The sequence below is a fragment of the Felis catus genome, chromosome D1 (assembly GCF_018350175.1).
Source record: "Felis catus isolate Fca126 chromosome D1, F.catus_Fca126_mat1.0, whole genome shotgun sequence".
NCBI classification, from domain to species: domain Eukaryota; kingdom Metazoa; phylum Chordata; class Mammalia; order Carnivora; family Felidae; genus Felis; species Felis catus.
In genome coordinates, this window is record NC_058377.1 from 79,089,998 (window position 1) to 79,162,086 (window position 72,089).

Genomic DNA, 72,089 nt, shown 5'->3' on the forward strand with positions numbered 1-72,089 from the left:
AAGCTCAGCTACCACATGACTTAAAGCTGTTAGTCCCAAGAAATACACTTAGATCATTTGGTTGAACGTGTTCTTTTGATTTTCCTATTTTTCATCTCAAATTTTCCATCACTCTTGCCTTTTCAAGTACTCTTTTAGAATCTAAGAGAGACCCCTAACATTTTACAGTGTCCACTTTTTGTACCACTTAAGGGAAGCAACTTCTATAAAGTTACTTTGTTGCCTATGGCTACCAGTGAGATTTCCTGCAAGATAGGAAGAATTGTGTTACCTGCCTCCCGGCACCAGACTTATATAATTTATATATATTTATCAAATTGGCACGATGCATTTAGGATAGTTCGACTTAAAATCTAAACTGTATATTATGTGGGAATATGCATGTATTTATAGGAGTGTCCCTAGGGAACTCTTTACAAAGGGTATATATCTACATCGTTTTTTAATAGTATATATAGATGTTAAGTATTTAGTAGATTTTAATATACATGCATTTTATTTTTTTAATTTTTTTAACATTTATTTATTTTTGAGACAGAGAGACAGAGCATGAGTTCAGGAGGGGGGGAGAGAGAGAGAGAGAGAGAGAGAGAGAGAGAGAGAGAGAGAGAATCTGAAGAAGGCTATAGGCTCTGAGCTGTCAGCACAGAGCCCGACGTGGGGCTTGAACTCATGAGCTGTGAGACCATGACCTGAGCTGAAGTCGGACACCCAACCGACTGAGCCACCCAGGTGCCCCAATATACATGCATTTGAAATGTATATTATATATACTTTTATACACATACATATATTATTATCAGATATATAAATTAGAGAGAATAGGGAATTGGGTCAGGAATGTACTTTCTGAAGAACGAAAAAAGATCTTTAAGGAAAGTGTAGCCACCTAAAGAGAGTGGATTTGATTTCCAGAGAAATTAACCATGAAGTAAAATGAATAGACTGTTGGACTGTTGATTAGATATGATATGTTCTAGTATTAGGAAATAAAAATAAAGTCCAGAGTCAGCAATGTCCAGGAAATACTTGGAAGAGACAGGTCACCAGCATCAGGATGTCTTAAATGAAAGAAATTTGGATGATTTCAAATATTTTAAATATGTTATATTAAAGAACTGGTCAAGTAATTCACTACTTCAAATTTTCCTCTAATGTAAATTCTGACACAGAAAGGGGATCTAGGGGCATAATGTAAATCACTGATAAGATCATATTTGAACCAATTCTTGTGACCCCATTGACAATATTTATTAATGGAGAAACTGTGAATCCAGACAGGGGAGATGATATTCAAGTCTACAATATATGAACAAGTGATTAAGAAAGAACAAACAAAAGAGAATTGGTATTTATCGCCCAGGTAACACTAAGTTCCTCAAAATAGATAATCATTAAAAATTTCTTATATTATAATAAGCCTCATCAAAGAAGAAGATCTATATTATAGGCTTTAGTTTTTATCTGGCTGCTTCTTACATGGAAAATTTTCAGTCTGGGGGCGCCTGGGTGGCTCAGTCAGTTGGGCGGCCGACTTCGGCTCAGGTCATGATCTCGCGGTCCGTGAGTTCCAGCCCCGCGTCGGGCTCTGTGCTGACAGCTCGGAGCCTGGAGCCTGTTTCAGATTCTGTGTCTCCCTCTCTCTGACCCTCCCCCATTCATGCTCTGTCTCTCTCTGTCTCAAAAATAAATAAATGTTAAAAAAAATGTTAAAAAATAATAAATAAATAAAATATTTTAAAAAATCCTAAAAGTGCCTTCAAATGTCCTAAAAAAGAAGTGCATGCTTGACCTTCAGAGTGGATTACTTGAATGTAGTGAACATTCATTAGGTGTGGGTTTTTTTTTATGGAATCTTGATTTAAAAATCAAACCAAATCTCACCATAATTTGAATATGTGTGATCTCCACAGATCTAGAATTTGTAGTTACAAATGTTAAAAATTTTCAATTCTTTCATCGATTGAAACATTTTAATTTTATTTCATTTTATTTTTTTATATGAGTATAGTTGACACACAAAGTTACATTAATTTGAGGTGTACAAAGTGATTTACAACTTTATACATACTATGTTCATTACATGTGTAGCTAACCATCTGTCCCCATACAACATTATCACAATATCACTTACTATATTTATGTGCTTTTATCCCTGTGACTTTGAATGGAACATTTTTTAAAAGGAAGGAAATAAACACATTAATGCCAAAATTAATAAAAGAGAGCATTTGTGTGTGTGAATGAGTAATCTAATAGAAAATTTTTATATAAAAGTACAGAATGCAATACACTATTCTGAGAACTTTATATTTATTAAATTATTTGCATATTATCCTTTGAAATATTTATTATTATTATTATTATTATTGTTATTATTCCCATTTAGCAAAGGAGGAAACAGTGACACAGAGAGGTTATGCAACTTGCCCAAAGTCAAATGCCTGTTAATAGTCTCTTAATTTTTCAATAGTCTCTGTACCTGGGTAGTGGAAACACAAACATTTCTCTCAGTAGACATTTGGCCTGTATCTACTACACCATGAAGAAATATATCCTAATCTGTGAGTGTGTGTGTGTGTGTGTGTGTGTGTGTGTGTGTGTGTGTGTTTGAATATCTATCTATCTATCTATCTATCTATCTATCTATCATCTATCCATCCACAGGTTGAGGGTGAATTTTGCTGACTTTGCAATTTGTTTTGAGGCTCTATTAAAATCAATGTAAGAGAGGAATAGTCAAGTTCCTTCAAGAAGTATTCTATTCTGAAAATTTGGAAGCCAGCATACACTGTAAATAGAACATGCATCACTATCTGAAAAGTGGCTCGCAGGGAACAGTGGGGAAATAGTTCACTCCCAAGCAATTCAGCACCATTTTTGTGTGTTCGAAAGAAAGAATAGAAAGGAATATACTGCAGACAGTTGTACCATTATTGGTGATTTGCTCATCTCTCCCAGGTCTAAGAAAGTAAGTGAAATTCAATGAGCTGTAGATAATCTGGGTATCATTGCAATGAGTTTCAGCCCATATTGTATTAGCTTTGTGTTTTGGATAGGTTTAGAGAAAGAAAGATTTGTGGCTGAGTTAGGTCAGAGGAGATATCTGTTAGGTGGTGAACTGCTTTTTATGTGCTGCTTTAGTTTATCTTAAGGTTGTTGTATTTAAAATGGTAGATATTAAAACTTTAGGTGTCGGGGCACCTGGGTGGCTCAGTCTGTTAAGCTTCAGACTTTTGCTTTCGGCTCAGGTCATGATCTCATGGTTTGTGAGGTCGAGCCCCTCATCGGGTTCTGTGCTGACATTACAGAGCCTGGTTGGGATTCTCTCTCTCCCTCTCTCTGCCCCTCATCAGCTCATGTGCTCTGTCACTCTCTCTCAAAATAAAAAAAAAAAAATAAACTTAATAAATAAATAATAAATAAAATTTCAGGTGCCTACCATTAACTAACTGAATCTTTAAGAGTTTTGATAAAGCCAGAAATTCAAAAACTCATGTCCAGCACTCACATATTTGTAAAATGAATTGCAGGTGCAATTCTAAACGGTACCTAAGTACTTGTGAGAGTCCTCTTTTATCATTTTATTATTTTACAGAACATGCATATTGAACTCTTGGATTTCTTTAAATAATAATAATTATTATTTTAAAGCAGAAAAGCTTGGGATAAATCTGCAGGGACAAAAGAAGGTAATAGAAGGTGAGAAAATATATTTTAGCTGCTTCTCTTAAACGTTTATTGAGGATAATGTCAATTAATTGGATTTTAAATAAGTTTTTAAAAAATTTTTACAAATAAAAGATAAATTGAAATAATTTAGGAGTGTTGAGTGACAAGTGATCAGGCACAAAAGAAAGCCTCTGAAATGTTTGTTATGATAGTTTCCTGACCTGTTGAGCTTTCTAGAGAGCAGCTTCGTTGAATCATGTAGGTTCTTGTACCCTCATGTAATGGATAGCCACAAAAGTCTTGGTATCTTTTTAAAAGCTAATGATTCTGAATTCTTTTCATATGTCTCTGTATATCAAACGGTATTTTCTAGTTGCTAAGGTTCATTGGGTTTTCTCTGATTTTCTCTCCTTAACAACCTCATTTGAGTGAAAACCAGCTATCAACAAGTACTGAATAACCTTTAGTTTGGAGCCACTCAAAAAGGAGGGGGCAAAGGTGAAGGTGTGTGTGTGTGTTGGTTTTTTTAGTAGATTCATGTCCAGTGAAGATCCCATAGCAGGGCTTGAACTCACACACCTAAGATCAAGACCTGAGCTGAGATAAACAGTGTGTCGCTGAGACACCCCCGTGTGTGTGTGTGTGTGTGTGTGTGTGTGTGTGTGTGTGTTTTAAACAAGTCAAAAGACCCTTCTGATTTTGTTTTCTCATCAACAAAATGGGGCTTGTGCTGTGCCTGCTTCCCACAATTGTTTCATATTTTGATTAAACATTAAGTATTTGGGAAGTTTGCCTTAAGGTACTAAGGTTACATGCTGAATAAGACAAAATCCTCTGCCCTCATGAGCATATACTCGAGTTCAGTCAGTTCTAATAGACTGACAGGACACTGGGTAATAACTCAGACTATGGGCCCTAAGAAATTTTAAAGCCAAACCAAAAATTGGCTCAATGGCTCATTGGAATAGTGTTGTTATTTATCTTCCCGAACATTTTAGAGAGATTGCAAACTAAGACTCTCTCTAGCAACACAGAATGCAGGTATTCAAAAAGAAATAGAAAAAAAAGTCTTGTCCCACACAGAGAGCCTGGTGGCTGATAGCTACTAAGGGAAGTTTACTGAACGGGGGAGGGAGGCATGTCTGTGGGCTCTATTAGAAATACACACAGAGAGCCTGGTGGCTGACAGCTACTAAGGGAAGTTTACTGAACGGGGGAGGGAGGCATGTCTGTGGGCTCTATTAGAAATACCTGCCTTGGGGGGTGTCTGGGTGCCTCAGTCGGTTAAGCCACGGCCACTTGATTTCAGCTCAGGTTGTGATCTTACAGTTTGTGGCATCAAGCCCCACATCAGGCTTCACACTCACAGTGCCGAGCCTGCTTGGGATTCTCTTCCTCTCTTTCCCTTTCTCTCTCTGCCTTTGCTCTGCTCTCTCTCTCTCTCTCCTCTCTCTCTCTCTCTCTCTCTCTCTCTCTCTCTCTCTCTCTCATCTCTCTCTCTGCCTCTCAAAATAAATAAACAAATAAACAACCTTAAAAAGAGAAATCTCTGTGTGGACATTAGGGAGAAGAATGGACCTGCTAGCCTGTTATTTCCCATCACTGCTCTAAAATATCTGTTAATGCTTGAGATTGATGAGGCCAGTTTATTTCTGTGTTGTTCCCTTTGTCTTTTGCATACATCTGTATAACCTTCCTGCATTGTTCCCTTAGCTCTTCACCCCCTGAGAGTTTCGCAACCCACCTTCCATATGCATAGGGACAAATAATATAAGAAAGACCAATTTGGAAACAAGTAACAAGGAAACAGCATCATTTAAATTCTCCTTAAGAAAAATATCATTTCCTTTAAAAGATTAATGAATAACAAAAAGATGTCCCAGAAACACATTCTTCTCTTACCATTCAAATTCAACCTTGTATTAGAATAATTAGGTAGTGAAAAAAGAGAAGAAAGAAAATCAGAGGCATGCATATTAGAAAGGAAGAAGTAAAACTGTGGTTTTTTTGTAAATGTCATGATTGTCTACATAAAATATCCCAAGAAATCTATAAAAAGTTCTTAGAACTAGTAATGGTTTTATAAGATTATGAGATAAAAGATTTTATACTAAAGTAAATTTTCTTTCTATATACTAACTCATCACTGGTATTTGAATTATGTTTCAACTGATAATTAAAACAAAAAAATAAAACAGTACTATTAATAATAGTACCAAAAAATCGCAAATGATTGGATAGAAATCTAATTAAATATCTAAAGGATTTTTATGGTAAAAACTAAAAAATACTTACAGATGAATTAAGATGTTAAAAATGGAGAGATAGACCATGTTTATTTATGCATTGCAAGTATCAATATTAAGACATCAAATCTTCCCAAATTGATCCATAAATTCACCATAAAATTCTTTCAGAATTTTTTGTAAGTCAACAAGTTAATTTAAAATTTTTTTTCAACGTTTTTATTTATTTTTGGGACAGAGAGAGACAGAGCATGAACAGGGGAGGGGCAGAGAGAGAGGGAGACACAGAATCAGAAACAGGCTCCAGGCTCTGAGCCATCAACCCAGAGCCTGTCGCAGGGCTCGAACTCACAGACCGTGAGATCGTGACCTGGCTGAAGTCGGACGCTTAACCGACTGCGCCACCCAGGCGCCCCAACAAGTTAATTTTAAAACTCATTACAAGATAAAGGAACTAGAATAGTCAAAATAACTTTGAAAAGAAAAATAACGTTAGAGGATTTGTACTATTTGTTTCCCAGTCTTGCTATAGAGCTACAGTAATCAAGACAGTGTGGACATCATGCAAACATAGCCACAGAGAACAATGAAACAGAAGAGAAAGTCCAGAAATAGACCCACACACATAAATTGCCATAATGGTCATGTAATTTTGAGAAAATAAAATTGCTAAGCAAAGTGTTACAAATGTAGCTTCAGTCAATTGATTGATCATAATCAACTTTCATCTCTCTGTACATTTCTGGCCAGTTCCTGGATATTAATTATCATATGTACTTCTTTGGAATAAACTTCTACCAATCATCTTTACTAAAACGATTAGCATTGCTGAGCCTTTCACGTAAGTGACACATGGTGACATCCATTTCCAGCTTTGTGTCAGCTGTGTAACACTGCCTGGCCTAGAAAGAACTACACTTGTGACCTTTCCGATTATTGAGCTGGATAGAGTACCATGAAAGCAAAATTACACAGCCAGAAATCTAATCATGAAAGCACTCTTGCCAGAGTAGATAGGTGTTTCATCAAGCAATTTCCAAGCCTCTCTAATGTGGTAAAAAAGAGTTACTAATGTAGAACAAGCAAGACAAATAACAAAGAAGGAACAGTGTTAAAGCCTCATTAATACCGTGAAAGACTCTTAGCTGCTCAGACAGCTTTGCGATGATTAGCTCACACTTCTCTACTTAAACTTCTTCACATTTCCTATCAATGCAACAGTCAAAAGTTTCCTTCCTTACATTAAGTGGATCATTTGCATGAGTGTCCTGGGTCTGGAGAGACACAGAGCCTTGGGATTGCTAGGGGCAAGAGAGCTCCGTAATGGCAGAAATGTCAAACATCTGACATCTACCACCTGAGGATTTGACTGTGATTGTTCAGATTTCCAGGGCTAATGTGTCATGCTCTTCAGCTCAATCACGTAAATGCATTTTAAGGGTATGCAATGTTCTTGGAGTATAGTTTTATATTGGCAGATTTTAATTCTTGCCTCAGGTCTGCCATTGAGCATCCATATAAACTTTAGTGGGCGATTTCATCTTTTGAGTCTCAGTTCCCTTTTCTTTAATACAATGCCTTTGACATTTATTTACAATCAAAAATATATGAAGACAATAGACTTTAAAAGTAACCTGTAGGGGCGCCAGAGTGGCTCAGTCAGTTAAGCTTCTGACTCTTGGTTTTGGCTCAGGTCATGATCTCATGGTCATGAGATGGATCCCCGCCTCAGGCTCTGTGCTGACTGCAGGGAGCCTGTTTGGGCTTCTGTCTCTCCTTTCTCTCTGCCCCTCCCTCTGCTCTCTCTCATTCTCTCTCTCAAAATAAATAAATAAACTTAAAAAAAAAGTAACCTATAGACATTTAATCATATGAAGTGTATTATTATTCCTAAAAGAGTTCCGTGAGAGTTCTTAGGGAAACCAAGTTGAGAAACAGAGGAAAGGACACAGGGATCGATATTTTTGTTGCTAGAGAACAGAATACAGTTCAGGGGCAAATGTCCCCAGAAAACACAATATGAATCAGGGCAAATGGACTTTTGGTAGCTTCTCTATTAAATGAGAATTATATGCACATACATACACAGAACCAGAGGAAGGGTTGCTGGCATCTGCTGCAGGGAAGCCCCTGTGGGCTTAGTCCATGGATTGCTGGAGAATGAGCTCATGTTGAAAAAACAGAGAGGTACACCTCCCTTGTACGTATAGTGACTGTTTTCTCCTCAGATTTAACAGTCAGATAAATATGAATGGGAGATAAATACGTAAAGTGTTAGAGGCTTTCTTCTTCATACTTCCTAAAGAACGCAAGTTTCAATTTTTCGTTTCAACCAAGGTGCAGATACAAGAAGAAAGGATCAAATGCCCTAAGCCCTGACCAAGGCTGTAGAACTTTGACTGTGATTTTTTTTCTTTTTTTTCAACGTTTTTATTTTTATTTTTGGGACAGAGAGAGACAGAGCATGAACGGGGGAGGGGCAGAGAGAGAGGGAGACGCAGAATCGGAAACAGGCTCCAGGCTCTGAGCCATCAGCCCAGAGCCCGACGCGGGGCTCGAACTCACGGACCGCGAGATCGTGACCTGGCTGAAGTCAGACGCTTAACCGACTGCGCCACCCATGCGCCCCTATGATTTTAATGACATAAAAGTGATCAACTGTGTCAGTAAACAGAATTTTACAGAATACAATTAATTTTCTTTGAGGAGAAAAAAACTGACAAAAATTATAAACACAAACTCTAACAAAAGACAATTTAAATTTTTGTCTGTGATACTCTCTCTCTAGGAATCAGATTTCCTCATGAATTCAAAGAGTAACAAACTAGATTAGTCTGAAAAAAAAGTTTTTAGTCTCAGAATCAAAAGTCAGAGAATAGAGAATGAATACTATAAAAGGAAAAGAAAGTAAACAAAGGTGGAAGGAGTGTGCAGAGAGAAAGGAAGAAAGGAAGAAAGAATGAAGGCAATTGATCTAGAGAACCAATAAGCACTTTTTCCATTTTGTTTTATTATTTTTTAATTTTAATTCCACTGTCATTAATATATAATGTTATATTAGTTTCAGGCGTACAACATATTGATTCAACAATTCCATATATTACCTAGTTTTCATCAAAATAAGTGTAAAATGCAAACATCTAGGAGGTTAAAGGAGTCAAAAATAAAGAGGAGAATGAGATATATTCAAAACTAACCACGATTCAAGATGGAACTAAGAATATGGAATCTAATTCAATTTTCACTAGGGTTAGTGGAAGCCAAAGTGATTATATGGAAGAAAATAAGTGAGACTTTAAAAAACAGATTACTTTCCTCCTGAGATAAAATCAGAAGCAAGAAGATATTGAAAGTTTGGCTCTTAAAGCTGTAACTAAGGAGTTAATAAGAATAATTGAGAAGTCTGGAACAGAAATATTCTATTGTCACATACAACCATGAGAAATTTGAAGGGGATGATTAGATGACACATACCAACCTTTATCAGATGAGATTCAAGGTCATAGTTGTTTCTGCTGGTGTGACAATTGCATGACGACCATCCCTAGCACATTGTATCAGATTGAATCTCTTCAGAAAAGATAATCCATATGGAAGAACGTCTTGGGGAGGAATGGGAATATGGATGGAGGCACTTCCTGAGTGGAATTATCTGCTTAGGGATGTGGAGGTGAGCCAAATGTGTTGGAACACATGAACCCTCATTTACTTCATTTTTCTTGCTTTAGAGGATATCCATAAATCCAAATATAGAGAAATACATAATCAGAACAAATAGCTTGGCCTTAAGGCAAACGAACAAAATGTAAAATAAACAATGGTACACTACTCTGATCTAATCAACAGTGATAACACGGCACAAAAACAGCAAAGAAAGGCAACATAAAGAATAGTCTAAAATGTTGCAGACTTAGGAAAGATGACTAGATGTGGGGGTGCAAAACAGAGAGAAGTGAAAAATGAGGACCATAGCTGCAGGAAAATTCACGGTATAAAGCAATATACTTTTGATGACCTTGTGCAGCTAAAATGTAAGAACCTATTTCAGCTAATTCCTTTATAAAAGAACATACAGGATGTGGAAGAGAAATTTATAGGCTTCAAAGTTCGCCCAATGACAATGGTAGTACATAGGGCTAAAAGTCTTATGGTATAATAATATATAATATATTAATTACATATAATATGATAATGTAAAAACAAAGGTGAAAGGCTAAGAATGCGGTGAATGCAAAGATAAGAAATGAATTTGAAAAAATTTCCTTTCCAAATATATGTATTAATATATCAACACAATCAGGTGGAGTTGAAGTTATTAGAGAGAGCCCTCATTTAATTCATGATTAAACTGATTACCAGAGACACAAAGTTAAAATAGCCAAAGCAGTGCTCTAATCTTGTAGCAATTTATAGGTTCAGATAAATCACTTCTAATATGGCATTCTTGAAATGCCATATCCAGTAGAAAACATTGCTTTTTAAATGTATGCTTGAGGTGGTCTTTCATGAAAGGCAAACATTACAAAACAAATTTAATCCAGGGGTTTGAATTATAACTGGTTCCAGATTTTAACTTCGAGGACTCGGCTGATCCCAGAGCCTGAATCTTCACTACAGACACTTCAGCATATGGTGATGGGCACCAACTGAGGGTGGGTCACCCAACCCAGAGCATTTATGGTGCAAGGAGGACAGCCTGTGCAATTGGATAAAAAGATACCAAAGCAGAGGGAACAGGATGGTGGTCAGATCAGAGGCAACTGTATAAAGCAGAGACACCTAATAGGTGACACCTTTGGGGGTATAATGGCATCTCGAGAAGGAGATGCTACAGAAGACTCTTAAACTCAGGCTACCTCACATATAGATTTGGGTCTAGAATTTATGCACATGGATGCTCTCTTACAAAAACAAAAACAAAAACAAAAACAAAAACAAAAACAAAAACAAAAACAAAACCAGAAAAATTAATTAACTTTTCTTTGATAGTTGAAGTTGCAGAAGCTTAATAGATACAAATGTAATTTCTCTTTAAGACACTGGACTCAAATAATTCCAGGGAAATGAGATTACAGAAAAGTATCATTAAACCCCTAAAAAAAAAAAAAAAAAAAAAAAAAAAAACAAGCCAAGGGAGATGGTTAGCAAAACTTTTTAAAAATACATACAATCAGACCCGCAAAATGGATGACCTCTCCCCTCTCATATATAAAAGTTAAATAAATTTAATAGAGCTAAGAAGTAAATAGGCAGAGGTATTATAAAATAATCTGAGGCCATTGAAATTAAGGTGACATAATGGAAAAAGAACAAACAGTATAAATTAATAAAGCATATTATTAATTGGGACTCTAAACATTAGTACTGAAATTTAATAAAAAGATTAAATTAGCTGAACATAAGGAGGAGACATATAGACTATCAAGTGAAATACCTAACATATCACAAGAAATAACTCAGAATAAATTTTACAGACACAAAAATAAGAAAATATTTGAAATGAGGAATGAACAATATGGAGTATAGAGTGAGAAAATTCAAAATGAATCTAATGAGAGAATTAAAAGTACAAATGAAAGAAAACATACAAAGGGATATACAAAGAGAGAAAATGGCTGAAGATTTCCTAGAGTTAGTGAAATCTACCAGTTATTACATTTAGGAAGCCAATAAATTCCAAGCAGAATTAAAAAAAGAGAAAAGATATTGACATTTAGAGACTTCACAACATAATTAAAGAACAGCAAAGTTAAAGAGAGAGATGTAGGGGCGCCTGGGTGGCGCAGTCGGTTAAGCAGCCGACTTCAGCCAGGTCACGATCTCGCGGTCTGGGAGTTCGAGCCCCGCGTCGGGCTCTGGGCTGATGGCTCAGAGCCTGGAGCCTGTTTCCGATTCTGTGTCTCCCTCTCTCTCTGCCCCTCCCCTGTTCATGCTCTGTCTCTCTCTGTCCCAAAAATAAGTAAAAACGTTGAAAAAAAAAATTAAAAAAAAAAAAAAAAAGAGAGAGATGTATAAGCAGAAAATTACTAGGAGCAGTCAAAGGTACTGGGGAGAGCTATTCAAGGTCAGCAATAGAACACAATAATAGACACCAGTAGTAGAATACCAATATACAGTAGAATCATATATTCAAAGTCTTGAGGAAAAACAACTGTCATTCAGGAATTTCATGTCTACATTTTCTCTAAAGTACAAGAATTACATAAACATTTTCAACCAAAGAAAATCAGAGAGCCCACTGTCAACAAGCTATTCTTTACTAAAAATACTTCTAAGGATAGTATTTAGAAGGAAGAAAATGACCCAGGAAGAAAGGTTTTAGGTGAAATCTTGACATTAATATTTATTTGGGAAGCAGATTGGATCTGTGACATATTGTATTTTTTTTATGTTTATTTTATTTTTGAGAAAGAGAAAGAGCAGGGGAGGGGCAGAGAGAAAGGGAGACAGAGGATCTGAAGCAGGCTCCATGCCAACAGCAGAGAGCCTGATGTGGGGCTTGAATTCATGAATCGCGAGATCATAACCTGAGCCCAAGGTGGACAGGTAACTGACTGAGCCACCCAGGTGCTTCCATGTTTTTTTTAAAGGCCCAGAATAATTATGATCTCCTATGTTCTTTTAAAATTTTGAGATGATACATTTTCCTCCTCCTTTTTAACTTGGGCAAGCCTTGTGATTGCTTCAATAAATAGAATGCGGTAAAAGTTATTTTTAATGTCTTTTGATAACTAGGTTGTAAAGGTTGATGTGGTTTCTATTTAGCTCTGCAGAGACCATATGGAAAGATCGCAAAAAGGAAGACATGCGCAAGCAGTCCCAATTATTCCTGTCCTCAAGTGTTTTGAGTTTCCTAGTAAGGCGATTAATGTGTAACAGAGATTTCAGAAGATGCCAGCCCCAGCCACTATCTGACTACAACTTCCCCAAAGAATCTGAGTAAGAACCACCCACCTAACCCAGCCAATCCCCTAAATCATGACAGATAATCACTAAATAGGTGGTTATTTGGAGTCACTAAGATTTGTGCTGGTACACCACACCACAATAATAACTGGAAGCTGTTTCAGCACCTGAAAGAGGAGTGATGCTAAAACATATGGAATTGGCTTTCAAGCCAGGTATTGGGAGAAAAAAATAAAACTGCCTTAGAGAAACTTAGCAAAAGCCTGATGGGTCTCGAGGAGGCTGTCAATAAGAACCTAAAAGTGAGGACAGTGATCTCAGGACCTGTGGGAAATGGGCACTTGTCCTGTGGTGACAGAAAGTTTAACGATACTATCAACTGCAGTGACATGCAAAATAGAAAAGTACCCATTAAACCAGAGGATCTAGAGAAAGAGGTTTCTAAGCACAGTGCTGAAGGTGCTGATTGTCTTCTGATTGACTATTAAAATATGAGAAGAGGGATAACCAGTGAGATAACTGGTAGATAGAAAGGCACCAGGATCTGCATGGACCTAAAATAAAACTGATTCTTATTCCTTTTTTTTTCTTCCAAGTTTTTATTTAAATTCAAATTAGTTTACATGTAGTGTAGTATTGGTTTCAGGAGTAGAATTTAGTGATTCATCACTTACATGTAACACCCAATGCTCAACACAAGTGCCCTCCTTAATGCCCATCACCCATTTACGCATCCCCCACCCCCCACCCCTCCAGCAGCAACCCTCAGTTTGTTCACTATAGTCAAGAGTCTCTTATGAAAACCGATTCTTACTCTGATTATCATATTCTCAATGTTAAAATTGAGAAATCGCTTCTGGGAAGACATAAAATCCAGGGTGCTGTCAAGGAGAATGGCTTAAATACAGAATTCCAGTTATGGAATGAGTAAGTTACAGTAATAAAAGGCACAGCGTAAGGAACACAGTCAATGATATTGTAATAGCATTACATGGTGAGTGATGACAGCTACACTTGTGGTGAGCATAGCATAATGTATAGAGTTGTGAAATCACTAAATTGCATACCTGAAACTAATGTAACATTGTGTGTCAAACTATACTTAAATTTAAAAAAAGGGTATGTGACAAGATATGATTTACATGCTTTTGTTGACACCTCAGAAAGATTTAAGGAGGTGGCATAAACAGAATTCCATTCAAGGATCTTAACAGCATGTCTTACAAATATTTTCTGTTAAGCAATAGAATGTCTTTCTTTCTTTCTTTCTTTCTTTCTTTCTTTCTTTCTTTCTTTCTTTCTTTCTTTCTTCTTTCTTTCTTTCTTTCTTTCTGAAGAGAGAGCATGAGTGGGGGAAGGAGCAGAGAAAAGAGAGAGAGAGAGAGAGAGAGAGAGACTCTGGGCTCAATCTCATGACTACGGACTATGAGATCAGGACCTGAGCCAAAATTAAGAGTTGGAAGCTTAATCAACTGAGCCATACAGTACCCCTAAGCAATAGAATTTCTAGAAGTCTTAAGATTGTTGTCACTTAACAACCTTGTAGGAAATCCAAGACAGAAAAGGCATATTTTGAAGAGATTTTGTCTATTAAAATGACAATAGCTTTTGTCTATTAAAGTGAACCATAATAAGAATTATAGGAACTACCAATGCTTTAAAAAGAATTATGTTGGCAGAACACCATCAACTAGATCTAAAATGGATAGAGACTGTACAAAATCAGCAAAGGTCTTTGGATCCTAGAATTATCATTGACAAAACTGACTCAGTTTTAAATATTGTTATTTACCATGGCAAACAAAGGATGACTTAGAAGAACTAAGAACCCAGAGGTTGAAGTTAAAAGTCACTGCAAATAGTTCCCAAATAGTCAGACTTACTCCTAATGAAAGAAATTCCAAAATGATGCATTTTGGAACTACTATGGATCAATGACTTCTGGTACCTTGTAGTTTTCACTATTTTGAGTGGAATGGTCTATAATTCCTATCATGACTGTCCCACTATTGTATGTTGGTTGTGTATGTGGGGATGGGGCAGTGCAGATTAATTATTTCTTTAGTTTACACAGGTCTTTATGTCAATTAGCTGACTTAAAGTTATTGCAACAGAAGAGTCTTATCTACTTATAAACTTTACATATATTATGAGATCCTGGACCTCAAGCCTAAATCTGATGTAGTTAAGAGATGAGATATCATAGGGAAAGGCTGATTTCATTGTGCTTGTGAGAGGGATGCAAATTGTTTTGACCAGAAGATGAATTGCAGTGTATTACATTTTCCAAAATTAGCTATGGCAATATATTCAGTCTCATGTGGTCTTCCTATCTACTCACCATCAATATGAAGAACCTACTTCTTCTCTTGAAGTTGAATGGAGCTTTGTGACTGCCTGAACGAATACAATGTGGCAGAGTTGACATTGCTTGATTTCCAACACTACCTTATAAAAGATAGTATGGTTTGGCCTGACGTTCTCTCTTCAGGGACAGATGTCTTTGGAGCCTAAGACATCATGAGGGAAATCTGGATCCCTTGATGTTGACATGATAGGGAGGACACGTGGAGTCATCACATGGAGATCAAAATAGAGTTCCTTCAGCAACAAGCTCTTTAAGTGTTCCCTTCTAAGGCATTAGATATGTAATCCAATGAACCTTCAAATGATTCCAGACCTAGCCTGTCTGAAATAGTATGTGTATCCGAGATTGCAATGACAAAACAACACAAAGAGAAAACAAACAAAAACCCTATCTGACTAAGTGATAATAACATATTAATGTTTTTTAAGCCACTTAGTCTTTTAATGACTATTAACCAACAATATATAACTAGAACAGAGTTAAAGTACAAGCCACTCTCTGGTTTAAAAATGAAATGAAAATATGAATTATCCACATACTTTTGTTAAGTCAAATAGATGGGGTAAAGTTCATATGTTAACATTTAAAAACATCAAAATAAAATGTATATGTAGGGTACATATATTATTATTATTGATGGCAAAATCACAAATAAAAACAAGAAAATCATGAACACCAAATCAAAGAGAGTGGTTACCTTTTAGGAAGGTGGATACAGTCAGAGGAAGGCTTACAGAGGACATTAAAAGCATGATGGTGTTGGGGCGCCTGGGTGGCTTAGTCAGTTAAGTGTCTGATTTCAGCTCAGGTCATGATCTTGCCTTTTATGAGTTCGAGCCCCGCATTGGGCTCTGTGCTGACAGCTTGGAGCCTGGAGCCTGCTTTGGATTCTGTATCTTCCTCTCTCTCTGATGCCCCCCCACCCCTACTCACACTCTGTATCTCTCTCTCTCTGTCTCTCTGTCTCTGTCTCTCTCTCAAATAAGTAAACATTAAAAAACAAAAAGTATGATGGTGTTCAATTCATGAAGCTTGTTGAAGGGCACAGGCTTTTTAAACACTTTAAAAAATGTTTTATGTACTTTTTTGGGGGATGCACATGATTCTACAATTAAGATGTAAAGATATTAGAAATCTCCAGCAAAATAAAAATCTCAGTAAAAAAAAATAAAATAATTGTGATGTACCACCTGGCTCTTTTCATCAGAGTAGGTTGGCCGTTGGTACAAGAGAGATCAATTCTCGTATATCATGGCAGGTAGTCAACAAATATTTAAATGTCCAAAGTTAATCATTTCAGAAATAACATTGTTATCATAGATCTACCAGAGGAAATAGTTAAGAACTGCAAAAAGGTGGCTGGTTTAGGAAATACAAATGGAATGGGGTAGTAAGATGTTGGGCAGGAATTTTCATAAACTTTTTTGCATATTTGAATCTTTAATATCCATTAAACTATGCTTAAAATACTATAAAAGTAAATGTTAACTTTACCAGTTAGTGTAAGTTCTAGCACAGCAAATTCTAAAATTTTAGAAAAATAAGATTGTTGCAAATGCTATTCTACGAAAGGAGACACTACGTTGTTTACCTAAACTCTGTAAACATACGGTATAAAAATTAGTCTCTAGTTGAAAGTTTTCTTTCAATTTTAATTTTAGAAGTTGATATTCCAAAAGGTTGAAATTGTAAATCTATCAAAGACTAATTGTCTCATATCTTAGCTGGGCTGACCCAATAACTTTTATATTTGTTCTGATGATTTTTTTGAATACTTTTTACTGTCTGATACATTTGCCTATACATATATATACACACACACAGACACACACACACACACACACACACACACACACACACACACTAATTGCCCATCAAAAACAATAATGTGATTCTAAGTTACAGTGTGTTTTGAGGTTTGGAAACATCATTTTCATGGGATAACTATCGTGGGGGTTAATGATTTGCTTCTTTTTCCAATTTTTCTTTTGATAAACACATGTCTCATCTTGATACTCTGGGCTCATTTAAAAAGTGAGAGCCACCTCAATGCACAATAAAAATTCCTAGACTACAGCATATCATTTATGAGAGAGTTGCTTAAAATCTCTTTTGAAAATATTAAGATATTTCCCCCCTGTGTTGATTGAAAGTATTATGTGAAATCTCTCCCTTATTCTATTCATATTGTATATAATATTAACGGGTTTTCAGATCTCAAACATCCTTGAGATAAACCTCACTTGGTCCTAGTAAGACAGATGTAATATTGCTGTCTTTGAGATAAAGACAAAAGGTGACTAGCCATGGGATGTGGGCATCTTTTGGAAGATGGTAAAGTTGGGTAAATGGACTCTTTCCTTGAGCACACAAAAAGGAACTCAGCCCTGCTGGCATATGGATTTTATCCAGTGGGAATCATACCAGACTCTGATACACAGAAATGTAAGATAATAAAAATGTGTTATTTTAAACCTCTAAGTTTGTGGTAGTTTGTTACAGAAGCAATAAAAAACTAAGACAACACTCCTAGATGAACTATTTCCCAGGCAATGACAATGATATAAAATTATAACACCCCTATATAAGGGGAAATGAAATGATAGAACGTGCTATGACTGTGTGTAGCTTTTGCCCATGGCATTGCAGGCAAGTTCTCATTGAGAAATTGATTATGGTCTTTAAGCGTAATCACCTTGAAAAGCATGATGGGGAACACAATGCTGTATATACCTTTTTATTTTCTGTGTGTACTCACTCAACATTAAATCTGTATTCCCAGTCTAAATACAAATCAAATTCAAACTTATCCTCAGCAATTTATAGAGTACTACAATTTAGGCATTTTAAACATGAGTTAGTATGACCCTACTTCAGCATTTATCTTACTTCTTTTTAAGCCTGTTACAATATTATTAAAAACTATTAGAAGAGGAGGTGCCAGGTTTAAGGGATACATATTGTAGGGTACATTTCCAGATAATGTATTACTACAACCGAGTAAATCATACTAGTATGCTCGAATTTAAAAATGTTACTGAGCTCTTACTATTCACTAACCTTGAGAGAACGAAGATGAATAAGATAAAGTCCTAGCCATTAGATAAATCATAGTCTCTCCTAGCAGGTGAGAGAAATATAGTCCAAATGCAATGGATTATGATAGTGTGTATAAAGCACATGCACATAGATAGGCTGGGAATAATAAAGGGGGAGTGTAAACGGCAAGATGAAAAATGATAGGAACTGAAACAGGCAAAGTAGTCAAGTTATGAGACAAGGTTATGAATGGCCTTACAACCTGTGCCACTAGGCTTGGACTTCACCTCTAAACCATGTTTTTCAAATGTTATTAATTTGTATGCTATTTTTAGGATGTGTATTTTCCACACATCAACTGAGGAAAAAGCTCTTATTCCATGATCTCTCTGTAGGATATATATATAAATGGATCCAGTTCTGTCTCATTATCTAAAACATAAAGTATAGGCTCAGGGACACCTGGGTGGCTCAGTCAGTTAAGTCACCAGCTCTTGATTTCAACTCAGGTAATGCTCTCACCGTTCCTGAGATTGAGTCCCATGTTGGCCTCTGTGCTGAGCATAGAACCTATTTGGGATTTTCTCTCTCCCTCTCTCTCTGTCCCTCCCCTGCTTGTGTGTACTCGTGCACTCTCTTTCTCTAAAAAATAAAAGTAAAAATAAATAAATGAATAATAAATAGATTATAGCTTCATGTATCATATACACTTATATCACACATGTCACATGTGTATATACATAAAGTAGGACTCTTATTGAGTGAAAGTTTTTACATGCTTTTATGTGTATAAATTACAATATAGACATTATTACTCTGGTTCTGTTTTGCCATTTTTCTAGATTATCATATTTTTAAAATATTATTGTATACAATATATCTAATATCTCCAAAAGTATTTTATGAAGATGGAAAAAGTGTTAGACTTAAGCCCTACTTCTTATTCTTCCCACTTACTACACTGCTTCCTAAACCCTCTGGTGAAGTAGTGAGGACTATGTAGGGGCTGAGGGTTGGGGTTACTGAAAGCCTGGGGTTGACCTTTCCTGAGCAAAGATGGCAAAGACTGCCCTGAGATTACAGCTGGATGAAGGAGACAGAGTGGCCTAGACACAGAAGGCTAATAACCTATCCAGACAGAGGAGGAAGCCAAACAAATGCCTGTGTGTAAGGCACGGATTGGAAAGTCCATGGTCAGGAGGAACATTCCTTTTAGGTGAATGAGAGTTCCATCACCCATAAATCCCCTCGTTCTGGCCCCTGGGAATGTTTGTAAAATTGTCTCACTGGAATTGAATACAAAAGGAGCCTAGTCAATATTCAGGATCATGGAAATAATTTACCAATGACCAGGTCAAAGTGGCCAATTGACCTGGAAATACTAGAGGACCATGGGAGAAACATCAGTGAGGGTGGTAAGGCTGGAAAACAGAAGCAGAAATAGGAAAGCTATCTGGGAAGATGTCGGGTAAGGACTTCTCAGGAGACTGAGAGCTGACCAAAGCACCAGACAATCAACAAGGTGGTACATGCTTAGCTTCAACAATTAACAGACATAACAACTTCATAAACATAACAGCTATAAATAGATTAGAGCACAGGGTAAATATAGATCCCATGGTAGGAAGCCCTGTAACTGGTTAAAAGTATGGATATAATCTGGATTCAAATTCTTATTTTTCCACTGTAGGATCACCCATCTTACATTGTTTAACCTCTCAAATCTCAAAATCTCATGTATTAAACTAAACCAGCATATTAATAACATAGGTTGCAAATACAGCTGTGCAGATTCAATGAGTACACTCACAGCAATTAGCAGAATGTTTGTGACATGGCAAATCCTGGATAAATGTTAAGGATGACAACTGATGATGATGATTAGAAACAACAGTCACAATGGCAGGGGAAGGGGTTAATTGACTTGGGGAAAGCGTGAAATATCAGAGTAATAATTATATCTAGTATATAGTGAGTGTCTTCTAGATCTCAGGTATCATTCTAAGTCCTTTATGTTTTTTAATTCATTTACTCCATACAACGCCTCTGTAGTAACTGCTACTGTCTTTTCTATTTTACCAGTGACAGATAGAAGGTACAGGACAGTTGGAGTAGCCAAAACGAGAGAGCAAATAATGGAGTTGGATTTCACATGCAAATGGCCTGTTTACTCTCCATGATGGTGAGTTGGCTTCATAGAAACCGCATTGAGCAGAAACTTAAAGAAAAAATTCTAACAATTATCACTAAAGAAACTTGAGTATGATGACACCTGAGGAAAACAAGGATTTGAAACAGTTTCTAAAGAGAAGAGTCACTGGGGAGCCTAGGTGTCTCAGTCAGTTAAGTTAAGCACCTAACTTTGACTCAGGTCATGAGCTCACGGTTTGTGAGTTCCAGCCCTGTGCTGACAGCTGGAGCCTGAAGCCTGCTTCAGATTCTGTGTCTCCCTTTCTCTCTGCCCCTCCCCAGCTCATGCTCTCTCTCTCTCTCTCCCTCTCTCAATCTCTCTCTCTCTCTCTCTCTCTCTCTCTCTCTCTCAAATAAATAAATGTTAAAAAAAACATTTTAAAAAAGAGAAGAGTCACTGTAGAAATCTGGGCAAAGTTTTCAAAATCCAGACTTTGCCAACAGCAAAAAAAGAAAACAAGAAAAAAAAAACCCAAAGAAACCCCAGAAGTTTCAAAAATTTCTCAACAATACCCAAAGGATCCAGCTAACCACACTATACTGATTAAATAATTTATTATGCTGAAACACAGAAAATGTACTAAAATGGAAATCAAATGAAAATTATTTTTTAAAAAATTAATTTTTAAGGAAATAAAATGAAGAAATCTTAGCTTTATCAAAAATCCAATATGTGTGTGCATTTTCATACATCGTTCTCAGAAAGCACAGCAATATCAAAATTACGGCAGAGGGTTAATTTTAGCATCAGCCTCTTCACAAAGGAAAACAAATGAATTGGATCTCCAGAGAACATTTCCTCTCACTTTCCTTGAAGTGAATTTCAAGACTTGAAAAAACTTGTAAAAATGATGAGAGAGGCTTTAATTCGAACATTCATACCAAGAAATCTTAAATCACTGTATTTCTCTACATATCATCATTCTGAAAGTAATATTGCTTTAGTACTCTAGATTTACATTGGTTTTTAGAAATAAAACTCTATTGAAATAAAACTATATGAGAGTCTCCAGTGTAAAAAACAGCTCTAAGCAGGGCTCTCCTAGACAGTTAAAGTAGTGGTGTGGATCCCAAATCTGTCCCTCTTACATTTTCTTCTCAACCAGGAAGTCATAGAAAGGAAAAACATAGATGGATTTTCTGAAACAATCCAGCTCCAATTAAAATAAATACAGTGAATTTACATATTTTAACATGGAAAACTGTCTCCAGCATATCAAGTCAAAATGCATTTTGCAGAGCAATATGTATAATATGATCTTTAAAAAAATAAAAATCGCAAATGGAATGGTGTGCGTGTATGTGTGAGTGTGTCTAGAAAAATGTCTGATAGAACATTTATTACAATGTTAACAGTGGTTACCTCAGGGAAGTAAGCTACAGAATTTCAATGGCACACTTTTGTGTTGTTTGACTGTTTACAGTGGAAATGTATTATTTTATAATAAATACACAGTTTTAAAAGAAAACAGTGCTCCATGCTTTCACAGTGATGACTTAAACATAGAGATTTACTTGTACTCTTGTTTAATATAAGTCAAATTCAAATAACCCAGCAGCAAGCTCTTGAAGTCCAAGTGGGGAATGTTATGTAAATCTCAGGCATATTTTTCGCCGGCCAAAATACCCTGCTCTTTTGAAAAAAAATTTTTTTAACGTTTATTTATTTTTGAGACAGAGAGAGACAGAGCCTGAATGGGGGAGGGTCAGAGAGAGGGAGACACAGAATCTGAAACAGGCTCCAGGCTCTGAGCTGTCAGCACACAGCCCCATGCGGGGCTCAAACTCACAGACCACGAGATCATGACCTGAGCCAAAGTCGGACGCTCAACCGACTGAGTCACCCAGGCGCCCCTATCCTGCTATTTTGAATGGTAGTGTTCAAAATCTAGGTTCAGTGCTCTTTGACACCAAAGATAAGACGTTTAGTGAAGATAACAATTCTTGAGATCAATCATCATCTCTCTGCTCATGGTGAGAGTAGCATCCTCAAGAATTATATGAATTAATAGAGAACATATTTAAGTAAGGGTAGGAACATTCTTTAAACTGTGTTTTAAATGATAATTTCACTTTATAATTATCAGCTTATTAGAACTCAGGGTAAGAAATATAGGATCTGACAAAAATTCCCTTTATTTCTGGAGGTTCACTCCTAGCTTCAAGCCACAGAATATAGTCGAGTAACTTAAAAAAGTGTTTGAGTACAGTCATCTTGCACTTAGAAAATCATGATATTTTACTTATGTCACAGATAGAATGCTAAATTTTTCCTTGAAATATCTCTTAATTTACTTACGAACTTGCATCCCCTTTCTAGTCAGGTATAAATGATATCCTAGCAAAAGTAATATAAAGTAGGATGGAGGTGTCACAGCTGAATATTAAGATAGCTTTGGTATGGGGCACCTGGGTGGCTCAGTCAGGTAAGTGGCTGATTTCGCCTCAGGTCATGATCTTCTGGTGTATGAGCTGGAGTTCCGCGTCAGGCTTTGTGCTGACAGCTCAGAGCCTGGAGCCTCGTTCGGATTCTGTGTCTCCCTCTCTCTCTACCCCTCCCTGTCTTGCATTCTGTCTCTCTCTGAAAAAACAAATAAACATTTTTTTTTAAAAAAGACAGCTGTGATATAAATCTGTGAAGGTAAAAAAAATGGGCTGATACTTATTCAGAAATTCAAGTATTCATTTCTCATTATTTACCAACTAGATGTAATACACTTTGCTAGTTATTGAATTTACCTATGGTTCATGTCCAAATCTAAAAATAACCTGCCTTTTACTTTTGTCTTTGGTATCTAAACTTGAGGCCTGACATTTAGTATCTGATACAATAGCTTTTATTTGTTGTTGTTATACGTAATTAAATTCAATAAAATTTATTCGAGTTAAATGCATACATCGTGGCTACCGGCCTCCAGTATCTCAAAACATAAAGATTCAAAAATATATTTAAAGTACAAATGAGAAGTCCGAAATAAGCAAGTCTGGCCACCAGATCTCAGAAAATCAGACAATGATACTGATGATGCCTATGCTGGTTAACTCTCTCCTACTCAAAATTACCAGAAGTAATTAGTCACACCTTTAACAAGGGTTCTACTTTGTTTCCCAGTCTCTAAAATTAGGTAATTATTTGAAGCCCAGTAACTGGGCTTATGAATTCATGCTTATGAACTCATAAGACTTCCTCTGTATCCAAAACCAATTCAAATTCTGTTTGCATGGCTGTACCTACCATAATTCCACTTGAAAAATTCATAGATATCATGATAGATTTGGGATTTGGAGGATGAAGGGAGAAGTTGGTAACTTTTCCATCAACATAAGAAGAAGAAAGAATGAAGAAGGCAAATGATGAGGTTACACATTCCCAGACTTAGCCAAGGGACCAGCTCCAAAACACACTGAAAAGGAAGGTCATGACTGGAAAGGCTGACAAACCTGAACGAATAAAAAGGTTTTTGAGACTCACTACAAGTTATGCTACCAATTCCAAATGGCTTTACCCTACAGAGTTACATTTCTACCTGACAACTTAGAGCAGAGACAGCAGTCTTTGGCATGGCTGATGAGTGGAAATGAGTGGGGAAATGTGAGCTGATATTTTTCTTGGCCTGCGTGGTTCTAACTTCATAGATCTCCCTGGCATAACCAAAAAAGACTAAGGATTTTGGTACGGTAGGAAGGGTGAGGCCTAGCCTGAGTGGCTGAGAGCCAAATGCTAATGTGCTCTAATCCTGACAACAGGTTGGAGATGCAGTTCATGAACATTTACATTACCCACAAGCTCCTGCTTTCCCTGTAGACTAGTTACTCCCTACGTCTTAGCTCATCTATCACACAGTATTCAATTCCTGCTCATGCCTTCTGCACATTTATTTTGAGCAAAAATATCCCTCAGGGAAAATGGAATTTAGAGAGATTATTGAAAAAAAGATAAGTAAATTTTATCCCTTAATAGGTTTGAGAGTTTTTTTTAAATAATTTGGGCTTTGCAATAAAGGAAAATATAAAGTGTCCTTGGGGTCTAGACAGACACAACTGTTTAGACCATTCCTAATAAACATCATTCTGCAGAATTTTGCAGTTGTAATAGATTGTAGCCAGATAATATCCAAATATTACAAGGGAAAGGACCATAATGAACATACAAGTAGTCTCCCAGTCCATTTATTTAGAGATTCTGTTTATTTTTATTCAAAAAGATATGTAAGTAGTCAATGAAAACAATATGGGATAAAATATATACACAAAGAAATAAGAATAAATCTTACCCTGAGAATAAAAACAGATTATCTCACCATTCTGTGAATTTGCTACATTTGGAACACTCAGATCTGCTACTATGCAACCTCTCCTGATGATTCACTCATGTATTTAAAAAAGAAAGGATAATTGGGTGGTTATATTTCAATCATGCACCACTGTAGGAAGAACGAACAGATATTCTCCTATATGTGTGGACTTTATAATCCAAAAACAGAGCTAAACTTAAAAATTTTTTTTGAACATTTATTCATTTTAGAGAGACAGAGCACGAGTAGGGGAGGGGCAGAGAGAGACACACAGAACCCAAAGCAGGCTCCAGGTTCTGAGCTGTCAGCACAGAGCCCAACACGGTCAAGCTGTGAGATCAAGACCTGAGCTGAAGTCAGATGCTTAACCAACTGAGCCACCCAGGTGCCCCAGAAACTTTAAAGAAATAACCACCCTTGAATTGTAAAATTAGAACTGTATTTGAAAAAGGTAAAATGCATAGCTCTATATTATAGTAGGGAAATTTGATTTATTTAAAGAAATAGAGAAAGGGAAATAGAAGGAATGTAATAGTTGAGCTGAAATATGAAGGTATTGATTACTAACAGTTGAAGAAGAGAAAAGGAAATCATGCCTGGCAGAGGATCTGAATATTCAATTCCCTTATAGGTGTAATGAGCAAAACACCTGTGGATGCAACCAAGGCAGTTGACAAAGAGAAGATTAGGATGTGTCAGTGGAGACAATGATTCTAGAATCATTCTCCAGCCACTGAGTGAGACTCTGGTAGCTGGTCTTGCAAAGAAGTACAGAATATCAATATAGATCTTTGAGTTTCCTGGACACATTGTGACTTTGACAGCTTCAGTAATGCTTTTATAAACTGTCTTAATTTTACTCACAGCAAAATCTGCTTTATATTACAAACAGCAAAATAATCCAAGGAAGGAAGATGTGAAAAACATTGCCAACTTTATAAGAACTATATAAACAATGGATCTTCATTAGATTTCAGGAATTTGAGGCCATCTTCCTATATTTTTACTAGAATGATGATTAATTTTGTTACTCAGCTTGTAAACTTGCAAGCAGTGTGAGAAAGGTGACAATCAGGGCTGGTGCATCACCAGCACTGATTACATGCCATGATGGTTACCTCCACAGTAAACTGGGAAACTTTGTTTGGTGGTTAGTCTCAATGCCACCAAACATGCTGTCTTGGTGAACATCTTTATGATATTGAAGCCCATGTGGTACCAGGCGAACTTTTGCTCAGAGCTTCATGCTGCATATTTCCAGATTTAACTTCAATCTGACCATATAATGGCATGGGTGACCTGGAATATTAGTCCCCTGGGAGGAAGGGCTTCCTCTGTTCTTTCACTGCAGCATCCTTAGCCACTAGGACAAGGCCTGTACACAGTGGTTCTTAAATGACATTTGTGGGGTGAATGACTAGCTTCCTTCAAAGAAACTTTGGTTGTGTCAGTGCCATGGGAAACTGCCATATAGGAGAAGTGACATCTTTAGTGTAAATCTGCCTTTTATATGTTATTATATAAAAATGAATATAAATAGATGGGATGATATTGTGATCCTACACTCTACTTTGAAGACAAATTTTGTCTAAAGGGAAAACTAATTGAGGCTTCTCTTCCATTTACTTACTGATTTTACTTATAATTGTTTTTAACAGTTCCCCCTACGTTGAAATTAGTTATGTCTATCCTTTCACAAATGTCTGTTATCACTGTAGAGTTTAGTTGATACGATTACCATATAAGAACTAACATAATACACCAACATAAATCATATACATAGAGCAAATGAGAGGTTTTTTTCTTATATAAATGTCCCATGGTTTTTCCTACCATTGATGACCCTTACCTTTTTTATCACCTCTCTATAACATAAGCTGATTTTGAAATTTTACCTACCTGTCAATGACTGAGTTAGTTTTGCGTGCATGTAAGCAGATTTAAAGCCTCAAGCTAAAGGCATGTGACTCCTAACTTTGAAAATGGATTTCAAGCTTCTTTCAATCAAAGAAAAGGTATGTACAGCTTAGAAACTGTTGGCATACAAGTATCTAGATCTTCATATCTCTACATAGACCTGGTCTTGAATTGGAAAAAAAAAGAAAGAAAAGAAAGGAAACAAAGAATAACAATCATCTTCTGTAGTTAGGACAATCCTTTATTATGTTGTATTAAAGGCACTCAACAGAGAATGGCAGAGACACATGGACCTTTATAATTCAAATGTGGAAACTGAGGGGTAAAAAGAAGGGACTTAACATAAAGTTTCATATCTAATGAGTAACAGCAAACAAAAAAGACTAGAACAGTTGTCTCTGGTACAGAGCCCTTGGAATTTTTCAGTATTCTTACAAAATCGAGTCTTAAATCTCAGGCTATCTTAAAACATGAACTATTAATTCAGTGGCAAGAAATATGAATCTAAAAAATAATTCAACACTACATGATCAGAGAGGCATGGAATAGGTATAGATCCAAATAAAATAAAAATCAGTATTAATAAAAATTCACATTTTAAACCTTCTCTCTGTGAACAAATAATCATGTTTCATTATAATTATTAGTATGTCATTGCAAAAAAGGTGTCATTTATGATTCTTATAATCATATCTATAATTTTATATGGCTCATAAAAATGAAATAGAGTATCAATTGTAAGATGCCTTTTATTTGCTTTACATTTTTGGAGAATCGATTCAATTAGCTTTCATGATTAGATCCAAATATTGAACCTGCAAGTTATAGCTCAATGTGTAATGGGTGACTTAATGGATATCTTAATAACTTAAACAAAATATGCCATTGACATGAAACATATTAGTAAGTAAACAGGTGATTATTTAAGTGAGTATAAAACAATAACAGAAGAGAGAGAAGAAATTAGATTATCAAGCTAGGGAGGTTTATTTTCAATATCTCTGTTCCATCTATCCCAAATTTCAAAGACCATTTTATTATCCTTTCTAGCTCCCCAGCTACCCTGGGCTCGAATATCGTCCTTAAATTCATCCTGTATGATATAGCAATGAACCAAATGCATTTAATGTATTTTTTATTAACTTACAAGAGTTTTAGCAACGTCCTGAAATACCCATATTGTGTGCTCAAATTTTTTAAGAGGATAATGTTTAATCAAAACAAATATATATTGGTAGAATCTCAATTTTGTGCCAGGTTTTTGGAAGGGGGAAAGGAACTAAGAATTTTGAGCATTACAGTATATATGAATGACAATCTACAAGGTAATTTATGTCTAAAATTTTATTTAAATCTCAATTCTGTAATGTAGGTGTTAATTTTAATTTTAATAATTTTCAAACTGAAACTTTTTTCGAAATAAATAGAACTTAGTAAAATTTTCATGTTTATCTTACTAGGAAATGATTTTTTTTTAATTTTTCAATGTTTATTTATTTTTGAGAGAGAGAAAGAGACAGAGTGTGAGTACAGGAGGGACAGAGAGAGGGGGAGACACAGAATCCAAAGCAGGCTCCAGTCTCTGAGCTGTATTCACAGAGTCCCACGCGGGACATGAACTCACAAACCTAGAGACCATGACCTGAGCCGAAGTCGGATGCTTAACCAACTGAGCCACCCAAGTGCCCCGGCAGGGAAATGATTTTGGACTGTTTGCATTGTTAGCATTTTACTTAGGATTTGCACTTCTAAATTCTTAATGACAGAGTTCTTATTTTGTGATTTTGTTGTCAGATTTCATGCCAGTATTCGTGTCTCTCAATAAATTTACATCAGTTTTCATAACTTGCCTAGGCTAAAATTTAACTGAAACTTTAGGAAACAATTTTCTTTATTCATTACATAGGCAATTATGCCTTACCATGATGGAACTGAAAGGTACAACCTTTGAGAATTCAAAGAGTACTAAATTTTAGAAAATACAAACTAATCTATAGTGACAGAAAGGAGATCAGTTGTTGCCTAGGACCAAGGTGAGGAGGCAGAGAGGGATAGGGAGTAGAGATTATAAAGGTATTTGAGAACGGGTGCCTGGGTGGTTCAGTCCTTAAGCATCCACTCTTGATTTCAGCTCAGGTCACAATGTCCGGGTTCATGATTTCAAGCCCTGTGCCAGGCTCTGAGCTGACAGTGCGGGACCCTCTTGGGATTCTCTCTCCCATTATCTCTGCCCATCCCCTGTTCATTTTCTCTTTCTGAATGAATGAATGAATGAATGAATAAATGAGTAAATAAATAAATAAATAAATAAATAAATAAATAAATAAATAGATGTATATAGACACACACACACACACACACACACACTAAAAGGTATTTGAGGAAACTTGGGAATCTGGATTATGTTCATTATCTTGTTTGGCTTAATGGGTTCACTGGTAAATACATATGTCAAAATGTATCAGATTGTGTACTTTAAATACTTGTAGTGGTTTTTTTGTGTCAAGGACTCCTCAATAAAGGTGTTAAAAAGAGAGAATTCAAAGAGCAGACATAAGGGAATTAGAGTTGTACTAATTCCATTTCTACTGCTTTGTTTGATGAGCTTTAAATTTTGTTTACCATAGCAATTAGCAATACAGTTGTAAAATTTATAAAAATGTGACCAATGTTTAAAAAGGGCTTTACTCAACATAATACATGTTGTAGTAGAAAACGAAAGTCCCATATTCTTGACTAAATGTGAAGAAATCAGATGTAGATATACTGAACGATGCTTTAATTTTATTGCTATGTACAGAAAACTATTACAAAAGCCAACTTATTAGTAAAGTTCATGTAGGAAAAAATTTGCTCCTCTAGAAAAATATCTGAATTTTAAAGCCCAGAGCCCTCTCTTTTCTCATTGAAATAGTTGTATTTAACAGCATATTTTAAAAATAGAATTCGATATCTTAGAGATAGAATTGTACCACTATAGCATATTGCTGTGATTTTTGCTTAGGTTTTGAATAGTTTATATACAGCATGTGAATTATATTCACTTTAAAAGTTTGACAGAAAACAGAATTAACGTCTCCTGGGTTTATAATTGATCATTATTGGAGATAATACTTTGATAAAGTTTTCAAACAATTCCATATTGCTTTTCCTGCAAAGCATTTTATTTCTTCCTTTGGTGATTTTTTTTCCAGAAAATTCTGATTGAGATTTTTGTATGTATTTGCACAAAGATGTATATATTATTCTCATATCATTCATTGCCTCTGAATCTGGTTTTTATTTTTTCTTATTTTGAATATTATTTCTACTTCCTCCTATTCAGATCAAGAATGAAGTCACCATTAACATCCTTACTTCTGTTAGTCTCATTGATGGGTTTCTTGTATCATACTCATATAGACATTTTCAGATTAGTAATAGTAAAAACACTATTTTTTGTTAAACAGTAAAATGCTTTTTATCTTTGACATGATTTTTAAAACTCTGAGCCTTGTTTCTTTTCAAATCTATTTTTATTTTCTATGTTATATTCTGACTCAACATCCATATTTATTTAGTCTTCTTCTAGTCCAAAGATGGTGACATATTCAGGCTTATTATAGGTTCTTCAAGAGAATTTATAAATGGAATAATTTGTTATGTTTTTATTGTTTCTCAAGTTTCTACTTAAATTCCAGTTAGTATACAGTGTAATATTAGTTTCAAATGTAGAATTTAATGATTCATCACTTACATAACAGCTAGTGCTCATCACAAGTGCCCTCCTTAATACCCATCACCCATCTAAACCATTTCCCATCTATCTCTCTCCATTAACCCTCAGTTTGTCCTCTGTAGTTGAGTCTTTTATGATTTGCCTCCCTCTTTTTTTCCCTTTCTGCTATCTTCATGTTTTGTTTCTTAAATTGTACTTGTGAGTGAAAGTCATATGATATTTGTCTTTCTCTGACTTATTTTGCTTAGCATAAGATTCTCTAGCTCCATGCACATCATTACAAATGGCAAGATTTCATTCTTTTTATGGATGAGTAATTTCCATTACACACACACACACACACACACACACACACACACACACTATATTTAATTTCACTGAGTCAAAACCATTCCCGGGAAATTCTTAGGATCTCACATGAATGCTCAAGCAAAACTGAAATAAACTTATGTGTTATTCTTTTCTAATTACAAAGTTTTGAAATCGAAAAAATGCATTTCTCTATCCTTCCTCTACCCATTTCCTTTCAATGGATCCTCTTATTTTACAGAAAGTAAAATGATACATGGTATTATATTGTCCTAAACTCAAATGACTCCCCTTCTGCCAACTTCTTGACTACTTCTTATCCATGAGCTGTTCATATATGCATGCTCATATCCATGAGAAAGATGAATAGATTTTATATATTTTAAAAAATATTTATATATGATATTTTTAATCCAAATTTACTCTCTCAACTTGGGTTATATATTATACACAGAGTATCCATTATATAAAAAAAAAACAAGCCTACGGTACCTGAAATTTAAAAATTATATACAAATAGAAAAGAGGAAATATAGTTAAACATTTTTCAGACACATAGACCACAAGCAGTTATTAATATGATACAATTAGTTTTGGTAGAGTAAAAAGGGAACAAAATTCAGATATAAATGTAACTTACTGAAAAACCCACACACTCATACTGAAAAATCAATATGGAAGTTCTATTTGCATTATTTATTTTCCAATCATAAGACTTACTATATTGCGGATAATATTGTTTTAAAAATAAATATCATTTTATGCCATATTTTTATATTATACAAATGTAGACATTAAACTCAATTTGATAACAACATTGCCACCAAATCTGACATTTATTTGCTGACTTAGACTCAATATTAAATGGGAAAATAATGGTTTTATTGTTTATTGTCTTTGAGGTAACATGATTATCTTGAATTCTGAAGAAATCTAGTATTCCTAAGAAAAGTGCTGACCAGCTTTCAAACTACTCAATAAGTACTTATTCTGTACTAAACAGTTTTCTAAGTGCTTGATAAATTCTTGCTTGTTAAATTATTTCAGTTATCATTCATATGGGAGATAGGTATTATCAATGTGTTTCATAGATATCAAAGATCATATCTTTCATATTTTAATATCTCTAAAATCAGGATTTATCTCACAAGTAATGATATCTTACAAGCAATGATAGCTTGAAATTGATGTTGGCTGGGGGTTAGCTGTGATATGGTTGTTGATACCTAAGCATTAATAACCATCAAGAGTAGCAATATCAAAATTTGTAGCTAGGATGTCAAGAGTTTGGAAGAATATCCAAGAGCCATTACTGAACCCTTATTTTAACCTTGAGGGACTAAACCATTGTGGAAAGGGGAGGTAGTGTACCAAACATGTTTATAAACATTGCTAAAACTGAAGCAAAAAATAGGCTGGGTTTACCTAATTTCAAAGTCAGTTTAAGAGGGGCGCCTGGGTGGTGCAGTCGGTTAAGCGTCCGACTTCAGCCAGGTCACGATCTTACGGTCCGGGAGTTCGAGCCCCGCGTCAGGCTCTGGGCTGATGGCTCAGAGTCTGGAGCCTGTTTCCGATTCTGTGTCTCCCTCTCTCTCTGCCCCTCCCCCGTTCATGCTCTGTCTCTCTCTGTCCCAAAAATAAATAAACGTTGAAAAAAAAATTAAAAAAAAAAACAAAAACAAAAACAAAGTCAGTTTAAGAGCTCAGTACCATTTTTAAAAATATTTTATCAATTATCTTGAGATGCTATATCACCAATGCTATTTATGGCACAAAAGATGGCACTGTATGGAAAAACAAGGAGATTAATCACTCCAAGCTGAAAATTGAATTGGGATCATTAAAGTCTGAATGTGAAAATATTTAGAAAAGTCTTAATATTTTTCTTATGTTTTCCTTATTACATACAATAGTGTTATATTAATAAAACCTCTATCTAATAAAGATTAAAAGAATTATTCTAATCAGTATAAAATAAAAATTACTAAAAATTAAGTTGAATCGACAGATCTTTTTTTTCTTAAAGGTATATCAAAGAATGAAGTACTTTTTATAATCAAAGTTATTTCAAAATAAATAAAATATTATATTCCTGTTTTATTGATGGGAAGCTAATGTTTAGTGAGGCTAAAACCCCTTGGAAATTCTGAGATTTGAGCACGAATAGAGAATAATATAAACAAACTGTAAAAACCTAATTCTTGATCCATACCACAACATAATAAAGCTAACTTAGCATGAATATTTAGTTGCCATAGCAGACAAATTAAAGCACCTGAGGTTTGCTCCTGGAGAAGGGATTTCTGATTCAGTTACACTGACGCAGGAGGTAAAAGAACAGATCAAAACCCTGGTCTAGAAGTGCTTGCCCTGACCTTTGACCTTGGACATTAATCTCAACCTATGGTTTTGGAAAAGTGCATGAAACCACCTCCAAATCATTTCCCGCCCTATGTTCCCCCATTCCTTGTCAGCTGAAAAAATGCGTATTAGATAACCTGTATAAATGAACAAACTGACTCCACTTTGAAATACAAAATCTCATATTTAAGAAAGTTTTCAATTCCAATTATTTTCGAAGCATGCAATTCATCTTCACTGAGCCTTCACATTTTATAATCTACCTGTCAAGAACCCCTTATCTCTGATTCTCTCCCTTTAGCTCAAGCCTCAGCTCAAAAAAATGTTTCTTCTTTCTTGAAGCTTTCCTTGGCATGCCCCTACTCACCTTGATAGGGTTATGTTCTCCTCTGTGTGTTTATAGAATACTAATGTAATGGTCATACAAATGTTATATTTAAGCATGCTTTGCCCCTATGCTAACCCTGTGTACCTAGCATTTAGGCCCTCTGTAAGTTAGCAGATAATGTTAACTGAAAAGGAAATATTAAAGATATCTTGATCTCATAAACTTACTCTGAATTATTTTCCATTGCTGATCAAATTACCTAATACAAAACATAATACAAATTTTGAAACAAATTAGGAAAAATAAATCCTTGATGAAGCACTACAGAAGAGATTTTGTCTTATCTTTCCTAAAGCAAACATGCAGGGATTTAGCAGGGAGATCTGGACATGGGTTCATCCACTGAATCAATTCCTGGTCTAAAATGAAAAGATTTTCATTTCTTTAAAAATATTAGACCAAGACTGCAACTCAGTCACCTTGGTTAACTTATCTTAGCAGAGGTGCCTGAGGGTCTACAATCCACTTGAGATTCTTACTGTAGCTTCATTAAAAATATACTAGAGAGCCGAGAGTGAAAAAAATGTTTCATTTTCTTCATTTGATATATAATAAATGTTTATTGGACAGATTGAGGTATTTCCTTCAGGAGAAAAGTGATGGAAGCAATCATTTGGCTTACTATAGTCCTTCCAATGGATTTCTGGTATTTGGCTCCGTATTTTGTGTTGTTCTTTGTAAACAGTTTGTAAGAAATAGTGAGATGTTCCACTAAATAAATAAAAAAAAAAAATAGAGTTGACCTCTGAGATTTAAGCTGATCAAATCTGCAGACAATGGGATAAGATAGACAGTTTGCTAAAACCACTGGAACTACTGTCCAGATTGTAGGAATTGGACAGGAAATTGAAGGAAACATAGTATCGGGGCACCTGGGTGGCTCAGTCAGTTAAGCATCTGACTCTTGATTTCAGCTCAGGTCATGATGTCATAGTTAATGAGTTCCAGCCCCACATCGGATTCTGTGCTGAGAATGCAGAGCCTGCTTGGGAGTGTCTTTCCCTCTCTCTCCACCCCTCCCCTGCTGTGTGTTCTCTCTCTCTCTCAAATAAATAAATTAAAAAAAAAAAAAAAAAACATAGTCTCAGAAGAAGGAAGTGACCAACTTAGAAAATTAAGTTTAGACTATCCCTGATCCCTAAATCTTTTCTAATCATTTATTCAACACAGCTATATCTTGCTATTTTGGCTTCCCAAAGGCTCCAATAAAATGAAAGTCCATGTATGTGAGTGTGTGGGTGGAGAGGAGCCTTGTCGTCTTTCTCCAATACAAGAATAAAGATCATCAGAGCCTTGCTAAGTCCTTCAAATTAAAGTCCAGTATGAGGACTCCTTGAGCTGACATTTTGTGGGTCCAAACACCTCCTCTAACTTAACCACTGCTGTCCTGCTTTACCAACATCAGTTGTTTCTTTGCTTTTCATCCTAAAAATGTATGTGATTGCATCCTGTATATTTGCCTCTTTTTCTTTCAAGTTACAAAAATCAGTAACTATCTACACGCAGTGATTACAATGATCTTCCCTCCTAAAATCCATGGTAATCATGTGATATTACTAATGGGCTGAAATTTACCTTCTAACTGTGTTTCAAAGTATAATTTACCTCATTCCCCTCATGATCTGAGAGATTATATCTAACATGTTACAAATTGCCACATCATTCAATAAATTCACTTAACAGAACCATTGGGCGCCTGGGTGGCTCAGTCAGTTGAGTGTCCTGACTCCTGATTTCTGCTGTGGTCATGATCTCACGGTTCGTGGGGCTCTGCACTAAGAGCACAGAGCCTACTTGGGATTCCCTCTTTCCTCTCTCTCTCTCTGCCCCTCCCCTCATCACTCTCCCTCTTTCTCTCTCCCAGAATGAATAAATAAATAAACTTTAAGAAAAGTTAAACAGTTCACTGAACAGAATCATAGAACCAAGAGTCAAATGGGACAATATAGTTACCTAATTTAACCTTCTCCCTGAATATTTAATCTTGTATAAATTTCTTTAAATTGTAAAGTGAGGCCTGGATCTTGAGGCACTGGTTACTGAGACACTGGGCTAACCTATTGCATCAAAACCTCTGGCTGTAAAAATGTGTATATCTAAAGCTTCCAACACCTGTTACCAGGTCATGGCATAAGTTATACAGAATGTTAAATGTTTTTCTGCAAATATACTTCCCCAGGCTGAACTTTACGCTAGTTTCTTAATTTGTTCCTTAAATAGTTTTGACACGTCTCCAGACTAGCCGATTTCTTTTGAATACATTTCATTTCATCTATATGGTTCTTATAAAGAGCAGTTCTCTAATGATTGTATTATCTCAAAGATATTCTGATAACAGGTACAAAGAAGAGTGGTATCTATTTTTTAAAAAAATTGTTAATGAAATAAGCTCTATGCCCAACATGGGGCTTGAACTCATGACCCTGAGATCAAGAGTAGCATGCTCTACCAACTGAGACAGCCAGGCACTACCTCCACCCCTCACCCTGAGTGGTACCTATTTTTATGTAACACTCCCACTATCTATGCTGGCCTGGTTAGGGTGAGTGAGCAAGATTGGCACACTGTATCATTGACATATATTGCATTTATAGCCAGTTGAAACCCCTGAACATGATTCCTACTGTGAATTATGTGAGCCCTGTCTTCTGCATCCTATTGATACATGGCACTTAGATTGAGTGAGGGACCTTGTCTTTCCCCATCCAGTTGACTTAACCATAATGTGATAAGAGAAATTATATTTCTGACTATTCTGAAAATTACCCATAGTGTCTTTTGAGCTGTGTTAATTACCTTTGGTTTTAAGAGGCCATCCAAATGTAATCCACTGAGACAATTCTAATTAAGGAGTATTTTTATGCTATTTGAGTTGTAGTTCTTGTGATCTCTGGGTTAGAGTACTACAATGACCAATTTTGGAATAATTCCTTGAAAAAGCTTAGTCTAGCAGTGGCCCTATTCTCAGGCTCTGCTCCTTAATGGAAATCTAACACTGGTGAAATCTTTCAGATCCTTGTTCCTGGTCACTGTGATCACCATGTTCTTCCCTTATGTCTAGAGGTTTAATTTCTCTGCAGAGGAAATTCAGTTCAGAGTCTATTTTTCAGGGGTTCTGCAATTTATCTTGACTTATTTGGGCCTCTAAGATAACTATGGACAATTAGAGTTGCATGATCATACGAATTCAAGAATCGGATGACTTCTTGGTAGGTTTTGTGGCCTCTGCATGGTGCTTGTTATTTGGAGCAAAGAGAGGCAGTGTGACAGAAAGATTAAGTGCTCAGAGTCTGGAGGTAAACCGACCGGGATTTCAAATTCTAGTTGTGTCAGTTATTAACTTTCTGACCTTGGGGAATTTACTAACCTCACTGTGCCTTGGTATCTTTACCTTTGAAATGGTTTAGAAATCTCACTGTGTCCCAGTTTGCTCATCCACAATGCACAATGTGGCTAACGTTCACATTGTAGACTATGGATAGGTTTGTTTGGCAAAATAAATGAAAAAAACATCCAAAAAGTGCTTAAAATTGCTTGTCACATCGTGTGAATATATATATTTTTTGTTTTATCCCTGCTGTTCTATTTTTAGTATGGAGGCAAAACCTATCTTCTTTTAATTGTTCCATGTGTGACTGTGTATGCACAGACACACAAAAAGGAAGGTGTTAAGTTGTGAATGGAAGCAAAGATGTCACTTGTGCAAATCAACAGAATTTTACAGCATGTTTAGGGATCTGAAAACACATATATACATATGCACAATATCGTGTATGGCTTTGGATAAAAAAAAAAAAAGAGGAAAATATAACTCCACAACTTATTCTAAAACATTTTTGGATGTTTATATTTAAAACAATGAGATATATATACATTTTTTTTCCAGGAAGCAAGATCATTGTTCCTGTAATATAATCATACTGGGAAGAAAGTGTGGGCTTCATGATCCAAAAACTGAGGCAAGAATTCACAAAGGTGAATGGGTAAGGAAGACAAAGGTGAATGGGTAAGGAAGTCTCTGTTCAAGGGTGTTACATTGGAGGAGACAGACCAGACATGCTGACCTCATCTTCCCTGAAACAAAGAGTAGAAGTATTTCTAAGAGTTGGGGTATGAGCATTGCAGGCCATGTATGTTCACAAATTGGCTTTAACCAAAGGAAAATTAAACTTTCTAGTATCTTCATGACAGGTGGTATAGTCTCACAACTTGGAGCAAGGCACCCACCCAAATTGGGCTCCTACCCTTCCATAGAGACTGGGAGACAGGGAGAAACACTATCTTCCTGGATGATTACATTTCATTGTGATAACTTCCAGGGCCTTGAGAAAAATAGACCTGGGTTGTAAATGACAAAAGGCCATAAAACAAAAATTTATATATCAAAGGTGAAAAGAAAGAATTTACAATGAAAGGTTTTTCTGAAGTAAATGCTTCAAGAAAAGGGAAATTAGAGGCCTAGAGACAGGAAGAAGCCTGCCCAAAGTTTCATCATGCTGAGGGAAATATAAAGGCACTCTTTTTCAACATTTAACTTGTAAATTGAATTATAAATACACCAACAACAGGATCATCTTGGGAAAATTACTTAACCTTACTTACCTCAGCACTCTCATCTCTGAAATGGAGATTTTACTACCTGATGCACTGGATTAATTGTGAAGGTTTAAGGAAACACTGTAGGTAAAACACATAATGCATTGCCTAGAAGATTGTTACTCAACATAGCAGTTGCTATTTTATTACTGTCATTGTTTTTATTACAGAGTACAATTGTATTTGCTCCATACAACATCGACCTATCACTCTGAAATGTAACACTACAGGTATTTTTAAACAAAATTAAAAAAAATTTCAACCTAGTGTTTTGGCATTAAAAGCAACACAGCTATTATCTTATTATCTTCTTGCTAGTTAATTGCTGACACAGTTGAGGTTCCGTTCTGAAAAAACTTTTGAACTGTTTCAATAACATTAAAATCTGACATTATAAACATACTTCTCGCATTTAAATATGCTTTTTCATTCTAATGAATAATTTTATGTTTTAATACATCATTGCTATTTTCCCTATAATTATATTTTTTAGCACTGGGAAACATAGAATATCAAATCATAAAAATGTTAAGGAAAACTAGAAGTTTCTATATCACCATCTGCTGCTTGCAAGGTTCATAGTTCCAAAGTTAATAGTCAAATTCATTAAACAAAAAACAATTCATGAAAATGTGATGTTAAATTAATGGTCCCCATCTTATGAGGTAACTAGATGAGTAAAATATGTTCTCTTTTTTAAGAATAGTTAGTACTAGCTTTTTGCTGTAAGTAACCTCTTTCAAGAAGCCGGCTGGTAAGTGGGAAAAGTAATTGAATTATAAAAGTATAAAATTTAAACATAGAATTGGATCCAATGTGTGTGGCCCCAACGTACATATGATTGCACAATAAGGAGCTTTTACAATATTTTTAAGTGAACAATTCATTGGAAGGAATCAATCAGGAAATATAATAGGAATCATCCAAACTATATAGATCTGCCTGTTTCCCAAGTCTAGAACTAGGACCAATTTTGCCCAGAGTACAGATCTATATGGACAAGCAAAAAAATCTTAGTATGTCCAATTAGAAATCTTTATTCTTTGAAAATATTTTATATGCTCATTTTTACGGACCCTTCAAGAGATATAATTTCTCAGTATGTCAAATAGGATCAAAATATTCTCATATTGAATACATATTGCCTACTCGTTTGATTCAAGGATTTCGTACTTAAGATTTGTCAAACATCAGTCGACTTGAGTGAATATTTTCTAAGTAGTTTCCAAGTACCCACTAGACTTTAAAGATGATCCCAATGAGCCAACAAATATATTCTGAGCACCTTATTTTCTTTTAGGAGCATTTATTAACTGACTTAAGAGGAGTATAAAAGAAATTGTATACTTAGTGTGGTAGGTAGAGCAATGGCCTTCAAGTATGTCCATATCCTAATCTCCTGAACATGTGAATACAGTACTGTAAATAGAAAAAGGAATTTTCCAGATGTAATTAAGGATCTTGAAATGGGAAGATAATTCTTATCTGAGTGATCTCAGTGCAATCATAAGGATCCTTATAATGGGGAAGTCATGTAAGTCAGAATCAGAGAAAGACACGACAATGGAAGCAGAGGCCAGAGTGATACAGAGAGTCATGAGCCACGGAATGAAGTTGGCCTCTAGAAGGTGGAAAAGACAAGTAAAGACATTTCCATTTAGAGCATCCAGAAGGAATAAAGTCCTGCTGACACCTTGACCTTAACTCAGTGACACTTGGACAGTTTTATAACTGAAAGATAATAAATTTTCATTGTTTCAAGCTGATAAGTTTGTGGTAATTTGCTACAGCAACAATAGGATGATAATACATGTTGTATTATCACCTATGTTTATATTTAATCATATAGATAGAAATCACAATATAAAATAATGTATAAAGTTAATTTTAATGTAAAGGGAAAAAGAAAAGAATGTGTGTGATCAGAGGTCAGCAATGTCTTTTGTAACATACAGCATAAATGAGACAGATTTTGAGTTGGAATTTCAAAAATTAAAATTAAAAATATATAAACAGAATACCTCTTCATTTCACTGAATTTCACTAAACCATTCTACCTTCCATGCTATTTCATTTCCTACTAGACTGCTGGCATCCCAGATTGCATCTTTCAGGTACTAATCAACATTCTTATCATACATTTGTTCTCAGCATCCTCTTGGGTGCCTTCTGTCCAAAAAGCCACTGGAATTCTGAGTTATGTTGCTACCATAGCTGCTGAGACACTGCAGGACAACCCTGATGCCATTGCTAAGTATGTTGGTTCCCAGGACTACCTAAACTAAAACAAACAAACGAACAAACAAGACTCAAGTAGTAAAAGTAAAGTTGTCTTCTACTGAGACCTCATCATCCCAGGGCCATGTAGATACTACAAAACTTCTGTTTCCTAACTTCTGAACATTTCCAGTTGTCAAAAACTGAGTGAAAATATCTCATTCAACTTTTGGCCTTGATCTATATCTGTCCATGGTTAGGTTGGGAGTTTTTGGAGCCAGAAAGAGGAGGACCTATCTAACTCAGATACTATGTTGTTCAGCCCATTCTAACACAGCTCAAAATTCAACCCCCCCAAATCAAGAAAAACTCAATTCATTTTTGAACCAATATTTTTCATGTACATTAAATCCTTGAGTCTCCCATTTCTAATTATGTTAGATATCCTTGCATAAAATCAATATCTTCTGAGAAGAAAAAAAAATGCTGAATGCAAAAGAAAGCAATACAACAGTATTGTGGCAGCAGGGACTCTTTAAAGGAAACAGGGACTTTTGAGACCATCAGAACTTGAGCATAGAAGATCATAGAGATTATGGAGAAAAGGAAACTGGGAGAATGGATAATGACATTCTGAAAGTTCAGGATTTGGCTGTTCTTAGGAAGAGTAGAGATAATAAAATTTCAGTGGGTAGATTTCAGCTAAGAAGCAGAGAAGTTAGCACAGCTTTGGGCTGTCTCACAGGCTGAAGAAGGACAAATTAGAGTGTGAAGCTATCAAGAGAGCAAATCTGAAGGGCCAAAATTCCCAAGAGAGTAGTGCAAGTAAATAGGCTGAACACTATATTATCTTCCATTTGAGGCATTTGCTGATGTGTTACGCTGCATCCAGGCAAGAGGCCAAGACATTCTACAAAAGGCCACTAAAAACCAGACGAAACTTTAATATTAGAGATGGAAGAAGTGAGATGGAGTATCCATCAAGAAAGAAAGTCCCTAGTAAATAAAATGAGTTATAAGCTGGAGAGGGCAAAAGGAGACAATCACTGACCTTATAATAACTGTGGCCAAAAACAGCTTGTTTTTGGTTTTGTTTCTTAATTGGAGTAAAGTGACTTGACTTCACTTGTGTAGATGACCAGAGAACAGAATATACCTGAAAGAATAAAGTATCATACAGACCACCACAATTTTTATGAACTTTTTCCATGCATAACAAGTTGAACCAAGAGAGAAAAACAAAAACAATACACACCCAGATGAAGTAGCTATCAGTTTTCAAAAATAAACATTAAAACATCTATCGTTACATGTTGCAAGAAAATAGATGACACAGATGAGGATATTTCCAAAGAAGAGCAGTTATGGTTTTGAATAATTGAAATTTTTAAAAACTGAATATCATAGTTGAAATAAAAGACTTAAAATGGGTGAGTTTAACATAAACTAGATGCAGCAGAGGAAAGGATCAGAAAACCATGGCCAGGAAAATACACAAAATGAGAAATGGGAAAAATTCAAACAGGTCTATGATCTTGTGGCAAAAGGTTTCACCAAGTGGAATTATAGTGCCATAGAGGAATGGAAAATTGAAGAAGCAACATTTGAAAAGATATTGAACAGTCTTCCCAAGAATATGTAATAATTTAAGCTAGGTATTTATAAAGCTACAACAAGCTCAAACAATGTAAAATAAACTAAATAAATACTCAGATCCATTATAATAACTCTGCTAAAGATAAAACCATAAAAACAAAACTTTCAATGCAGTTAAAAAAAAGACACATTACCTTCAAAGAGCAACAGAAGATTGATAAGAGACTGATGAAATGATGGAAAACAGAAGGCATTTTTCAAATGATAAAAGCACAAACTTCTAATATAAAATCTTATAACCTTCAAAACTAACCTTCAAAATAGAAATGATACTGATCTCTTTAATTCACTTTGAAATTTACTTTAATTTCCTTTGAAAAACATCAAAATAAATAGGATACATTAATGACTGTGTTGGAGTTAAATGAACAGCAAGATAATATGACACAGCCAATATAGTAAAACATTAATGGTTATCTAGGTAGTGGTTATACTTATTTTCACCATGAAATCTGTCAACATTCATCTGTGTTTGAAAATATTCATAATAAAATACTGAGAAAAATGAAAGCATAAGTCTCTTCTAATGGATAAAAACATCAGAATAAGAAAGCATCTGATATGAAAAGATGTTCAGTATACTAAGTCATCAAGGAAATATTATTTAAAATTCCAGTGAACTACCATCGTAATTCCTGAAGAATGGCTAAAAATTAAAAAAAAGAAAAAGGAAACTGATAACACCAAGTGTTGGCAAGAATGTTCAGCAACAGAAATACTCATATTACCAGTGGGAGTTTAAATTAATACATCCAGCGGGGTGCCTGGGTGGCTCAGTTGGTTAAGCGTCCGACTTCGGCTCAGGTCATGATCTCACGGGTCCGTGTGTTCGAGCCCCGCGTCGGGCTCTGTGCTGACAGCTCAGAGCCTGGAGCCTGCTTCAGATTCTGTGTCTCCCTCTCTCTGACCCTCCCCTGTTCATGCTCTGTCTCTCTCTGTCTCAAAAATAAATAAACATTAAAAAAATTAAAAAAAATAAATTAATACATCCAGCGATAATAGCTACTAAGTCAGAGTTCTGTCTGCTTTAATACCCAGTACTTCCATTTCTATGTGTTTACATATGTACAACATATGAAATACACACAGTTGTTTTTTTTAATTTTTTAATGTTTATTTTATTTTTGAGAGAGAGAGACAGACAGTGTGAGCAGGGGAAGGGCAGAGAGAGAAGGAGAGACAGAATTTGAAGCAGGCTCCAGGTTCCCAGTGTCAGCACAGAGCTTAACACAGGGCTCAAACCGACCAATTGTGAGATCATGGCCTGAGCCAAAATTGGACGCTTCACCAACTGAGCCACCCAGGTGCCCCAACACTCAGTTGTTAAGAGGAGTAGAACTTATTATTAGCCCAAACCATAAACTAACCAAATTCAAGGGATGTGTATTTCACCATTGGTTGAGAGCCAACAGTCTAGAGGTGTAATCTTGTTTCAGCTTTATCAAGGTATAATTGACAAAACCATAAAATATTTAAAGTATATATCAAAAAATGGCAAGTAAAGACAAGTTTATTTCTGACCCAAGTTGCAAAGATAAAAACATAAGAAGCTTCTCCTTCATGTGTCTAACAGGTCCATGAATTTAGCAGGACATCTACCCTGATACCCAAGGCCACAGTAACCAATGGGTATTGATAAGCAAGGTGGACAGCTATACACAGGTCATTTAGGAAGCTGAAAACAGAGGCACAGGAAGCAAAGGACTTTATTTTCATTTATAAGAGAGACTGGAACATGGAAAATAAAATTACCTATTTCCCTGAAATGAATTCTCAAAAGGCCAGTGTAGTTGTCACGAACAGAAAGATATGTAAAAAGAGAAGCATGAGGACAGGTGATATGTGAAAATATAGAATTAAATTAAGATGTTGACAAGATGGTATTCTTACCTGTGGAAGGATTTTTCCCAGAGAAAACCATGGCAAGAGTAGAATAATTAATTTAGTAAACATTTATATAATTGATTCAATTCATATTCCTGTCCTTTCAGAACAGATGGCATCAGGAAGGTCTGTCAATAAGTTACTACAAAAATTCTAAAACCGGGAAGACCAAGAAGAGAATGGTAGGCCTTACCCTAGAAGAATTCATGCAATCTCCATTTAATAAGTATATTTCAGTATGCACGTGCATTTGAGAGATGTTTGTTGGCCTTGTCTACTGTAATAAATGAAACAGAATCTCTGTCTTCGTGGAGCTTGATTTATAAATAAAGCTTATAAATAAGTAATAATAATAATAAATAAAGCTTACTTTCTGGGGCACCCAAGTGGCTCAGTCACTTAAGAGTCTTACTTTCTTTTAGGTCATGATCTTGAGGTTCGTGAATTCGAGCCCCACACTGGGCTCTGTGCTGACAGCTTGGAGCCTGGAGCCTGCTTCAGATTCTGTGTCTCCCTCTCTCTCTGTCCCTCCCCCACTCACACACTCTCTTTTTCTCTGTCTCTCAAAAATAAAATAAACATTAAAAAATTCTATAATACTTTTTTTATGAATATAATTTATTGCCAAATTGGCTTACATACAACACCCAGTGCTCATCCCAACATGTACCCTCCTCAATGCCCATCACCCATTTTCCCCTCTCCCCACCACACATTTCACATATACATATATATATATATATATATATACACACACACACACATATACACACACATATATGTATGTAATATATACATATTACACACATAATATACATAATATTATGTATTATATACATATTACATATGTATATGGAAAATATTGCATTGAAGGCACATAAAGAACCTCTCAAAATTATACATGTCTTAGAGATCAAGGGAGCCTTCTTACAGAAGGTAGCTTGGTAATATTTACATGCAGGGGTTTAACAAAGAGTCCTAGAATGATAGAGTGTTTTTTATATTAATACTAATGATAATAACTGTCATCCAGTACTATTTGTCATAGGCACCGTGCAAGGAACATTTCACACATTATTTCTTTATATCTTATATTATTAATGAGGACATAAAGTATCAGTATGGCCATAGCACTTCACATTTGCTGTATAATGTAACATAATCAAAGGACTAATATCCCATCATGTTCACAGTTACTCAAGGGAAGGGGATTACAGAGGGCCATGGGTTATTGGGAGTCAGCTTAGTATTCTGCCTAGCACACCACTCAAATCCTTTTGGCGTTAAAGTCATACACTATCTTTCCTATCATTGCTATGCTGAGGTTTATAAAACTGTTCAGGATGTTTCCTTCGGTGGCACAAGGATCAGAAAGCTAAGAAGCAAGGGTCCCAGTTGTCTCCTAGAGTGATATTCTGCAAATGATCCTCCATTGGGAATGTAGTATATTATACTTACCATCCCTATTCCAAAACCATGTTTCTAGGCTCTGCTGTCTCTCTGGTCTCTAGCTGAAAATTTCATCAGCAGTTAGCTCTTGGAATGCTTTTATACATTAGTAGTGAAGACAATTTGGGGGAGTTTCTTATTGATATGGCTAAAGTTACATTGCTTTCAAATAGTATTTCACTAAGCTTGTCATTGGTTGTAGTTCTTTTCATCCACAAAAACAAATGAAAAAAAGCACAAACAGAATAGAAGAAAAGTAACTGTAATCACTGTACATTAACGTGAAAATTCCAAAGATCCCTTGAACATACATACACCTCTTCTCTGTAAAGGTCAATTTTTGTTGCAAAACAGGATGCAACTTGAAGGGTGAAAAAGAAAAAAAAATACACATACTTAACTCCAACCATGACAAAATTCTGGTATTTTAAATAATTCAACATTTCTAAAATTCTATAAGGAAATTAGTCTAAGGGAAATAATCTGTTTTCTAAATAAGGGCCAAGTGAGAGAGAGAGAGAGAGAGAGAGAGAGGTCCCTTTTCATGAATGAAATGTTATTTTCTAGTTTCATCCCAGGCACCAATCAGTAATATGAGTTGCTCTTGGGCTTCAAAGTAGAAAACAATCAGCTGCACATACTTTCAGAAAACAAACAAAACGAAACAAAACCAACAGCACTCTTCAGGTTAAAGTCCTAGTAATATGGCAAGAAACATGTCCTTGGAAATGTATACAAAAACAATGCCTTATACTAGAACTTTTCATTTTATTGAGTTAGAAACCATCAGACTCATGAGGTCTCCTAGTCCATTATTTCCATCATTTGAACGTGTTGTGGCACCTGGATGAGCATGAACTGATACTCGTACTCTCCAAAGATAGATCCCTTCATATACAGGAACTATGCACATTAAATATCCCAGTGTTATTTGAGAGTTACTTCCTCATACACAATTAGTGCAGCTGTCACATATAAAATGTATATGTAAATGCACATGTATGTAGTTCTAGGACCCACTTAATTTAGAGGAAAAAGCAATTTTGTAAGTATTTTTGAATGTTAAAAATCTCTGCAACATTATAAATTAGTGAATTAATCAATGTCTAAGCATATGGAATGGAAATTTACCTATGAAGTTGATGTAAAACTTTGACATTGAACTGTTTTATACTTCCCAAACTGGTCATTTTAAATGGTTTAAACTAATATAACACCTTATTATAGCATCAAGCTAATATTATTAATAGTATTTGCTATTTTTACTCCATCTTGAATAAAGGAAAATCTATTTGTCTTTGTGCATCCTGTGATTATTTATTAGGAAAAAATTAGCTTAACTTTCGTATAGAATGATTTGAAACACTGGTGTAAAATATGCGAAAGTGAATATTTATCTACCTTTCCAGTTGTATCTCCTGCCACTCTGTTTACACCTACTCTGAATTCATAGGAGACTTTCTTTCTTTTTTTTTTTTTTAATTTTTTTCAGCGTTTTTATTTATTTTTGGGACAGAGAGAGACAGAGCATGAACGGGGGAGGGGCAGAAAGAGAGAGGGAGACACAGAATCGGAAACAGGCTCCAGGCTCTGAGCCATCAGCCCAGAGCCCAACGCGGGGCTCGAACTCACGGACCGCGAGATCGTGACCTGGCTGAAGTCGGACGCTTAACCGACTGCGCCACCCAGGCACCCCGACTTTCTGTCTTTCTTTAGCAAATCTGGCTAAAGCACGTCCATGGTTTATTTCACTCTTGTAGTTTTCTCTGTGTCTAGTGCCCTCCCCCATAACCTTACCATAAGAGGCACAAGAGAGGTCGCCTAGAATTTCATCTCCTATTTGAAGCCTTCCTAGAATTGTTCACTCAGATCCCACACACAATGAGACTTGGTTTAACTGTGATTGAATATATGTTATTTGTACCAATAGAGTGCAAGTTGCTTGAGGTGAGAGATCACATCCATTTGTTTGTATGTGATTTGCAGTCAGTGTAAGGTCTGTATGCACACAAAATGTGTTCATTGAATTGAAGATTGCTACTAAATGCAGTGCATTCCAAACACTGGAAGTACTGTAGCAAATCTCCCAAAGGCATTTTCTTATACATGGAATGTTCAGTTATCTACTGGTGTTTTCTAATTGCCTTACCACACATTTCCTACTACATTACCAGGAGTCCTGCTGAGATAGTACTGCCAGCAGCTACATATCTTGCCAATTTGTGTCAGAAAATGTTGAAATGTTGCCTTTTCAGTGATGAACTAAACAGTAGGGGCTCTGAACAGTTACCATGGCAACAGAGACCAGGGAAAGTAAAAAGGGACTGACAAATTCCATTGGAGGGATGAGAGGGCTGGATCTCCCAACAAAGATGAACTGACAAAGTCCCCAAGGCCAAATACTTCTACTAGTTTTGAATCCTCAGGGTCTTTGTAATCAGAAGACTATCCTGACTCTGCCCCAAAAGATGAGGCCAACCCTCAGCTCTAGCTGACTCAACCTGTGCTGACTCAATGTGTGACACATGTGGCTCCTTCCCAGACTACCCCCCTTGCTCCAGAAGATGAGATACTAAGACTTTGAATCATTTAAAATTTACTCTGAAATCAGTGACCTTTTCACCAACTGCAAGGTGCTTTCAATTCCTCTTGAATTAATAAACAATTCAGGTAGCCAAGGTGACAAGATTTGAACCTATACTTCGTAGGAATTTCAATTCTAATACTTCCAAGATCAATAACAGTTTAGATCTCCTCATGTAAAACTGAACTGGAGTTCTCTGTCAGAATGCTTACAATATGGTGAAAAGAGGCACGACAATATTGGATCCCTGAGAAAATGCTTAAGGAAACTTAAAGATAGGAGTAAATATACTAGTTTTTATTACATTATTATATTTCCCTTAAAGCTTGTTCTTCTCTTTACAAGATAACAACAACAAAGACATTTTATATATGCTTGTCGTGACTTCTGTTTTAGGTTTTTGAACTGGAGTTAATTCCAAAGGTTCAGTTATTTTGTGATAACATTGATCTGTTCATTTATGATAGGTAAATTTTTGTGTACCCAGGGTATAAAATTTTTAGAGGCACCTGGGTAGCTCAGTCAGTTGAGTGTCTGACTTCGGTTCAGGTCATGATCTCACAGTTTGTGGTATCGAGCCCTGTGTTGAGTTCTGTGCTGACACTGGGAACCCGGAGCCTCATTCAGATTCTGTGTCTCCCTCTCTCTTTGCCCTTCCCCTGCTTGCACTCTGTCTCTACCTCAAACAAAAATAAATAAACATTTAAAAAAATAAGTAAAATAAAAAGAAATTAAAAAATAAATTTTAAAGGTAATATGTCATTTTAGGTATCAGTACATTTTTATATAGGTATAGACATGTAAATAGGTAATTTATGCTGACAAGGAATGCATATTATCTATAATAAATAGAAAGTAAGTTGGGTAATAAATATAAAATAATACATTCTTGAAAATAATATGTCATAATATCATATCATATATTCACCTGTATATTCTCTTATCTACAAGGAAACACAGGAGCATTTAACAGTCACTTCTTGGAGTGGAATTGAGAGAATTCAGGTAGAAGAGGTCTTTATCTATTAAATTAATTAGATTAAGGGTGGATCTGAAATTATTACAAAATAAGCCCATGTTATTTTCTATGAAACATACATTTTTAAAGCAAAATTCTAAAACAAATTACATTGCACATCTTCTCTGTTCGATGTTTATGTAATTATTTTCTGTTCTTATTTTCATTATTTCTTTCATTCTTATATGTTGAGTTTGCTGTTGCCTTTTCTCGCTTTTTAGATGGCTACTTAGATCATTGATTTTTAGTCTTCTTTTATAAAGGAGGCATTTATAGCCATATGAATTTTAGTAAAGGATGGTGACAGCTGCATTATATAATTGTTTGTTTGCTTTGTTTTGTACATTTTACTTAAGCTTATATACCAAAAAGTTCAGAAATCATCATGTTAGGGTCAAATATCTTTATCATAGTGAACACATCCATGTAGACAGCACCAATAGGAGGAAACATTATAAATAGGACACCAGAAGTCTCTGAGCTTCTTTTAGTAACATTTGCTCACCCCAAGGGCAATGCTATCATAATTTTTAAGTACTTGTATTAGTTTTGCCCAATGAAATTTTGCCTAATGTAGTACAGCATGACCTGCTCATGTCTGCCTACTTTTGCTTAATATTATAGTTGTAAGTCCTCCATTTTGTTCTATGTATTTGAAGTTCATTCATTCTTGTTGATGTGTAGGATATCATTGCATGAATATGCCACAGTTTTTCATTCATTCTTTTCTAGATAAGCATTTGAGTATTTCCAGTTTGGACTATTACAAACAATTCTTCTGAGAGCATCTGTGTGTGTGTGTGTGCACATTTAAGACCATATGTAGACATACATTTAGTGAATATATGTAGAAGTGGATCATACATTCAGAGTTCATAGATACTAAGAAACAACTTTTCCAAATATCTGTACCAATTTATAGTTCTACAATTACTTTAGGAGAGTTCCAGTTATTCTATATCCTTATCAAAATTTGGTAGCATTTTTAAATTTTTGATGTTACCATTTTAGTAAGTGTATAGTGATATTCAATTGTAACTTTAAATTGCATATTCCAAAGGCTAATGTGCTTGAGCAGCATTTTCTATTTTTATTACACTTTCATATACCCTATTTTGTGAAATGCCAATTCATGTTTCTTGTACCTTTTCCTTTTAGTTTTTGCTATTTTCTTTTTTTTTTTTGTAGGAATTTTTAATGGATTTGAATATAAATCCCTTGTTCAGTTTGTGCATTGGAAATATTTTATTCTATTATGCAACTTGATTATAACTCACTTAATGATGCCATTTGATGTTCTGAAGTTTTTTTCTTAAAACTGTACAAGTTATTTTTTTTTCATTTATGGTTAGTTCTATTAGAAGCTTCTTTCAAAAAAAAATATCCACTCCAAGGATATTCTATTAGGCAATTTTCTAAACTTTGCTGTATTACTTTTTGATAAACAATTCTGGGAGTAGTTTTGTGAATTGTGTAAAATAGTAGTGCACATATATTTTTTTCCTCTGTGAATGTCCAATCCTTCAATTTATGCAAAAATAGTCCTTTCCTCACTGCACTATCACCTAGACATCAAACAGGTGAGCATATGTGAATGGAAACTTCTTCAGTGATTCTAAATGCTTCCACCAGATACCTATTCTACACCATCTTTATTATTGCATATTTATAATGCGTCTTATATCTGGAGTGTAGAGCTAACAAATTTTGTTTAACTTCAGAATGTTGTCTGAACATTGCCCTTTGCATTTACATATAAATTCCTGAAGTCGATTTGTTAATTGCCACAAAAACTAACAAACAAATCTGTTGGGATTTTAATTGGGATTGCTTGCAATCTCTAGATCAACTTAAAGGGTATTGCTATCATTTTAAAAATTAAGTCTTTCAACTCACAGTGGTATATTGCCTCATCTATTAAATCTTCCTTTAATTTTTCTCCTTTTTTGGACTTTTCAGTATTAATGCCTTGTTCATTTTTTGTTAAATTAGTTTTCGGTTAATTGCTGAAGTTACTGTTACCATATGATAACTTTTACATTTTTTTCGGCCTATTCTTTTTCCTCACGTAAAAATAAAATTAGTTATTAAAAAGGGAACTTGAGGGACACCTGGGTGACTCAGTTGGTTGAGTGGCTGACTTTGGCTCAGGTCATGATCTCACTGCCCATGAGTTCGAGCCCCGCATGGGGCTCTGTGCTGACAGCTCAGAGCCTGGAGCCTGCTTTGGATTCTGTGTCTCTGCCTCTCTCTGCCCTCTCCCCTGTTCACCCTCTGTGTCTCTCTCTCAATAATAAATAAACGTTAAAAAATATTAAGAAAAAAAAGAGAACTTGTAACAAATGAGCTTGATAAGTAAACTTATTCATTTAAATGTTTCTTCTCAAAATAATCTCCAACATTTATAACTTTATTATACGGGAATTTCTTTTATTATTCTTATTCCAGTTTTTATTCTTTGTATTTTTTTCTCCCTGTTTTAACACTGACTTAACAGAGCGGGAGCTAGAGGGCATTTGTGTTTTGCTTCCAGTTTTAGAGAGTATATTGAATACTTCCATTTATTTCACTGAGTTTTTATTCCGTTTTGTGTGTGAATTTGTGTGTGTGTGTAAAAGAAAGATGTTTGCCTTAATTCCAAAATGCTGAATTTTATCATAAGAATTTTTTTCGCATGCTTGGTCCATATTTATTGCAATAATCATACAATTTTTTTTCAATTGTGGTGAATTATATTGTTTGATTTTTTAATTATAAATTGTCCTTGCTTACCTAAAATAAATCCTGTTTGTTAATAATGTTCATTTCTATCATTATATTAGATTTGCTATTGTTTTATTAAGGAATTTTTCACCTACATTCAAGAGAAAATTTTATTTTGTCTCAGATTTTCTTTGCTTGCTGTATCTTTTCAAAGCTTTAGAGGCAAGTTTTTATTGGTCTTATAAAAAAGAGTTGGGAATTTCTGCCTCTTTTGCATGTTCTAGAATGGTTTATTAAAGAGTTGCATTCCTCTGTTAAAATATTTGGAAAAAATAACTGGTAAAACCATCTGATCTGTCTTTATGGAAAAGTTTCTCAATGATGATTTAATTTACTCAATTGACACCAGATACTTCAGATATTTTTTCTGATGTCATCTTTATAAAGCATTTATCAAGAAATCAATTTGCCTAATCCAAATTGTCAAATAATGCATGATGAAATAAAATGTTCATAATACCTATTTAACTTTACTTCTATACATATTTTCTTCCACTTATGATGGAGTTACATCCCAATAAAGCTGATGTAAGTTGAAAATATAATTAAGTCAGAAATGCATTTAACACATCTAACCTACTGAATATCTTAAGTTTAGCCTAGCCTAACTTTAACGTTCTCAGAACACTTACATTATCTTACAGCTGGGCAAAACCATCTAACACAAAATCTATTTTGTAATAAAGTGTTGAATATATCAAGAGAATGGTTGTATGAGTATGGAACAGTTATATCAGTTGTTATCCTTGTGATGGTGGGGCTGACTGGGAGCTGTGGTCACTGCCTCTGCCCAGAATCAAGACAGGATCTTATCATATCTTCAGTTTGGGAAAAGATCAAAATTCAAAATTCAAAATATGATTTATACCAAATGAGTATCACTTTTAAACTATCATCAAGTTGAAATATTATAAGTTGAGCCACTGTAAGTCAAGGACCATATACATATTTTTTAATGATTCTATAATTTTAATTTTTGCTACTGATATTTTTTCTTTTATTAATGTTAATTGCTCTTTCAAGTACTTGATTTTTATATTTTTTTCAAAGAACCCATTAATTTTTGCTGATTTTCTGTTATTTCTTTAACATCTTATTGATTTTTTTTGTTGTTCCTTCTAATTTATTTCATTTTTACTTGCTGATTTTCCTAGCCTTGGATATAAAGATTTAAGTAATTTCTTTTCTTTTTTTAAGTTTTTATTTATATTTCAGTTAGTAAACATACAGTGTAATATTAGTTTCAGGTGTAGAATTTAGTGCTTTGTCACTTACATACACTCTTTTTCCCTTTATACTGTATCCCTAAGTCTATGCATTAAGTCTATACATTACCTGAGTCACACATTTTTATCTGTACTTAATTACATTCATTTAAAATATTTGCTAATATCTTCTTTGACACACGTTATTTATAAACATGTTGCTTAATTCCCGTTTAGTTGATATTTTTCTATTTATTATTTTTATTGATTTTTATTTAGCTTAGATCCATTGTGGTTAGAGATTTACCAAGAATATTCCCAAGTGTTAAAATTTATTGAACTTTTCTTTATGGTATGTGTCTGGCCAATTTGGTGAATATTCAATATAAACTTCATACTATGGTTATTTGTCATTTACTGTTTACACTATTTTCATAGGATAATTAGGTTAAATCTGTTAGATTTTTTAAGCTTTTTAACCTTATAGAAATTTTGTTTGTTTTTTCTCCTAGTTTATTAGATGTTTGCTAAAAATATGTCAACATTATTATGAGCCTATTTTCCTTTTTCTGCACTTAATTTTTTCTTTATATGTGTTATTTAGAGTATAGACTTAGAATTATGACATCTTTTTCTTAAATTCCTTAATAATTATGAAATCCCTTTTATCTCTAAGGACGTTTTCTGCATTATCCACAATATGTATCTTTTATTTCCATGATTTCAGTTCTACATAGGGTTAACCTCATTAGACCAGTATAAATATTGTTCATTTTTATTTATTTAAGTTATTCATTTTTTGTAATGTTTATTTATTTTTGAGAGGGAGAGAGCGAGCGAGCGCAAGCAGGGGAGGGGCAGAGATAGAGGGAGACACAGAATCCAAAGCAGGCTCCAGGCTCTGAGCTCAGCACAGAGCCCAAGGTGGGTCTTGAATCTACGAACAATGAGATTATGACCTGAGCCAAAGTGAAATGCTTAACCAACTGAGCCACCCAGGTGTCCTTAAGTTATTCATTTTTAATCAACACTTATTTATATTTGCCCACTTATTTGCTCTTTTTAGTCTGCTTCATTTTCTCCTACACATCCATGTTTCCATTGCTATCTCTTGACTATAATCTGCAATATTCCTTTCTTTACATGTCAGCCTGCTTGCCTCCAATTTCCGTCTTCTATTTCTTGTCTTTATTTTTAAGGATTTTCTTTCTGAGTATATATTACTAGGTTGGTTGCTATTTGTTCTTAGTACACTAATGCCATACCATTGCCACTAGTTTCCATTGTTTCTATTAAGAGGTCAACAAATATTTCTTTCTTTGATAGTAATGTATTTTTTTTCTTCCCTGTATATTTTCAAGATTTTCACTTTGTGTCACTTTTTAGCAGTTTTACTATTATGTATAGAAGGGAGTTGGTTATGTGTGTGTGTCTGTGCCTGTCTGTGTGTAAAGTTATACTGCTCTGGTTTGCTGCCCCTTTTGAGTCTGCATATTCACGTCTTACACTCATTTTTGAAAACCGCTCATTGTATTTTCATGTACTGCTTTTCTTCCATTTTCTCTCTCTTTTCTCCATGGAACTTGAATTGCCTGTATGCTAACACATTTGACTGTGTTGCATATGTCTCTCATACTTTTAAAATTTTTTAATTTTCTTTTTATGTTCCAAGTTGAGTGTTTATATCTGTATTTCTATATCCAGTTCATTGGTAGGTTTGTCTTTATTGCTTTATTTCCCTTTTACAGTTAGTCATATTTTATTATCTCAATCATATGATTTATCTAAATCATAAAAATTATCTATTAATGTTTAGAAAGATTCAGTCAGCAGCCAGTTTATCCCTATTTTACCTGATGATTCTTTCAAGGCTAAGGTTTCTTGTCTCTCAGTCCTATATTCTTGGGTTCCCAAATCTCAGCTATTCTTGGGTTCCCAAGTTAGCTCTTCAGCTTCCCAGCCCATGCAATTTTAAATTTTATAAATATCTCTAGGAGAGACTATATTTATCTTAAAGCAGGACCTCACCCCATGAATATCTTTCTCCCCCTAAACATTGAAGATAGTGAACTCTCTTATATATATATGTTTTTGGCTTAGTTTTCCAGCCCTGTATCCAATCCCAGAGCTAAGAATTAGCTTCAAATTTGAGACCACTGAAAGGTTCATGTGTTACTCTAGCCCTGAGTTTCTTCAAAATGCATTACTGGATTATCTTTCTGTCTTTGGAAAGTATCTTGTCTGGAACAAGCTTGATTTTAACTGACAGGCAGAAGCAGACAATGTCACAAGTAGAGCAAAAGTAGCTGATCATCCTCAACTCATCACAATTATTTTTTTTAATGTTTACTTACTTATTTTGCATGAGCAGAGAAGGGGGAAAGATTGGGAGAAAGAGGGAATCCCAAGCAGGGTCCATGTTGTCAGCACAGAGCTGGACAGAGGGCTCGATCTCACAAATTGTGAGATCATGACCTGAGCCAAAAGCAAGAGTGGGTCACTTAACCAACTGAGCCACCCAGGCACCCCCCAACACAGTTTTTTTTTTCTGTGAATTTTAGCTCATGCAGGCCTTATTGCCTCCAAAGCCCCCAATGCCTTTAAAAGTATGGTTTTGTTATTTATTTGGCTAAGTGTGACAGGAGCATTACTCTGCTGCAAACTGCTGCATCTTACCTGGAAATGTTTCTGTGGAGTTGTTTGAGCAAATTGTAGATAAAAACTATATAGTTTATTTGGTATCTGTGTACATAACTTCTAGATAGGGTTTAATTTTCTTCTGGCAGTCAGCTTGGTTAGGAGTAGATTACCTTAATCTTCTCAGAAATTAGGTGCTTCAAATTTATTTTCAGTGACAACTGGTTTATCTCCAGTCTAGTTTATCTCCTTAGATAGAGTCTTTTGGATTCTAGTAGAAAATTCTGGGTGTTTACAGAGCCTCTAATATGACAGGAGCTCGACTCTAATTTTTATTCTACCAATCTCCTGATATGATGAGGGTACAGTTTGGACTCTCAGATGTTCAGCCTCAGATTTCTGCTTAACTTCTCAGCTCAATACCCATCCCTACCTCCAACAATCCCCCTACTCCTCCCCCTGGCAAATTGGAAAACTACTTCAAAAGGAAAAGTGTTTCCAAATGTCTGGTTCATTTTGCTTAGTTATTTTCTCTCTCAGAATTATAATTTAATAAGTCTTTGCTGTGGTATGCTCTCAAATATAATTTTTGTCTTTTTTTTACCCCAGCTTGGCTAGTTGTTCTCAGTGAATGGATTGGTCCACAACAAATTATGGTGCTGCTTCCAAATTAATTATCATGTATTTTAATTCTATTTCTACTTTTAACCACACAAGATGTTATAAGTATAGTCACCATGTATTTTTGGCCTACTCTACATATTTAGTTTTTTCTTTTTCCCCATTCCTTCTTTTAATCTCTTTTGTTTCCTTAATAAACTTCTAAAATTCCCTTTAGTATAGCTATGTTATTAACCTATTCTCTGCAAATAAAAGTGAACACATTTATAATTGTCTTCAATTATTCAGAATAACCTATGGGAAAAAATAGGTGCTGCTCGACTTAACATAACATGAAATTATATTTTTAATCAATAAAGCAATGTACTAAACTTTTATTCACAGATAATGTCAGATATTTATAATTATTCATTTATAGAATTGTTACATTTTAGGGTAATGAAATAAATTTATAATTCATTTGATTAATGGGACTTCTAGGGGCCTGTGAAAATGACTATACGATTTCTTTGACCCAAATAGGAAAAAAAATTAAAAGACATAAAACCAAAAAGAAATTGATTTACTTGAAAAGAAAAACACTGCATTCTGAGCATGGTGGATTTTACTATTTTATTATATATAAATATATATATATATATATATATATATATATATATATATATATAATGAAATTTATTTTGAAGCCTAGCTCCATTATTCATGAGAAAGAAATCACTTCAAAATTTGCCCCACAAGGAGGAGTTCTGACTCTTCTCATTAACCTTCTTTTTCCTCACCCCTAATCTCAGCCTTCACACATTTCAACAGATCTCTGATGTTATTGATGCATGTTAGTCCTCAAATTGAAATGTCATAATCCACTTAAAATTCTCCTCGATTCACATCAAACTCAGTCATCATCCCTGTGCAGCAGAACTCTTAAAGAGTTAGAAATAGAATTTTGTAGTGCTCTATGCATTTTTAAAACAATCCAGTAAGTACAAGAAATGTATAATACTTATATAGGACATAAAAATAAATTAAAATCAGTTGTCAAAAGTCCTCTTTAACCTAGTAATTTTCTGGAAACTTTCGTGGTTGCTATAGATATAATTAATTGGCACTCTGTGCCTTCACAAAACAAGAGGGGATTTTTCGAGTCATGTGCATAACTAATTTCCTTCTAAATCAAGCATAATTTCCTTACATTAATGGTAGCGAAATAAGCCTGAATTTCCAGGTTATTTGTGACTGACTCTATAAGAGAATCTTATTTTCTTATTTCTTATTTCTTATTTCTAAACCACAGAACACAGAAGAAAAAGGTATTCCAAATGACTTTGGATCAAGCTGAGTCTTATGGACAAATAATTATCACTACTTAGTGGGCCGTCGACTCTGCAGGGCTGCCATGCATTTCATTTCAATGACCATGCAATTTTGGCATCAAAGTGTATTTATCAATTAGTAAAGGATGAACAGTTTTTGATAATCTTTGATTTGTCAATGACAAGAGAGAGGTGACTTAAAAAATGTAACACATATAACAAAAGTCACTTAAAAGAGAAATAAGTATATATCTGATAAAAACAATTTAGCGCTGGTGGTGTCAGCATGCTTCTTTACTCCTCAAAAATGTTACATAAGACATGAATAGACACTTTTCCAAAGAAGACATCCAGATGGCTAACAGACACATGGAAAGATGCTCAGCATTACTCATCATAAGAGAGATGCAAATCAAAACCACAATAGATAACATCTCACACCTGTCAGAATGGCAAAATTTAACAACTCAAGAAACAACAGATGTTGATGGGGATGAGGAGAAATAGAGTCCCACTATTGGTGAGACTGCAAACTGGTGCAGCCACTCTGGAGAACAGTATGGAGGTTCCTCAAAAAATTAAAAATAGAACTACCCTACTACCCAGCAATTGCACAACTAGGTATTTATCCAAAAGATACAAAAATGCTGATTCAAAGGGGCACATGATCCCCAATGTTTATAGCGGCACTATCAACATTGCCAAATTATGGATAGAGCCCAAATGTCCATCAACTGATAAATGCATAAAGAGAGTGTGTGTGTGTGTGTGTGTGTGTACACTCTGGAACCAATACTACACTGTATGTTAACTAAATGGAATTTAAATAAATACATTAAAAATATTACATAGCTATGGTAGAATGGGGATGAATTGCAAGGCCATAATTTGTACTGGAACCCCACTGTAGGGTGGAGCAGGCCCTAGAGGACCACACCCATTTGGAGTACTGAAAGAAACTTTTGACAGCATGGGAGATAAAAGACTAGACATAAGGCAGACCCAAACCAGCTTAATCCTGAAAAAAGAACACAGAGTGAAATCATAGATAATTGTCAGCAGTCAGTACATAAGAAGACAGTAATCTGGAAATATGAGACAGAAATAAAATCTCAGGGGAAAATATAAGGGACGTGGTATTGGCAGGACTATAAAACATTACTAGTTCTAGAAAACCAAGTACTAGACCATGTTTGATAAGATGTATCTCAGACACAAGGTGATAAAAAGGAAACCTCAGTCTGAGACCTGGAATAAGAAGGTCAAGACTGGAGTAGCCACAAGCCTGATTTAAAGTTGAGAGTAAAGATTTTCTGAGCTACCCGGGGAGAGGCCAAAGGGCATTCTTCTGTATTCTCATCATAAACTGAAGGGAAACTTCCACAGTGTCCAAAGCCCTTGATATCTTGCAAATGAAGGAGGAAGATGTGCTCAAATTCCTTACAGCAGAAACTCACTCACGTTGCACCAACCTGACTTTCAAATGGAACAGTATATCTACAAAAGGATAAGTGCTGGTATTACATCATAAATCTGAAGAGAACCTGGGAGAATCTTCTGGCAGTTCATGCTATTGTTGCCATATAAAACCCAGATGATATCAGCATCATATCATCCAGGAGTACTGACCAGCAAGCTGTGATGAAGTTTGCTGTTGCTATCGGAGCCACTCCTATTGTTGGCTGTTTGATTCCTGGAACCTTCACTAATCAGATTCAGGCAGCCTTCCAGGAGCCAAGACTTCTGGTGGTTACTGATTCCGAGGCTGACTACCAGCCTCTCACAGAGGAATCTTATGTTAACCTGCCTACCATCATTCTGTGTAACACAGACTCTCCTCTGCATTATGTGGACATTGCTAAACCTTGCAACAACAAGGGAGCTCACACAGCATATCTGATGTGGTGATTGCTGGCCCAGAATTTCTGAGCAGCATGGCACCATTTCCCATGAACACCCATGGGAGGTCATGACTGATCTGTACTTCTATAGAGATCCTGAAGAGACCAAAAAGGAAGGGCAGGTGAAAAGGCTGTGACCAGGGAGGAACTTCAGAGTGAATGGACTGCTCCAGCTCCTGAGTTCACTGCCACTCAACCTGAAGTCTCAGACTGGTCTGAACGCATGCGGGTGCCCTCTGTGCCTATTCAGGAGTTCCCTACTAAAGACTGAAGTGCTCAGCCTGTCACTGAAGACTGGTCCACGGTTCCCACTGCTCAGGTCACTGAATGGGTAGAAACAACCTTAAGCTCCTCTTCCACAAAGGCAAACAAAATGGAAATAAGTTTGATGGGAAACAAATGGCTTCTTACCAAAAAAAATGACCATAAAAATAAAACAAAAACATAAGATCACATGATGGAAGAAATCCTAATTTTCCAAGAATATAACTTTAATCACCTTATATTCTTTTCATAAATGAAGAAATGTCAATGAGCAGAACTAGTTTTAACAATTTATAATAAGGTTTAGTTATGTTTTTAATTATTTTGGTTTTTGCTTTTATTTTTAGGCATATAAATTTAGATGGGTCACTGATATAGAGAGATTATAAGGAGGACACAGTATTCTCTAAGGACTTGAACAGACTGTGAAAATACATTCAAGAGTATATTGCAACAGAACAAAGAAAAGTGTAGACTTTTATCTCATATTCCAAAGAATACAAATGAATAAAATATCATCAGGAAGAGAATGATTGGCAGGAAGAATTTTTTGCTAGGGAGGCATGAGTCTGAACTCTATTTATAAAAATCTAAATGTAGAGCTGTTTTCAAAAGCAGTCATAGTGCCTGAGGCACAAAAGAGTTAAATATTTCAGTAACTGGAAGAGCTTTTATCCATAATCACACATACCTACTCACTTACCTGTCTGGTATATTGATTGTTTTTAAATGGACATGGACAGGCAATTTTCCAAGGAACAAATGGAAGTGACCAATGCACGCGCGCGCACACACACACACACACACACACACACACACACACTTTAACCTGTTCAGTAATTACATTATATTGAGATATTATTTTTTCATCTATGGAGATAACAGACTAAATGAATGGCAATATAAAATTGTAAGATGTGCACACCGAGGCATATTCTTGTCAGTAGATATATAAATTGCTACAATCCCAAAGAAATCAAGTTGACAGTTAAAGAACTGTCAGATGTTGCTGTTTTTTATTCAGCAATTCCTCAAAAAAAAAAAAAATAGATATACTGGCAAATATAAATTCATATGGATACTTACTGCAGCATATTTTAAACTGAAAAATACATACATATATACATATGTACCCCCAAATAGTATTGGAGAAATATTTAAGTTAATCATGATATACTCATCTAAAGTAACAGGGTATCTGTTTTATGTAGGCCTAGCATTCTTCAGCATCTTAGGAATTTACGGATGTCGACAAAATGGCACCTATTGTCAAAGGATGCAAAATAAAGTTAATTACTGGCAAAATAAATAGCAAAAGAATACCTAAAATTGAATGAATCAGGTCTGAACTGGACTGAAACAAGAGAGAAAGAGATGTTTCAGCTATACTGTGTATATATCCTAGGATAGATAGATGATAGATAGATAGATAGATAGATAGATCGATAGATCTAGCAAAGAAGAAAAGAAGGCCAAGTTTTTGCCTCATTAAATTTCTACTCTAGTGGGAGAGAGAAACAAGTAAACAAATAAATATATAATGCAATTTCAATTGTGCCAAGCATGAAAGATAATAAAGCATAGTAATAATTACAGCAGATTTTCTAGTTTTATATTTAAAAAATCAGACCTGGAATGTGTCAGTGACATTTGAGGAGGGATCTGAGTTCAGCTGGATAACCATGTAAAGGAAGGAGACCCAGGGAGTATCAAGTATCAAATTCTGAGGAAGAGATTTTCTTCTGGGAAGAACAGGAAACAGGAACGGCAGGACCAGTGATGGAGGTAAGATGCCTAAAAAAGTAGACCTAGGAGGTAGCATGGACCAGGATGGTATGAAAGGATTCAGTGAATAATTTCCCTAGCCAATTAAAAGGAAAAATAAAAGCAGCAGTGGACACAGGAGTCATACAGATGGGGGATATTTGCACTAGTAAGTGGTAGATTAGTAGAAATACTAAGCCTTGTAGCAAAAAGGGCTTGATAACTTCACCTTAGTGCTAAATTCGTACTAACTAGCCCATAGTTGGTGCAGGCCTCTGTTACCGCACAGCAAAGAGCCAAATAAAATGCATTTTACCTGCAGTCAGGTAGAACTCAGCAGGAGGAAGAGAAAAGAAGACTTTCGAACTGCAAATTCACCAATCAGGGGGTAGGTAAGTCACTGCTTCCTGAATGGGAAAAAATAAGAGGAAAAATTAAGTCCCTTCTCTGGGCATGAAGAGAGAAGCAAGCAATATTACTTCATCAAACCCAGAGAGTCATGATGGTTGGTGGCTAAATGTTCTAACTGCAAAGTTTTTTAGTCCATAACAATAAAATTAAAAAACAAAAACAAAAACAAAAAATACCCTGGCTTACTCAGAGCTCTTGCATTTTCCTGACAGGTAGTGTCCACTTCTGATGGTAAAGATTAGCATTTATGAAAGTTTTCCTCAGCACAATCTGCCATGAACTACAGAGTTTGGAAGAGGAACTGCTCTTTAATTTTCATTCTTGTTGCAATGTGTATTTAAGATGAAAACCTAATATGATGTAGTTAGAAATAAAATAGTTTTCCAGGCACCTGGGTGGCTTCACCAGTTGGTTAAGCATCCAACTCAATTTCAGCTCAAGTCATGATCTCAGGGTTCATGATATTGAGTCCCACATGGGGCTCCATGCTGATATCGTGGAGCCTGCTTGGGATTCTCTCTCTCTCTTTCCCTCTCTCTCGGCCCCTCACCCTGCTTGCATGCAAGCTCTCTCAAAATAAATAAAACTTAAAAAAAAAAAAAAAGAAAGAAAATAGGTTTCAAGGAAGTTTGGGTTTAAAATTCAAGTTTGCTGGTCACTAGATTCAGGTTTACACAAATTATATAATTTGATATAATTTGATATCATATATCCTGTGTTTTTTAATTTGAAAAGTCAGAATGTTACTACCTATCTCATAGAGCTGCTGTTGAAATGGAAAGCCAAGTATTGTAAAGGAGCTTGGAAGATTTCTTTAACCTCTTTCTGCACCTATATTTAAAAACAAAACAGGGGCGCCTGGGTGGCGCAGTCGGTTAAGTGTCCGACTTCAGCCAGGTCACGATCTCACGGTCCGGGAGTTCGAGCCCCGCGTCGGGCTCTGGGCTGATGGCTCAGAGCCTGGAGCCTGTTTCCGATTCTGTGTCTCCCTCTCTCTCTGTCCCTCCCCCGTTCATGCTCTGTTTCTCTCTGTCCCAAAAATAAATAAACGTTGAAAAAAAAATTAAAAAAAAAACAAATAATTTCCAGATATTTTATATAAAAATCTATTGAGTGTACACACAAAGATAGGGGAAACACAAATTTAATTTTGTCTTTGAGTTTCCAAATGTCATGTTTTCCATCCTGAGGAAATGTCTTTAAAGGTGGAGCCAGAAGCCTTACAACACTCCAGTGAGAGATGCTCCAATTTCCATGATTTATCATGAGTAGGGAAAACAAGTCCATGATTAAATTAATCCTAGTGGAAAGAAAAAACTCAGAGCCGAAATAATTTCCCAAAATAATTGACTATCAAGGAAAGAGTGAGACCGTCAAGGGGGTAATGTGGAATGAGAGTGAATACTCGACTGGCTTTCCATCTAGCATTGCAGGTACAATCTGAACTTGACATAGTGATTAACACCAGGCACTATCAGCTCAGGGAAATATGCAAAAGGAAACATCTAGCACTAATGAAATGGAGGGTAATTTTATGTTTTTTTTTTTCCAGGACAATTTTTTAAATGAGCCACTTACCATTAATGAGCCACTTACTCAGCAAGAAAAGTTTGAGTTTAAATTAGACTTATATTTGCACTGGAACTCACTGCTGTGCATAACTTCAGCTGCATTAATGCTATACCTTAACTGTGCACAGAGGAATATGGCTTCTTTCTGTATTTTTCTTATTAACATAGCATCAATCAATCATCTTTTGTTTCATAATGCACATGGTCAAACACTTAAATAATTAGAGAATATCAAAACAACTTATGTTCCCTTAGGAGGACACATATATAAAATTTTCACATACAAAGCTTTGTTTTTAATATTTACATTATTTTTGTTTCTGAATTTCTTTTCTTAATATTTGTCTTCATGATTTCACCATCTTATAGGTGGTATATCTACCCAAGGCTTTGTGGGTGTGAAAAAAATTACATGAGCATTTTACCTATTCATGGATGCAAAATTCCCTTGTTGGAATTTAAATTGAGACAGTGATTAATAAATGGATATCCATCCTTTTCTTTTTTCTTTTTTTTCAACAGTGGCAGTCTTATGAGATATAAGTGGGATTGTTGGGGTTCTTAGCATTTGTAGTCAGAATACTTGGCTTCTAATATGTTTGTTTGTCTCTCTTGTCCTCTTTGTTTAACTGTCTTATAACAGTAATCTGAAGTCCATCTAGCTCTGTGGAATTCAAAGAGTGAACTGAGCTAATTGGGGTTTACCCATTCTAAACTGCTTAACAGATTAATAATAAGACATACCTAATGGAAATAAATTAAGTTAAAGACCCATAGACCACATAAAAGGTTTTTGTGTTTTGTTTTTTGTTTTTCGTTTTTTTAATTTGTCAAGCCAAATGCAATTTCTTTCAAGTTTTTCATGATGTTTTGAATAAGATCAGGAATTGAGCTCTCAACTTGTGTACTAGCTTCCCTACTCTCCAAAATTTACTAGTCCCAATTAGGGAAAGTACTTCTATATAAGAATGATGTCATAACAATTGTAAAGTGGGATTTAAAAATGATATTGAGGGGCGCCTGGGTGGCACGGTCGGTTGGGCGTCCGACTTCAGCCAGGTCACGATCTCGCGGTCCGGGAGTTCCAGCCCCGTGTCGGGCTCTGGGCTGATGGCTCAGAGCCTGGAGCCTGTTTCCGATTCTGTGTCTCCCTCTCTCTCTGCCCCTCCCCCGTTCATGCTCTGTCTCTCTCTGTCCCAAAAATAAATAAACGTTGAAAAAAAAATTTAAAAAAAATGATATTGAATTATAATGTAATTTTCTTTCTTACCCAGGAAGTCAAGGCTTGTAATGCTCTTTATTTGAAAGAGAGAAAAGTGTTCTACGTGTAGTGATCCACATCAACCACATGAAGTGCCAATGTCTCTAGCCTTTGTTTCCCAAAAATAGAATACTAGGATTTTCAAAATGTCTTCCCACCTGCTAACCATTATTCTAAATAAAAGAAAATATGTAAGTAAATTTTTGGTGCTCCCCAACTGGACTATATCCCTCAGGTATCACTTGAAGCTTATGTGATATAATCGTCACCATGACTACCAGTAGGTTAAATAGTGTCCCATCCCTTCCCAAAAATAACGTCTATCTAGAACCTCAGAATGTGACCTTCTTTGGAAATAGTGTCTTTGTAGATGTAATTAAGATAAAGATCTATGTGAGATTATACTGAATTAGGATGGACTTTAAACCCAGTGAGCATGTCTTGATAAGATATAGAAAAGGACGCACAGAGAAATAGGGGAGAAAGCAATGTGAACATCTCTATGAAGACAGGCAAAGATTGGAGTCTAAGGCAAGAAACACCTTGAACTATCAGAAGCTTAAAGAGGCAAGGAAGGATTCTCTCTTACAGTCTTCTGAGGGAGTGTGACTCTACTGATGCCTTGATTTTGGACTTCTGACCTCAGAGCTATGAGAGCATAAATGCCTGTTGTTTTCAGTCAACAAGCTTGTGATAAGTTGCCTGACATCCCTAGGAAACTAAGACAATTCCCTGATTTAAAATGTGCTGTTTTGGTCATTTCTATTTCTTTCTGAGAAGAGTTTGTAAGCTCATTCTTATGCTACCACCCTTCTCAAAAATTCTATTTTAATTTTAAAAAGTATTTAACTAAAGGTTCTGTTTTCAGGTCATATAATCAATGACAAAACTCATAAGTTGCTTTAACTAATGTAGATTTGCATAAAGTTTAATTTTGTTTTGTTCTTTGTGTGGGGTTTGATAGAAGGATATTATCTAAGTTAATGATTCTTTTTTTTTAATTTAAATGTTTAATTATTATTTTTGAGAAAGAGACAGAGCACAAGTAGGGGAGGAACAGAGAGAGAGGGAGACACAGAATCTTGAAACATGCTCCAGGCTCTGAGTTGTCAGCACAGAGCCCAATGCAGGGCTCGAACTCATGAACAGCGAAATCATGACCTGAGCTGAAGTTAGATGTTTAACCAACGTTAGCTACCCAGGCGCGCCAACTAAGTTAATGGCTCTAATTTCTGTTTATAATTATAAACACACTTCTATCTATCAACAAAAGTAGTCCACTCAAATGATGATTTTTCAACTCTGTTTAGAGGTCTTAAGACAGATATGGTGCTAAGATGGATATTGTACAATTTTAAAAATAAAATACCAACGGTCATTTTGATAGGATACCAGAAAAAGGATTTATTCTCCCCTATTTGATAATCCCTGGTCTATAATCAACTTCAGTTCTTTACTGATTGAACCATCCTTGGATGGTTCATATATATGTGTGTGTGGGTGTGGGTGTGGGTGTGTTTTAATCAGAGAAGAACAAGGTGTGTGTATGTGTGTGTGTGGGGGGGGGTTTAATCAGAGACGACAAAACTCAGGAAGATCAAATACACATATGCAAACTTTGGAAAATGACTCAGCCTCTTTATGTGTTGACTTTCTGATATAATGAAATGATTAGGAAGTAAAATCTTAAAAACAAAACAAATAATTAGCATAAAGTTAATAAAAAAGGTTTTCTAGTGGTCAGAATTTTTTGATAATGGAATAGGGGCACCTGGGTGGCTCAGTTGGTTGAGCATCTGACTTTGGCTCAGGTCATGATCTCGTGGTTCATGAGTTCGAGACCTGCATCAGGCTCACTGCTGTCAGCACAGAGCCCGCTTTGGATCACCTGTCTCCCCCTCTTTCTGCCCCTTCCCTGCTTGTGCTCTCTCAAAAATAAGAAAACATTTTTAAAAATGGAAAGAACAGGGAGTTGCAATAGGAAATCTGGTACTGGATTAACTCACTCCAACAGTGAGTTACTAGAATTCCATTCTGCGACTTAAAACAAGCCAAATGTACATCCTGGTAAGAGTTTAAAGATATGCTGACTGTAACCTCAATAAATAAAAGAAAATAATAGAAGCAGAGACTAAGATGTATATAGTGCTTGGGGTATAGAAAATCTTGAATGGGAGATTAAACAGTCCTGATTTATCTCTGAACAAGGGGGATATGGAGTAATATGAGAAGTATTTCTTAAAATTTCTGCATAATTACACAAAGTACATTTCATAAAAATAAACATGATGATGGAAATAAAACATAGTTTGAAACAAACCCCAAGTTTCTTATATTTAAAAGTTTTGGGGGTTTTTGTTTTTTGTTTTTTTTTTTACATATTTGTTTTTATCAGAAAGATACATTCATTCTCTAAAATTTTGTTATAGAACATTCTCACAGGAACTGAAAGAAGTGAAGATAAAGTTAAGAAAAACATCAGGGTTAAAAAAGAGAGACACAGAAGGAGAATAATAAACAGGCAAACTAAAATACATAGAAATGCAATCAAATGCACTAAGAAAAATTTCCATAGGAACTCAGTAGAATCTCATTTTCTTGATTCACATATTCTATTGCTAAATCCTTTGAAGCATCAAGGAGTAAGAATTTCTATTTCTCAGGGAGGTTAGAAATTTCCTTAGAAGTCTACAGAAAATCCCATGAGCACAGAATATAGCAATAAAGTACTATATATGGCGGAATACGATGGCCCAGTTTGTGAGTTTACAACTATTAGTTTTAATTCATAACTTAATGAGAAAACTTGCTCACACAGTATAGGATAATTGCTGGGAGAAATATAGGGACTTAGACTCAATTTTCTATGCATGTTGAAGCTGATCTTGGCTGGGCTGTAAGACTTTTAACCTGGAGGTTAGAGGATTGTGGAACATTCTGGCATAACCAGGCCTCATTTGGCTTTCTTATGCAGCATTGTCCTATTTCAGCCTCAGCTGGTCAAGACTAAGTTTGCAATTTATTTTATTTTATTTTTCAAATATCACCTGGCACTTTTCCTTCTTTCATTTTGAAATCAAGGAGTTTTTTAACACAGAATAGAAAAACATAGAATAATCCTTCTGTGTTATGGCTTCTTGGTGTTGTGTTTTTTTTTGTTTTGTTTGTTTTTTTTTTTTTTTGCGACAGAGAGAGACAGAGCATGAACGGGGGAGGGGCAGAGAGAGAGGGAGACACGGAATCAGAAGTAGGCTCCAGGCTCTGAGCCATCAGCCCAGAGCCTGACGCGGGGCTCAAACTCACGGACCACGAGATCGTGACCTGAGCTGAAGTCGGCCGCTTAACCGACTGAGCCACCCAGGCGCCCCAGCTAGGCTTAACATAGCCTAGTTAAGCAGCTGGGACTAGGGGTAAAGACAAGACTTCCTGGAAGATTACAAAGTTGAGAATACATCAGAGAAAATAGGCAGCACACGTGCCTTTGATACTCTGAAGAATAATTTATAAATTAATTAAATCAACTCTCCAAAGATTTTGTTTGTTTATTCAACATTACTAGGTGCCAAGAACTATGTTATTTAGATGCTAGAAATAAGAATTGTACAGCCTAACTGCACAGAGTTAATAGCTGACAAAAAAGTGCAAAAATGGAAATAAACATCAAAATATTAAAACGATAATATTAAAAATATTAAAAAACCAAGTGGTAATATAAAAAATATTAAAACTCTAAATATTAAAATGGTAATGATAATATCACAAAAGGAAGGTCACTTCCACTAAGGGTTGGGGTCATAGAAGGATTCAGTGATGCTCGAAAAAAAACTGGTGAGTCTTTGAAGAAGGACACTGAAATAGAGAGAAAGACATTCTGGAGAGTAAAAAAACATGCATTAAGGCACACAGGTAGGAATTACCAGACTGGACGAATAACACTGAAGAAAGTCAGATTGGCTGGAGAGTAGGAACCATAGTAACAGAAAATATTATCTCAACTTGAAGCCTGGATTAAGTCATGAAATCGTGTCAATAAGTATTTCATTACAACGCCAGTGAACTTTTATTTATTTTTTTTTAATTTTTTTTTTTAACGTTTTATTTTATTTTTGGGACAGAGAGAGACAGAGCATGAACGGGGGAGGGGCAGAGAGAGAGGGAGACACAGAATCGGAAACAGGCTCCAGGCTCCGAGCCATCAGCCCAGAGCCTGACGCGGGGCTCAAACTCACGGACCGCGAGATCGTGACCTGGTTGAAGTAGGAGGCTTAACCAACTGCGCCACCCAGGCGCCCCGCCAGTGAACTTTTAAAAGGAAACTCACACACCAGCTCAAGATTTGCTTCTCTAGAGAAGCAAGCCTAAGAGCTCTCTAGCCTACATTCCTAGTGTCCATGTCTGAGTGCTTAGTTCTTTCACAGATGCTATTTGGCTATTTTGCATTCAATATTGTTCATGTCACTCAACCTCATTTCCTCACTAAGCATCTGAGATCCTTGAGGATAAGGACATCTTCTTTTGTTAACATTCATATATTGATCATGACACTTATTACAAAATAGTAACTCCCTAATAATGGGATTTGAACAACTAAGCTAGTTTCCTTCAGTAAGGAATGTATTCCTTACATGTATTCAAATGTGCTAGTTAAAGATAATAAAATTTTACATTGTATTTTGATGTAATTTTTTTATCTTTAAATGCTTCCTGAAAGGCATATCTTGCAGAGATCCTTTTTACTATTTTACAGAAAATATTATAATATAAATCCATATCAATGGTTGGTTCATTCCCTAATTTTGGAGCTCTAGACATTTCGTCAATCAACTTAATTGATGTGCCCAGATTTTTTATCTTCTCAAAATTGAGCTTTAATAATGGTAGCAGAAATACATGACTAAAATGTCAATATTAAGGTTTTGATAAAACATAAGAAAACTGAAGTGATCGGGGAATCTGAGATCTGAAAAGTTTAACACTCTCAGGGTAAAGATAACCCAAGAGAATGTCTGTTTCCTATGTAAGACTCCTTTTTGAAATTACTTCCAGAATTACATGTCAGCCAAAGTGAGTCTCCTCATGTTATTGGTGGTTGGAAAAAGCACAGTTGTAACCATGATAAATTACAACCACAGCATTCTTTTACTAAAACAAATGAAAAACAAAAACGCAAAACAGAAACACTTAGTCCTTCTGTGAGACAGACTACTGGTTTATTGCCAGTGATTTTTTAAACTTTTTTTAATGTTTATTTCTGAGACAGAGGAGAGAGAGAGAGAGAGAGAGAGAGACAATGAGTGGGGAAGGGGCAGAGAGAGAGGGAGACGCAGAATCCGAAGCAGGCTCCAGGCTCTGAGCTGTCAGCAGAGCCTGATGGGAGGGGGGGGGGGGGGGGGGGGGGGGGGAGCTCAAACTCACAAACCGCGAGATCATGACCTGAGCTGAAGTCGGAGGCTCAACTGACTGAGCCACCCAGGCACCCTGCTAGTCATTTTTTACTTCTAAAATTTTAATTTCTTGAAATGTGCTTCTAATTTCTTAAAATGTGTTTCTAATCTAGAAGAGATGATCTGTTGTTTATATGTACATTTCCCAAAAATACTGCCCAAAGAAACTGATGGTAAGTAGCAGAGATTTGCAGATAGATTATTTTGGATTTAAATCTTAGTCCTATCCATATGATCTTGGTAATATTACCTAGTGTCTATGAGCTTTAGTTTCTCCACCTAATACCTATCTGAGGCTCTTGTGAGCATTAAGTAAGATTATATAAGTAAAAAACCCGCTAAACTTTTAGCTAACCATTTTATTGAATAAGATGGCACAACATAGTTTTAATAATTTCACCCTTATTTACGTGAATATATCAAAAACCTTTTTACTGTAAAAAGGATATATATATATATATATATATATATATATAAATTTTTACTAATTTGTGAGAAAGAGAGAGAGTGCAAGTGGGGGGGGGGTGTGAATGGCAGGGAAAGAAGGAGACAGAATCGGAAGCAGGCTCCAGGCTCTGAACTGTCAGCACAGAACTGGACGTTGGGCTCGAACCCATGAACTACAAGATCATGACCTGAGCCGAAGTGGGACACTTAACTCACTGAGCCACCCAAGTGCCCCAAGGATATACATTTTTAATGCCAGAATTTGTTATATGATATTGCACAGACAACACACAGCCTGGTTATAAATCCCAAATGAAGTTTTAGAGTTATCTTGGGACTTGAAAAACTCCCAATTTTGTGCCTGTCATGTAATTTCTATTTCTCCATTGAAAGGAATCAGGCATATAACGTATTTAAAGCTTTGCATTTTTGGTCCTTTATTCTAAATATTTTTAATGTTTATTTTTTGAGAGACAGAGACAGAGCATGAGTGGGGGAGGGGACAGAGAGAGAGAGACTGAGAATCACAGATACTGAATGAAGCAGGCTCCAGGCTCTAAGCTGTCAGCACAGAGCCCGACGTAGGCTTGAACTCATGAACTGCGAGGTCATGACCTGAGCCCAAGACAGATGCTCAAACAACTGAGCCACCCAGGCGCCCCTAGATATATTAACTTTTAATTTCAGTAAATATCCAAGCATGGGTAGAAGATAGGTGTATATTTAACTTTATAAGAGACTTTCAAGTGGTTTTCCATGTAACTATTCCATTTTACATATCCAGCAACACATTATGAGAGCCTTCAGTTGCTTTTTATGCATGCCAAAATTTGTTGTTCTTTATCTTTTAAAATTTAACTATTCTAGAGCATGTGAAATGATATTCTATTGTGATTTCTATTGTGATACAAATAAATTTGCATTTTATTGATTAACTTAAGTAAATTTTTATGCACTTTTTGGCCATGGGCATTATTTTATCTAGTAAAATGATTATTCATGTACTCTGTACATTTTTTTAACTGGTTATTGGCCTTTTGTTAATTTTTGAGTCAGGGTTCCCTATATATCCTAAATATTGGTCATCTGTTGATATATTTTGATGTCTAATAAATTGCATTACCTAGATCTTTTTTATTTCTGGTTTTATTGTCTGTATTTCTTTTTTTTTTCAGGTTATTGTCTTACCTTACCTATTTATGTATTTGTTATTTATATTGGGTAATATATCATTTATATGATAAGGAAAGATAAAATGGAACTTTCGATGATGCTCTTCCTTTAGAGATGATTTATTTCTGATTCTGGAAGGCAGATATTCTTGGGAAATTACCTTAATTTAATAATATGCTTAGGCTGGGCACCAGTATACACATCTGACTCTCTTTTTCTGACCTAGCCTCAGAAGTCACAGAAGGTCATATCTATTGGATTCAAACAAGCCATAAAGTCACCCAGATGCATAGCAGAGATCTCAGTTCTCAACTTAGTAGCAAAGTTCTATAAAACCACGTGAGGCAGATGATATTGTTGGAACTTGTAATCTATCACAGCACATCCTCTGGCCTCAACAAATTTTGTCCATTCCATATGCAAAATATACTCATCACCTCACAAAGCACATGACAGTGGGACAGACATAAGAAGATTTCAATAGGTAATTCCAAAGAAGAGAAA

The 72,089-nt window shown here is 35.5% G+C and overlaps 1 pseudogene; it reads left to right on the plus strand.

Moving 5' to 3' along the window:
- The first annotated feature begins 13,090 nt into the window (after nucleotides 1-13,090).
- Nucleotides 13,091-59,698, plus strand: LOC101100834 (annotated as a pseudogene).
- Nucleotides 59,699-72,089: the final 12,391 nt, after the last annotated feature.